General features: G+C 38.5%; 2 protein-coding genes across 2 annotated transcripts in view; both read left to right on the top strand.

The window, feature by feature from the left end:
* SLC44A1 (solute carrier family 44 member 1) overlaps nucleotides 1-286 on the top strand; it is a 71,205-nt gene extending 70,919 nt beyond the window's left edge. Inside the window, exon 16 of the mRNA XM_041401132.1 lies at nucleotides 1-286. This exon is cut by the window's left edge and continues 6,379 nt beyond it. The gene's annotated coding sequence lies outside the window, so the exon portion shown is untranslated.
* A 34,431-nt stretch (nucleotides 287-34,717) lies between these two features.
* SLC27A6 (solute carrier family 27 member 6) lies at nucleotides 34,718-71,614 on the top strand. Its single transcript, XM_041401128.1, has 10 exons — nucleotides 34,718-35,707; nucleotides 43,523-43,729; nucleotides 45,833-45,991; nucleotides 47,014-47,138; nucleotides 57,325-57,519; nucleotides 63,496-63,586; nucleotides 65,415-65,613; nucleotides 66,195-66,292; nucleotides 68,330-68,460; nucleotides 70,528-71,614. The coding sequence occupies exons 1-10, from the start codon at nucleotides 35,194-35,196 to the stop codon at nucleotides 70,702-70,704; spliced, it is 1,896 nt and encodes a 631-aa protein (XP_041257062.1). The 5' UTR covers nucleotides 34,718-35,193; the 3' UTR covers nucleotides 70,705-71,614.
* The last annotated feature ends 475 nt before the right edge of the window (nucleotides 71,615-72,089 follow it).

Genomic DNA, 72,089 nt, shown 5'->3' with positions numbered 1-72,089 from the left:
TTCATCTGGAAAACGAATTTTTCATCCTCCTTTACTCATACTTCTAACAGGGCAATCAAACCCCTGGACTGGCTTAGTGATTTACATTGAATCAAGATCAACTAACAAGTGCTCCTTTTTCCAGTAGAATGCCACCTCCTTTGAGAATGGGAAAAGTAAATGTGACACTGTTCATTGTTGTCTTGAGAACTTAAAACTATTTTATACTGCAAGCTGTGAATGCAGGAAGAGAAAAGAAATTAACAGTGCTGATCTAATCTTAGATTTTCTGTGTAAACTGACATTGTGCCAGGATACCGATGCAAAACTGTATTTTAGTCTAAGAAATGTATAGATTTTTTAATGTATCAAAATAAAGTTTTCCTTTTAAGTAAGAAAGAAATTTCTGTATCTTCCATTTGGTGTGTGTAAGCCGTGCTCTTACTCGATACAAGACAATCTCATCTTCCTGAGAAGCAAGTAAAATTTTTGGTGAAGTTTTACTTTGTTCTGTGCCTGCTCTTTAGTTGAGTAGCTGCAGTAACACTGGACATCCTGTGCTGGTGACAAGAAAAGCATTCTGATGGTAATGTTTTCTGAGATGAGCATGTTAATGGCGTTTGGTAGAAGAAAGGCAGGTTATTTTTTGCCATCTTTCTTCTTACTGGTCCTCTCCCATCTTCTCATCTTCTCTCCAGAGTCTTGGGAACTGCCCTTTTAGGCTAATGGTTACACCCATAACCACATTCCTCAACCTCTCTGATAGGCTACAGGGTGTGCTGAAGGTCAGGCACATACAGAAGCAGTTGGAAAGTTCTCCACTGTGAAAGGGGAGGTTGTGGTCACACATGCAGAAGAGTCCTTGCTCATACCCAGGAAGCAGGACTCTCAGGGCTCATAAGGCTATCTGGAGCATACTGGTTCATAAGATGCTTTGCCTTACCAGGACAGCTGTGGGGCAATGAACAGCAGGGAGGCATGAAGGAGATCTTGCTATGTGTTTTGAGCCATACAAGCTGCATATCCCAGCACAGCACCTCTTGTGGCACCATTACCTTGTTCTTCAAGGATCTGTACATACTCCCCACTCTGTACACACTCTGTACAGCTGTTCCAACAGCTTGGATGTCTAAAGATGGATGGTGAGTAGGTGCAATAACAGAGGCACATACAGTCACAAAGATTTCTTCCCCTCTTCTCTCTGTCCCATAGTGCAGCATATTTCTGCTTCTTGCTGACTTTTTTTTTTTTTACACTAATACACTAATGCACTAGTAAGCCAAGCTGAACCATGTCTTCTGCTTCTGTTGTTCTTTACTGCAAACCACTTCAGCACTGTATTTGCCTGAGATGGTTTACTTTCTCTGGAAACTGCTGCTGCTTTTGAAACAGAGACTGATGCTGTTGTGGCTAATCAGTCATCATCATCAGTCCATCAGGAGGAAAAGGACCAGACAACCCATCAGGCAGGACCTCTGCACACAGGCAGGGTCCATGCTGTGGACCCAGACTGTTCTGCTGCATGTCAGTGTTCTGCAGTTCCACTGAAGGTATGTGCCCTTGGCTCAGAGTGTCTATTTCATGGTTTATTAACAGTGAAGCTGCATGGCTAGATAGGTTTAGTTGTACGGAGCAAAAGAGGCTCCAGAGATATCCTTCATCAGTAGAGGTGTTAGGGGCAGGAGGCATGAAACATAGAGGTTGTATAAACTCTGTTTCCACTGTAGTTTTCCTGCGTCAAAGCTGCAGAACAGGAGCTCCTTAGCTTTATTTACCCTCTCTAGCAGTGAGGGACTGAAGCACTGTCTGCAGAGATCAATGTTCTGAGACAAGAGTTTCATGACTTCCAGGGAAAAAAAAAACAAAAACAAGCACCTAAAGGGGGGTTCCAGAAGGCTAGTGAGAGAAGCATATGCAGGGAGAACAGAATGGGACAAGGGACTTGGAAGGAACATTTCAGGTTACTGTGGTGGATTGTGGAAGAAAACCCTGCTCCCCTGCTGGAGACAGAGGACTGGAGCTGCAGAAGCAGGATTTTTCCTTCAACCACACAGCAGTTCACACTGGCAAGACATTCTTCATGTGGTGGGCATGTATCTCTGACCACTTACCCTTGAGACTCAGCCCCTGGCATTGGCAATTCCAGAACAGCACAGCAGATGCCTTCTCAGATCCCCACTCCCTGAAAAGCCCTGCTGTCCCACCGGAGATTAAGGACTAGTCTCCTTGCTAGCAACACAGCACATGTCCTTGGCTGCTGAAGGAGCTCCCCTGCTGTGTGTAGAGGATGGGACCCTCTGTATGCACCATGTAGTATGCAGCAAATGGGCTCTTTCTCCAAGCCAGGGAGCTCAGATCCTGTGCTGCTGGAGTCTGGCATGGCTCCTTCTCTCCACTGTGGGCCACTGACCCAGTTTTAGTCATTGGTATTTAGATGTTTAATGAAGATTAGCTAGTGCTCAGGTAGCTATTATTTAGAATTTGTAATTACTATTAAATTATGAATGTGGGAAATGGATGGAGCTTGCACTCCCACACACAGAAAACCTAAAAAGACTGCTTTTCTTACAGCTACTGCCATCATCTTCATCTAGTGCTTATTCTTGTTTACCTTAAATACACTAAAAATAAAGTGAAATAAAATCCAGTACCAGAGCAGATTTTCTGAGACCGTTACCCAGAGCATCAAAGCTCCAAATAAAGCCTATGACAGAAGCTATGGAATTGCTGTATCTCACTACCTCAGCTGCCAGTAATGAAGTGGGGGACCAATGGGTGAGCAGGTATTTTACACTGCAGTCCCCTGAAGAAGAAATTACAGACCTGAACCCCATGCCCTAGGAAAAAAAAAAAGTCTGCCACAGTCCGAGAAATAGTGATGTCTCGTGTTTTAATGTCTCCTGTTTTGCTTTTCTGATAGCTATTACTTGTATTCTCGTTTTAAATATTAAGTCCTGAATACATACCTTGGACAAAAAATATTTGCTAGGCATTAGCAATGCCGGATGGGGCACGTTGGTCTGGCCACTTCTCCTGACTGCAGGAGCTTCCATATCCCCCCATCTTTGCTTCCAGGTAGGAGAGGTTTGGCTCAAAGATTTGGACACCTGCCTGGGGCCAACACACTGCTTATCCACCAAAGACCTCCTCTGTCACCTGAGACTTCTCACTTTCTGTCTCTGTACCTCCCTTTCCTCAAAGATGGGGATGCAATGGCCGAGTACATTAAAGATCAGTCAGTACTCAGATATTGCAGTAGGATAAATGAATGAAATAGGGGCAGGTAAGGCTGTGTATGAAACTGGGATCTAAAAATGCCTCTGCAGCTGCAAGAGGCAATGAATTGAGTGGAATTTGCATCCTATGCAAGAGAAATTATACAGACATGAGCACCTCAGACTCATTGTTCTTCTGATAGTTAAAATATCTGAAAACTTAATCCTCCACTAGAAAATCCCCTCCAGTTATTTAGAGGGTCTTGGTACTTCACTGTGCCTGCTTTTTGCCAGAAGAAAAATCCATTTGTTGGAAGGTGTTCTGGGTGTCTTTCAAATCTCTTAAAATTGCTCTGCCCCTAGGAACAACAACAAACCTCACTTTAGTGCCTAATGTTGAGCATTGCTGAATGAAGTAAAGGGATTTCAAAGCACGAGTTTTCTGCCTGTTCTGAAAGGTTGGGTAAGAGATCTGCAGAGGAGTTCTTCCTTCTTATGGGCACAGAAGCCCTACTGCCTCTAGGCAAGGAGCATCACGGCTTGCTTGCTTTTGAAAACTGTGGTGTCGTATCTGTGCCTTATGGGACAACACAAGGACAAGAAAACCTCAGGATGGTCTGTATTTCATTGCAGCAGGAGACCAGCCTGCCAGAAGGGCATGTGAGGTTCATGCTGTTTATGACGAAGATGAAGCTTGACAGCTTTATAAAAATGTAATTTGCTCCCCAAAAAAGCCAGCATAAGCACTTGCAGGTCTGAATTTCCCAGAAGATGAACAGCTTGAAAAGCTATTAAGCTTCTTAAAGAAATAATAAGAAATCAAAGCTTGAATGAAGAGTGTAGGAGAACTATACACAAGCCTGAATTTCTGTTCACTTCATTGTGTTCATGGGCCAAGGCCCCCCACATTTCCATAATCACCAACTGAACTTACTTTAAGAATAGCACATAACAAGGCAAGTAAAAAGCACACATTAAGGTTTTGAGCCATGGGGAAAACAAACTCTTGTTTGAAATAAGCTAAACATTTGAATATGTGGCCACAAGCTGGGGTTGGGCTCCAGAAGGGCTGCAACCATGACACAGTGAAGGAAGTGGGAGGAAGAAGGGAATGATGATTCACCAAGCCAGAGGCATGATATCAATTGGGGTAAGTCCCAGCAATGTCAAAACCTTGCTTGTTGTCCAGGTTGCTGTGGAGCAGCCTTATATTTGCACCTTTTAGCTCTATCCACCCCCACTCTGGCACTGCAGATGTTTTCCAGCTAACATTTCTGGAGGGATCAGGCTAGAAAAGCAGTAAGTAGGGAAAAGGCAATGGAAAAAGCTAATATGGAAGGGGCAATCAATAATAAATGAGATTCCAGAACTAAAGAGACCCTTCTCAGAAGTGGGCTGCTGGAAAGCTCAGAGGGGATCCAAGAGCATTATCTGTGCCATGCTTACTGGAGGGAGGGCAATGGAGTGTTTCTTTGCAGGGTATTTGTTCTTGCCTTTACCAATTACTACTGCTGTAATGAACTGCTACTGCTAATGAAATTTTAAAAATTTCATTAAATTAATGAAATTAAATTAATGAAATTAAAAAAAAAAAGAAAACAAACAAAAAAAACCCTCAAAAAACCCCAACCAACCAAAAAAACAAACAAACAAACAAACAAAACCCAAAAAAAACAACACCCCAACAAATAAAGTTGCTTTGGCTAGAATTAAGACATTACATGGAAGTGTTTTGAAAAGTCATATGAAGAAAAATGAACCCTTGCCATCTGAGCATCATTGGATTTGCAGCAGAAGAAGCTTTTGGAGAGACCATGCCTTGAGTGTCTTACTTTTTTGCAAGGGGGAAAAACTGTCCTTGCTGCCTGTTCTGGTATTAAAAATGTTAAGAAGGTCTAGTAAGAAATGATGCAGTGCTGCAGGCCAGGACACAGAACATCTTGGTGTGATAATAGTAACACATCAGGCATAGGGTACTGAGTATGTTACATATGTCTGGATATACCTATGATGTGCTTGTGCAGGCGAAAGCTATTAAAAATTATTAGCACTTCACATTTAAGTAGTCTATTCTTTGGAAAAGAAAGAGCAGCTGCTTCTGAGTCAAAGGGTTATTTATTTTTTTTTTTGTATCACAAAATCTAGACAAATACAAAATCTTTGTTTTCACTCTTCCAGATGAATCCTGCCAACTCGTTCAGCCTAAGGGCACAGCTCAGTACAAGGCATAGGCAGTATTAGAAGCCTAAACAGCAATAGCTTCATCTGCTATTCTGTTCCTTCCTTTGCAGTCACAATAATGAAATCCGGGGGGAATTAAACGTATCCTGGCTGCAGAGCCCATCAGCCAACCATTGTAATGTGGTTGTGAAATACAGAGCCACAGACTAGCAGCATAATTAGCTAATAAGATCAGTGCTCCATCATAACTCCATTTTAAACAGGCTGCTGATAGAGTAATTTTGACACCAAAATAGCATCACAGGAAATGCATATTCACTGGAACTCATTGCGCCTTTTATTAAGCAACAGCACAACACTACAAAGAAGCCAGATTTTCACTGGAGGCTGTCAGCAGGAGCAATTTCTCTGCTCAGACCCATGCTGATGAGAAAATTTTCCATGTCCCCTTTCCCCACGCAGAGCCAGAAGGGCATGGTTACATATGCCAGCTGTGAAGGTTGTAGGCTGCTCACAGCTTCCCTCATAGACCTCAGCCGGAAGAAAGACCATGGCTGTTCAGCAGCACACTGGCTCTGCCATATCCTTCATATATAACTCAACTCAGCTCAGTGTGTGTGTGCCATATTTATTCCTGTGGGACACTGGGCCTGTTCTTACCCCTGTGCATGAAGATCAGGAGACCAAATGCTAGACTGAGTGAGCTCCTAGAAAATGAAGGTAGCTTGGGCTGCTGGATCTCACCAGCAGCTCAGAGCTCATCAGGGAATGTAATTTAATGCCCTTTAATGCCCTGACAATGTACAACTGCTTCCCACAGCATGCAAGGATGCACAGCACACTCTGGGTTTGGAAGCTTCCCAGCAATGGTGTTCTCTCTCATGGTCCCAACTGGAGACTGAGTGCAGCTCTCTGAAAGGAAAAGGCAGCATTTTTTCTCCTCTAGTTTTTCTTGTAAGAACAAACTGCTCTCTTTTCTAGCTAGTCTAGGTTTTTATCAAACCAACAAAGGGCAGTTCATCTCCTTAGAGCCCACAACACGAATCTTTCACCACAAAAATAATCCCAGTGCAATGAAGTCTCCAGTCTTCAAAGGCACCTCTTGGGTCAGCTCCAGCTCTGGAAAGCCTTGTTCTGAGATGAGATGTGGTGCTGCAGCTTCGTGATGTGGTTTCCAGTGACCCTTCCTGAGATCTGCTCTCTTAGTGCCCCCTCTGCCTTCTGAGCCTGTCCTGAGGGTGGGCTCACGATGAGCCAGCATTGCCCCGAGCTTTGCCAGCCTCCTGCCTTAAAGGACTATTGCCAGCTTGATGAACTTCTGACCGATGTCAACCATTTGTGCCCCTCCTCCCTCCTCTTCCAAGGCAGGGCTGACTTGTGTCAGCATTTGTCCCCGCCACCGCCCATGGTGCACACACCTCGCGTGTTTTCTGTACTGGACGCGCCAGCCTATGAGTGCTGCCAGAAGCATGAACAGATGAGAAGCTCACCCCCTGACTGGCCCAGCCCAGAGTCAGGAGATGGTGCACAAAGCACTGGCATTGACAGTAGCTGACCTCCCCTGGCTCTTGTCCTTGCCTTCTCCTGCTGGCTTATCAGACTGAAACACAAGGTAATGCACCAGAGGTTATTGCTCTCCAGGAGGTAGCAGAAAATAGGTGTTTGGGGCAAAGGCGATCTGCTGCCTCTGAGTTTCAGTTACAGTTAAGTGTAGGAAAGGATTAGAACACCATTTCATGTTCCCCAAGTTCTTGTGCTTAAGGAGAGTTATGGCTCACCAAGTCCAAAAAGTGCTGTGGGTGGGTTTTTTGTTTTGTTTTTGTTTGTTTGTTTGTTTTCCTGCTGTGAATCTTCCTTTTGCTGTGCAGCCAGAATTCACTTCAAGATCTGAGAAGTTAAAGGGTCAGATCTTCATCCCTCACTGCTCCCTAAAATGGTCACACAAATATATGCAACAATGCATTCACAGAAGTGCAGAAACGTGGCTTTCAACCCTCTTTTTTTCCTTGAGGATTACATCCCTGAACCACCTTTTTTGCCTCAATTCAATCACTACAGTCCTATTTTTCTATTGTTTGAAAAGACAGCTGATCTTCATGCCACACAAACAACTCACGCTGTGCTTCTGCTGTCCACATGTTCAGCCACTTCCCTTCTACTTGTTTACCTTAAACTCCTTCTCTTCACTCCCCCAAACATTGCCCAGCTGTGCCTCCATTCAGTTCTCTGCTGTTCTCTGTGATTTTCCAAAACCATGCCCTTGCCCCCAGCCTTGAGTTCCATCCAAAATCTACACCTCTTGCCTCCATGATACTTCTCTCTTCTTCCAGCGCTCTCGGAATGTGAAGTGTCCCACAGTCAGGGTTGTGCTCTGACTCTTGCTTCTGCCATCTGGGACAAAGTTACTCATCTTTCCCTCTCTCTCGCTCTCTGGGGGTTTTTTTCAAGCTAGATATCAAGTTTGAGTGTCTCACAGTTTAAACATCCTCAAGGACAGAAAATAGAAGCTGTGTGCATTCTGCAGCTCTGGCTTGCCCCAGTAACTTCAGTGAAGGTAGGCAAATGGACAACAGCTTCCAGTCTTTGTCCTGCCTTTTACAGGATCAATCAATGGCCCTGTAGTTCTGCTGCTGTTTTAAACTATGATCCCCTTGCTTTGTCCCTGATGCCAGCAACAAGATATGTTGCTACCTGCTCGCATGTGCACCCTACAGTTCCTCTGTCTGTGTAGATGGAGTGCTTGGTAAGCCAGGGGTTTGACTCCAATATAAAATGTTATGGTGGAATTTCAACTGCGCTTGGCTCTGCCCCTCCCCATCCCCCCTNNNCCCCCCCACTTATTTGCACTACAAGCAGAGTGGAAAGTAGATATGCATAATCAAGTATTTTTGACCATGTCACCCTAAAATGAGTCGAACAGGGACCCAAAGAACTTATGCATGGTGTGTTTTAGTTGATTCTTCAAGAAGCATTTAAATGGAATTGCTAGTTGCAGGGTCCCTCACTGGCATAAGCAACAAATCCATAAATGCAATCTGTCTACATTGCACTCAGAATACGTAGAGAGATTCATGTCTAAAAACCTAAAGCTTTTCTTTAGAATGTGTTTTGTCTTGGGTCCACTTATAACTGAAACACTGTGATTTATTTGACATTCTTACTTTGAGAAGACATAAGGAGTTAGGCACTCCACACTGACTCCAGTAACACAGGGAGACTGACATTGGTTTCTGCAGGATTTCACTGCACTGTTCAAGTGAAAATCAAGAGCGCCCTCAAGTGCCTAGTGCTTTCAGTACATGACATTTTCAAATTAAAATTTCCTTCAATTAGTGACATTAGCAGAGCATAGTGCCACATGTTGTTACCCGCTTGTCCTCCAAGAGGCAGGTTGGCACACCCCCACGACCCTGGGCACACAGACCAACCTATGTGCAGGCTCTTCTAATGGCAGGTGTGCCCCTGCAGCCATCTCATGTTGTCCTCTTCTGCATGGACCCTCAGCATCCCCAGATGGGTGAGGGCTGTGGAGCTCAGGGCCAGAGAGGGACACTGAGGGACACTGGGGCATGGTGGGGACAGGAAGTGCAGCAATGAGTGCTCCTGGTGCACAGGTCTGGGGTATTTGTGGGGATATGGCAGAAGCCCTGAGACAATGCAGGTCACAGCAAAACCAGCAAAAATGCAAATTTGCCACCTCCATCACTCTGCCTTCTCTCTGCTCTTTGAACCTTTCACAAAGTACTTCAAATGTCCCCAACGACTTCAGTAAAACTCTACTTGCCTGAGCAAACCTGCAACTCCTTCAAAAGAAGACATACCCACAGGAGGGTTCAGTAAAAAATGCTATTAATTATAAATGCTTGTCAGTGATCAGAAAGCCACCCATTTGACCAGCTGGCCAGAAAATGGCAGGACTTTCAAGCCAGGCATGTTGAATTCACAGTAGCTGTAGTCACCTGTTCCTGTGAAGGAAGGTGTACACACTACACAAATGCTTTCTTGAGCACTATGACAGTCTGATTTGCATGGTAGATCTCTGGCAACACTTACACCTTCTAGAGGAGCACACTGTGAAGCTTCTTCTCTGATCAGAGTGGCCACCATGGCTATGGGAAGTCTCCAGCTAGGTGTAGCATGGTTCATTCTCCCCCAGAAAGCAGACAAATGCCATGGAGAAGTGAATCAGGAATGGCTGTATCTTCTTTCTTAAGATATGCTGATGGTGTTCCACTGTCGTTGCAACTGGCTGTCCTAGGGAGGAGAGTGCAGGGCTGTCACCAACTTCTCAGGTTTTCATACCACCCACATCTCCCAAAAGGAGAGGCAGGATTGCTGTTGAAAGGAATAAGATGAATGTGTCTTTACAAACAGACTGTGTGAATCTACTTGTAGACAGGGCCAGGGACTTTTAGATAAGGAAGTAATGGGAGAAACTATCAGTTTCAGAAAATTGACTAATTGACATGCATTGCTGCTCAGCCAATGTCATGCTAAATTCCTGAACTGAGAGAAGAAGAGGATTTAATAGAATATGAATATCATTTAATGTACAAGAAGGGGTTGCATATTAAGGGAGACATACAGTAGGCAAATCTGGAAGTGTGTACCTTGCATGTATCTCAGCCAATGGGAAAAGGAAGAGGGTGATGCAGCCAGGAAATTAGGAAAAAAAGGAGGCTGCAGCCTCCAACAATTTGAGAGACCCCATGGAGAAATGCCCCGTGGCCTCTCCCTTTGTTCGTTAATAAAGTTACAGGACTCCTCTGTTTCCTTTCAGGACATAAGCCGCTGGTGACGTGAATTTTTCTGTACACTGTCCCTGCCACAGCCCCCAGCTACTGCTGTGCCCAGGCAAGAGTCTCTGCATGCATGAGTGTCCTGCTCTGCCAAGTTTTCAGATGCCAGCATCCCTGTTCACTGTTAACTAGAAGGTAAAACGGCAGGTCATGGACTATGTTTGGCGCTACAGAAATCCTTTTAGGCACTGATCACAGGCAGGTAACTCACTGCCCTCCCCAACACCGGCAGACTGAGGAAGACACAGTGCCATCAGCTGGGCATTTGCAGCCACCTGCCCAGAGTCTGGGACACTTCCCTGCCAAAAGGCAGGGGTTTCATAAAACCAGGCCTTTTGGTGACTATGAGCTTTTTTGTGTGTGCAGTGTGCTATGGGGACAAAATATTTTGCTTGCGATTTGATTTGGGAACCTTTTTTAATGAAAAAGGAGGCACAGGCAGCAAGCTGGATGAATACTCCTTAAGCTTTAATAGCTGGGGGACTGCAATTGACTGTACAGCCCAGCAAAGTGCATACAGCCCTGGAATCCTCATTAATTATGCTCCTTCTCTTCCACATTGTAACTGGTCTTTCCACTGGAGTATGCCAGCGCATCTCTCCCTGGAGGTGAGAACTCATATTTCCTGCTCCCCACTTAACTCCTGCCTCTGACTGCCCACTAAAAAAATACAGGCAGCAGCAGAGCCTTTTCACAGGTGTGTTTGCTTTTATGCCATGTGAAAAACCTCCGCTTTTCTGCTCTTTTTCTTGCTGCTGCCTCTCAGTTTATCTCCTCACTCTGCCTGTCTTCTTTCTGCTCCTGGCTGGCTGCAGGGCTTCTCAAAATCTGGTTTTAAAATATGAAGTGACTTTTGGACTGTGTGGCCCTGGGCCAAGCTTTCATAGGCAGTGGCTGAGAAAATTCACTGCTTTTTGACATGGTCAAAGGTTATTCCAGTAGACATTTCGGCATGAAAAGAGCAACTTCAGAAAATGACAAAACTATGTGGTTTGAAGAACTCGGCCTTCATCTTCATAGGGGGATGACTCCTGAGCAATATAGGGTTTTTTCCACGTAACAGATCTTCTATTTCTTTCCAGTAGCTCTCATGAACTCCCTTGACTCTGTTTTATTTGAGTAGTGTATAGGGGTTTATCCTACCTGTATCGATATATCCTGGGCACTGGAGAATTCCCTCTGTCAGAGATTGGGAAGAAGCAGGAGTTGCATAGGTGAGGCAGAGAATTAAATTCACAGTAGTTGAGTGAAATTAAAGGACAAATTCTAATCAGCTGGGTCCTTCTGAAATTTACCCAGCAGAAACAGTATCAGGGGAACAAAATTCACAGCAGGGCAGTGTCCCAGAGATGGCACAAGCATGGTGGTGCATTTTAATACCAGCACCCTGCTCAAAACTGCTGTGACACCATAGAGCTGCACTCCAGCCAGTGGCTGTTCTGTGGCTGTGTTTGTGTCTGTGTCAAACGCCATCATTATGAAATTACAGTTTCCTTTCAAGACTGCAGTGTTGGTGGGGTTTTTTTGGTTTTTTTTTTTTTTTGTTTGTTTTTGTTTTTGTTTTTGTTTTTTTAAGTTTTCCTTTTTAGAACTTGGATTAGTGAACTCTGTGATTAAGCAAAGTAAACACGTATACACAATACTTAGAGACAGAATGCCTGGGGTTGGAAAGGACCTCAAAGAACCCACGGCAGGACAGCCGAGCCTCACATGACTGCGGCTGTTGCGATCCCACGTGGCACTCCGGGTGTGGGCACAGGCTCCCCGCGGCGGGACACCCCGAACTCGAACCAGCGGCCCAAGAGCAGCCGCCCGCCCGCCCGCGCTCCGGCTGCCGGCTCCGACTGCGCGTTCCCAGCGGGCATCCCGGGCGGGGGACGGCTTGTGCCTGCATCCCCGCGCCGCTCCGGGGGGAGCGCGGAGCTGCCCTCTGCCGCAGAACGTGGAATGTATCAAGACTGCCTTAAGTCAGAATGTGCTTTGGTGTAAGACCTTTGTATACTTTCAAGACTAATCAGCAAGGAAGGAGACCTAATCAGTGGAACTGGAAGCGACTAGCATCGCCTGGTTCAGGACATCCGGGAACTGAACATGACGAGATTTGAGGATGCAGGAAATCGGGATTGTTGATGTATGTCTGTTGTATACATTGATAACTTGGCAAAACGCTCAAGGTCTATGTGTCCTATAGCTTAACTATGTGCATTATAATACTTAAAATCACGCGTTTTTCTAGAGCAAAAAAAAAACCACGGACCAGCTGAGGACTCTCCTCTTGGGCATGCGTAGAAGTTATCTGGGCTATATAGCGTATGGAAATTTACGAGCTAATCGTGACAGCGTGGCTGTGCTTGGCAAGTCACTGACTCCGAGCTAGTGCGTGTAAAAAATGTAGGGGAAGGTCCGACAGGGCGCGCTCCATCTCTGGAATACCAGCAGGCTTGCGCAGCTCTGAAATAAACAACCAATACCTCTTTTGAGTGTATAATTACTGGCTTGTGGAGGGGAGTCCGGTTTTGTGAAGATCGCTCTCACGGCTGAGGAATGAGAAGGGGAGGTGCATCCTCAGATTTTAGGAACAAGCATAGGAAAAACCACAAACCTTTCCATCCGCTCCAGGATTGTTGTGTTTCTCCAGCTTGCTATGAAAAGCACGGTTATTGAAAGCTGCTGGCATTTACTTTTTTTCCTGTTAAAATGGCAGGAAGCTAGGGATATGTATTCATAAGAAGTGGCTTGTTTTGCTTCCGCTCTGAGTAGGTGACTCTGTTAAACTGTGACCTTGTGAATTTTGGCTGCCATCCTGCCTGTCCCACTCACACTTCCCTCCAGCACAGCTCTCACCTAAGAAGGATGTTTTTTTCAAAGGCTCGATTCAGATTGGTGGATTCCACTCTCTTGCAACCATGACTTAAACCAGGAACTTATCAATGCCAGCCACAAGGTTAGTCTGGTTCTTGGCTTTATAGGCAAATTATGGAAAACCCACCCACAGGGGACAAGTGGTGAGAGCACAACCCATGTTAGATGTCCTAAACAGTGATGGGACAACCCATCCTACACAGATATGGATCCTGGGATTCCCAGGGTAATGCAAAGGTTGTCATTAACCACCTAGTTGATCAAGGGAAGCCAGTTGATGTAATCTTTTTGAATTTCTGTAAAGCTTTGGATACTGTCTCTCAGGACCCTTCTGGAGAAAATGTCCAGCCCACACATCATGTGGTGGGTGAGCAGCTGGCACATGTTTCAGGCACAAAGGGCTACAGTGAATGGGGTGGCATCAGACTGATGTGACCTGTCACTAGTGGGGTTCCACTGGGCTCCATCCTTAGCCCTGTGCTCTTCAACATCGTCATTAGTGATATGAACATTTGAGGACATTAAATTTGTTAATGTCCTCATCTGAACATTAAATTTGTTAATGATACTAAAATGGAAGGAGCCATTGACTCCCTGGAAGGCAGAGAGGTCCTGCAGGGAGACCTTGACAAATCAGAGGTCTGGGCAATCCCCACCTGTGTGAAGTTTAACAAGGAAAAGTGCTGGATTTTTCTCCTGGGATGGGGCAACCCTGGGTGTGTTTATAGAGTGGGAAATCAGCTGCTGGAGAGCAGTGCCATGGAAAGGGAACAGGCAGTCCTTGTCAAAGGCAAGTTGAATATGAGTGAGCAGTGCCCTGGCAGCCAGGAGGGCCAACTCTGTCCTGGTGTTCATCAGACACAGCATGGGCAGCCAGGCAAAGGAGGGGATTGTCCCACTCTGCTCTGGACTGGGGCAGCCTCACCTTGAGCACTGGGGACAGTTTCAGGTGCCACAATATAAAAAAGATATAAAGCTGTTGAAGAGTCTCCAAAGGAGACATATGAAGATGAAGGGTCTAGAGGGGAATCCCTTCCAGAGCAGCGAGGTTACTTGCTTATATCAGCCAAGAGAAGAGAACACAGCAGAATGCAACTTCCTCATGAGGAGGAGCAGGCTGATCTCTTCTCTGTGATGACCAGTGGGAATGGACCAAGGGAATGTCCTGAAATTGTGTTAGGGGAGGTTTAGGTTGCATACCAGGAAAAGGTTCCCTCCCACAGACGGTGGCTGGGCGCTGGAACAGGCTCCCCAGGGAAATGGTCACAGCACCAGCCTGACAGAACTCAGGAAGCATTTGGACAGTGCTCTCAGGTACATGGTGTGATTCTTGGGCTGTATTGTGCAGGGCCAGGAGCTGGACTCGATCATTGTGGTCCCCTTCCAACTCAGGATACCCTAGGATTCTTTTAGAACTTTAAGAGTCATAAATGTCTCTTATATCTAATCTAACCTTGTCTTCTGTCAGTGTGAAGTCATTCCCTATGTTCTGTCCCTACATGCCCATGTAAAAATTTTCTCTCCACCTTTCTTGTAGATACCCTTTAGGTACTGGAAAGCTCCTCTAAGCTCTCCCTGGAGCCTTCTCTTCTCTTCTCTTCTCTTCTCTTCTCTTCTCTTCTCTTCTCTTCTCTTCTCTTCTCTTCTCTTCTCTTCTCTTGTGAAGATCCTCAGTTCTCTCATTCTTCACAGGAAAGCTATTTCATCCCTCTCTCCAGTTTTGTGGCACTCCTCTGGACTTGTTGTGGAAGAAGTCTGTGTCAATGAGTGTGATACTTACTGCTGGCACTGGGTTTGTGGGGTTTTTGTTCATATGATGGAAAGGTACCTGTTAACTGCAGAAATAGCCTGGTTAGCCAGTGTGGCTGAGGATGGATGGATTCAGACCCCTGGTTCTCTGAGAGGTCAATTGAGAGACCAGGGATCACTTCTCTACCCATATGGTAGAGAAGAATTTTGACTTTAGGTGGGAAAGAAATTTTCAAAACTAGAAATGTGTCTCATTCAAAGTAGTTACAAAACATCTTCAGAGGTGATGTACTTGGCAGTGGAGGATATCTGTGACAAGACTATTCACTGCCTTTAAAAATATCTGAACAAGCCTATTTCCTTCTAAAGATCCAAGGGCAGCACATGCTCTAAGAGTTGATGGCATCACAGCTTTATTTCTCACTTGTAATTACTTGTTTCCCAGCAGTCCAGTGGCATCTCTCCTGAGCAGTGCAGCTGGCCAGACATCCCTCCTAATGGAGTAATATAACAAAAGCCTCAGTCAGGATATAACTGTGTATTTTGGAGACAGAGCAGAGCATGGTATCAATCAACAGCTCTGCATGTTCAATTAAAGCAAAAGATAACTCAAAGACTTCTGTGTGTTAAGTGTTTTTAATGGATGTATATAAATATGTGCATACTTTTTTCATACAAAAGGATTCACCAGGATTTGTTCCTTTTAAAATTTTTTTATTTTTGGTTTTAGAGTTTTACATCTGACTTCCCATTGCATTGTGTAGGCAAGTAAGACAGGCAGGGAAGGCACAAGGACTGTAGCTGTTGCAGTGGATCTGTAAGTGTAGATTCTGGTTAACATAAAATCTGGTCCTGCAGCCTCATATGTTTTTTTCTTAGCATTAGCCTAGGTTGTGGTCATGATACTAAACCTTTCTTTTGGGAGTACCTTGTCCAACTCACTTTTGGACTGAAATCTGAATCTCTTAAAAACAACAAAAAAATCTGAATCTCTTCAAAACAAAAACAACAATTAAAAAAAAAAAAAACAAACCAAAAAAAAAAAAAAAAAAAAAAACAAAAAAAAAAAAAAAAAAAAAAAAAAAAAAAACACAAAAAACCCCCCAAAAATCACAACATTTAAAAAAATTCAATCCTGTGTTAAGAGTAAAATGACATGTCATCTTATGACTGGCTCAGTGCAAACACCATCCACTGCTCACATAATAAAGAATTACATAAATAAATGTAGTTTATATTTATATATAAATACATATAGTAGATAAAGTGTGTAAGCAGACATAGCAATCAACGTTAATGCTTGCAATAAAAACACGAGAAACATACTTATTTATATGCACACAATAGAGCTGTACAACTCACAAGAAGCTGAATCTATAAACTCCCTGTCATCTGTCCTGCATACCCTGCCAGGGAAGGACAAGGCTAAACCTGGAAAAAGCAGGGACCAATTAAAACAAATAAAAATAACCGCCCACCTACCAAGGGACTGCAATCCCTACACAAAACACAGGATTGTTGAGCTCTACAATGCCTGTCTTTTCCCGTGCCCGACCTGGACAGACCCCAGTGCCGGGCGCTGGGGCCGGCCGTCCCCGCCCGCCTGAGGCTGGCCGTGGGCAGGGCTGCCCTCTGCCGATTCCCAGCAGGATATCCAGGCTGCAGGGCTGTGCGGGGCTGCCAGACAGGGATGCCTACATCAGAGCGCGGCCCGCACAGCCCTCGCTCCTCGGGAGAGCTGACAAGCATCAGCCGGCTCCATCACCGGGGGCACAGCGCCCCAGGCTCCCTAAAATAGTGCTCGAGGAAGCGGTGACCGACCGTGCTGACTGTCCCACCCCCGCGCCCCGGTAGCACCCACCACCCTTAGCATAGAAATCCTTTAAAGACACACAAGTTGTGCCCACACTTGTTTGTCCAGACCGCAGGGCTGTTTTCTCCCCCTTCCCCTGGCTAATTCCAGCTGCTTTCAGTAAAAAATCCCTCATACATCTCCAAGCAAAAGCAATCACATAGTTTTAAGAGTAATGGTGGAAGAAGGTAGCTCTTCCTCACAGGAGGACAAGTGGGGACTTCAGGGCAGCCTTTGTTGGCTCTTCAGACTTGCTTAATTCATATTCACACTGCTTTGCTTCATTTAAACGGAGCCCGTTGTGATTTATTTCTAACATATTTTCAGAAATGTAGCCCTGGCCTGCCAACACGGACAGGAATTACATAGACTGTGGTTCCAAGTCTTTGTTTACTATTGTTGTAGTAAACAGCTGGTTACATTGTGATGCTTAACAAGTCCCCTTTTTGCTCTGTGTGTGTTGGTATGAAAGTAGAGCCTCCCCGCTGGGGGTTTCGACAAACACCCTCGGTGCAGGCAGCTCGGTGTGCAAGGTGTAGTCGCAGGCTGTGCCCTGGATAGCAGGAAGCCAGCCGGGAATGGGGAATGACTCTACCTCTGACGAAGGGCACGGCCCTGCGGGGTGGGTCATGAGGGGGAAATCATCCCGGGACTTCACAGGAGCCAGTGGACACAAAGAGGCCCCAGACTAAACACCAGCATTGGAATGTGCGCAACAGCTCGAGCCGTCCTCCTGTCGCTGCAGCACGATTGAAAACGCTCCAAAAGACGAGAGGTCTGGGAATCTGCTGTGGAAAACCTGCGGCCAAGCCGGTGAGAGCAACTGGTCTGAGCCGGGGGGGGGGAGTGTGAGGTGTGCAGGGAGCCAAGCGGGACATCCTTCGGGAACTGCCCGCTACGAAGCGGCTGCGGTCCGAGCTGCGGTTCCACCTGGGATCTTCGAAGAAGGGAGGAGCCAAAACGTGCCTGTTGAAATTTCCTGCGTAGATCCAGAACCAGGCCTGAGGGTGTGTAATATGTGATTTAGGTAATTCGTGTTTATATAGAATATGATAAGAATATATAGTGTTCGAAAGAAATATTTCAAAAGCATTTTTCAAATCCACGTGCGGGAGCCGAGGGGTTGCCGCATACCAGAAGACTGCCGCATGCCATTGCGAAACTGCGGAGGCAGCGAGGAGAGGTCTAATTTGCAACCGAAAGAGCCTGGCTCGGGAGGAGATGGGTCATTACTCAAAGGCCACCTGGACGATGAACGCTCATCAAGCACTGAGATCAAGAAAGCAGAAGCTGTCGGAGAACTTGCATCCGAATTCCCGTAAACCTACCATCAGCATTCATCACTTGCCGGGAACCACGTTGTCCAGCGCAACACGGAGAAAGGAGACGACATGAATATGTTTAGCTATGGAAAGAACAAGAGGGACTCTGCCTCAGGCAACAAAAAGAGTATAAAAACGGACTCTACCAGGCTTCCTTTGTGAACAGAGGGGGATCCGATGCGATAGAGATCGGACCAGTGTTCACCCCGCTCAAAACCCAGGGTCGACACTGTCCCTTTGATTGTGACTGTCGAGACTGTATATCGGTCGCGCAATAAATTACATTTTTTTGATTGTTAAATTGGCTTGATCAATTTTTACCTATTACAGGTGGATCCAATCCCCTCGTTGGGGTAGCATTTGTTCAGATTTGGTGGCATTCCTGCGGGGCAGAGTGGCGGGGGGGGGGGGGGGGGGGTTGAAGCCCCTCGGAAGGCGCCGGTGGAAAGCGGGAAGTGTTTTCTGTCCGGTGCCTCAGCGTTGTGCAGCAGGAGCCGCAGTCCCGTGGTGCCGGAGGATCGGCTGCTCTCACCTGGGGCTTGGCGGAGCGATGCCATCGCGGGAACCGCCGATCACACCGACTCCCTTTCCTGCGGCAATGAGTGCCGGGCGATTCCCGTCTCCCAAGGTTTATCTGTGCGTCCTGAAGACAGCGCGGGGGCGTAACTGAAGAGAGCTTACTACCATACATTCTGTTAGTACTAATCAATGAATATCTGCACAGGTGTAAATTCCTTTTAAAGGAGGTAAAATAAATTTTAAAAAACCAAAATAAGACTTGAAAAAAAAAACAAAAAACAAAAAACAAAAAACAAAAAACAAACCAACCCCCCCTCCCCCACCAAACCACCAAAACTTAAAAAAAAAAAAAAGTTCCTTTTTTTGGGGGGGGGGGGGCTGGTGGAAAGATGTCTTGAGAAAAAAAGTCACCCTAATCAAAAGAGACAAACAAGAATAAGAAATTCCCATGCAAAATTGGATATAAGATAAAATCGGTCTTGAAGGTTTCCAGCAGACTACATGTAAGCTCTTTCTGATATGATTTCCAGCCGTGGTTAATTGGGTTTGTGAAAAACAGACACACTGAAAGTCATTCTTCTTAACCTTTGACTGGACTCTAGAAGAAATGCAGAGGCCCAGCCACAGTGACACAAAGAAGTGGCATTCCCTGTGGCTCCAAGACAGACAGCATTTTTCTCTTGATTTGCCTGACTTTATTTCTTGTTTGTAGAAAGACATTAGGAAGAGGTTTCTAAGAGTATGCAGGAAGTTATTTAATTTTTGCACTACTTGCTCTCTGTTGTGTTGAGTTCTTCTATTTGTTTTGGGTATTTTTGTTTGTTTTGTTTTGGTTTTTTCCCCCAAATTTGTATTTCTGCATAGAAAAGCCTGACTTTATTAAAGTACTATCAAGGAATCATTTAAATGGAAAATCTCAGGAACCTGTATTCCTAATACATTTAAAATAACTAATAGCTTTTTACTAAACTTTTAATATTATTGCAAATTTTTAGGTAGCTACCAAGAAAAACACGTGCTAGCCGTTCAGTTTGAAACAGCCTTACTTGGTAATGGTGGAACGCTATTGCCACCTGGCAGCTACTCAGTGTCTGTGTGAAATGACTGGGTCATCCAAATGGGCTTTCTATCACAAGTGTTGCCAAATGAGAGAATGAACTGACAAACTCAACAGCAGACTGACTGAGCTCAGAAGCCGAAACCTAAATGATTTGGGAATTGGGGAAGTGGGAGTAGCAGTGTGAAGAGGAAGCTCAAGAGAGAAAACAGCTAAACCATGGCTGGTGTCATTTTGAGAATAAAATACAGTGTTTGCTACGTTGAAAACATTGTAAAAGTGGTAACAATGTCTGAGAACATTCTGTTTTGATTTTTTTCCCTTAAGGTGAGCCACATTTTAAATGAGATTATTTTGTATCCACTTCTGCTCCCACTGACTATTGTGTGCAGACCAACTTGCTCATGAGCTGGCACTTGAAAAGCTGCTGTGCAGCAATTGCTTGCACAGCATTATTTTACATCTGCCACTGATATGAATTATTTTTGTCTAGGCCACCAGTATCTTAAGTTAGTTGAATATTTTACTCTTTTAGCTCATAATACTAATTCTGCTTTTAAAGTGCATAAATTGTTAGATTAATAATGTCCTAGGCATTAATAAAATACAAAACATGCAGCTGGAAACATAACCAAAATACTGCACAAGCACTGCATATAGACTACAGTTCAATGTTTGTTAAGTATATGATGTAATATTTAATTAAAATATTTTATGTAATGCTCAGTAACAGATTTTTTTTTTTTTTTTTTTTTTTTGGTGGAAAATAAACATTCAATGCCAAAATACAGTTGAAGCATTTAGTGGTCATTCTTCTTCACAACTTACACCAGAATTAACGCAGATAAACTGTTTGCAAAAACTCATCAATTCTGGCACAAAATTTCCATTACTTATCAGTTGCTATATTGCTGAAATAGAGTTTTCATGAAAATTAGCCTGAAATGACTGTAAGTTCTAGCTTTTTCTGGAAATGGACACCTACACCCTGTTAAAAGGTGCTATGAAGTGTTGCAGGAAGAAGATGACCAGAGAATATAACATTAGCACACCTGCTGGATGTACTTTCTTTCACTGCACCTATCTGATTGCATTTAAAAATTAAACAACTCCACACTTACAGGAGGGAAAATGGGTCTGCTGTATATTCTACTGTGTTGTTTCCCTGAATTTGCATGATCTTTTGTCCAGATGGATAAAATAGGTATTGAATTAACCTAGTTCTTTTCCCATTTGGAGTCCATTTTGCAGAGGTGTTTGGTTAGCTATTTCCCAAGGATGACACTTACTTGGTTTTCAGTCTGTGCTGTCACTACTAGTGCTAATACTGCCACTACTGTCATAATGCATTGAAACACCATTAATAACAACAACCACCACCACCTAATTACTAATAATTACTAATATGAATATAATTACTAATTTCTAATAATTACTAATTATAATTACTAATAATTACTAATACTACCTTCATCTAGGGTACATTGACATCTCCCATGGGATAAAAGGTTTCTGAATTTGGAGTGGGGTTATAAAAGAGCAAAACTTGTTACATAATCCTTTTAAATTTACTAATCTCCAGAATCATTGAGTCCAACTTCCTGTTCCTTGCAAGCCTATCTAAACCATATGAATAAGAGGATAATGTTAAACTAAAACAACTCAATCTACTGAAGGAAATTACTTCGATAGTACAGAGGAACAACAAAAGCACTTTGAAATCTCGTTCAGAAGGTGTGTGGACACTACACTTAGCATGCAGGTAAGGAGATGAGTTTCAGAGCGCTGTCAGTATGTTCAGTCATTCCAGACACCACAAGGTGATAGTATTTCTGAACATTACCCATTCTGGCTCTTCTCTAGTACTTCCATGCACAGATTTCTATAAAACAGCAGTAGCCTGATTTTTAATCACAGAATGGTTGAGTTTGGAAGGCTCTGCATGTCTTCTGGTCCAATCTCTCAAGTCCAGCAGAAACACCTAGAGCCAGTTACCCAGATGGGTTTTGAGTCTCCTCTCCAAAGAGGAAGACTCAACACCAGTCTGAGCAGCCTGCACAAGTGTTTGGTCACCCTCTGATAAAAAAAAACCCAAACATTTTCCTGATGTTGTTATTGTTCATATTAACAATTATAGTGTTCAGAGGAACCTCCTGTGTTTCAGTATACGCCCATTGTCTCTTGTTCTGTCACTGGGCACTGCTGATAATATACACAGCTCTACGTTCTGTACACACTGCAGTCAGGTATTTGTATACACTGAGGTGATTCCCCTTGAGCTTTTTCTTCTCCAGACTAAACAGCTCCAGCTTGTTCAGCTTTTCCTCATAGGAAATAAAGATCCATAAAGATCTTCATGCTGGCCTGAACTGTCCCCAGTACCCAAAATACTCCCCATGTGCTCACAACTGTGTGGCATTAACAATGCTGAGGAAAGAGGAAGGAGAGGCCTCTCTTGGCCTGCTGGCAAGACTTCCCCTAATGCAGCCCAGGACACAATTATTTTCTAATAATCAAGATAATATTAGAGAGCTTTTCTCTGGAAGCACAGAGAAAAGTCTGGTCACTGATCTGGCTTTTTTGTCACTATGAAGATGTATTACAGTACACTGTCTGCCCATTACTACCACCATACTTCCTCACCCTTTTCCTCCACATTCAATTCTTTATCAACATTTAGTCTTCAGAAAAAGTTAAAGAAGAGCACAAGACAACAATTCTTCTCCTGGCTTCACAATTAGAATACACTAGAATAGTGTAGGGCAGAGAGAGGAATTCAGCTATGTTTGCATCCCTCCATGAAGGTACAACCAAAAACCCTGACAGGTAATTTTAATTACCTCTAGCAGCAACAGTGCATACCACCCACATAATTAAGCATGGCAGCTGGCTCTGGAAGTGCCAGTCTCTTCCTACTAATGATAAAGTTTTCAAACCTGAATGCTTTGAGTTGCACCTTTATCAGATGTACAGACAACACTGAAGTAAAAGTCCCCCAAAAGGACTTCATTTGCACATGAGTCTCCCTTCTCTGTTCCCTGGGCCTACAAAGGCAGACAATGAACACACACTTTTGTGAGCAGCAGAGCCTGCTTCAGCATACAGATGTATCTCTGGGTGAAGAGCTCTCAATGCCCAAACAGTGAAACAAACTATACTTTCAAGGTCAGGAGAGCTGGGCATTGTGAAACACTTTCATACACCAATAGGAATTCTTGGACTGCTGAGGAGGCTGTGAAATAAATGTTGTTTAAAGTTGTTTCAAAAAAATTTATCTCAGATGTGGCCTAAGCTTCTAGCCACTCTATTGCTTGTTATGGAGTAACTTGAGAACATTTTACTGTACTTCAAAGAAAGCAGTCATCCAGCCATGGACAGCATTCACAGGAAACCACATTTCACATGGCGGAGGGATTGGTTGCCTATGTTGCTCTCACAAGCTGTATGTGTTGGTGAAATAAATATCAGGTATATAATTTATTTACTGTTGAATTTCTTTTAAAGTGAAGACATACCACATGACTTCTTTTGGCCTCTCCCCACCCTATGCTTTGTATTTTTGTTCAAAAACAGGAGGAATTTTATCTCAGGACTAAAAGTAGTCTCCTCTGTATGCATCAATAAGGTTTAGGTAACCTGCCAAAACTCAAGATGTGTAAGGTTATTGTGGTAAGAATATAAACAGATTGCAGAGTTGGGCATTTTCCCCTACACTTTCATTTGCTTCACAGTTCAAAGCCTCCAGTCACCTCCCAGTGTTGATCTTTCTTTCATGCTTTTTCTTTCTCCTTCAGTACTTTCAGTAATGGTATCTGACTTCGGCATCTTGTCTAGTTTTTTTTGCATTGTTTCTTTCCTGTATCAGCAAATATCCAGCTCAAAACAGTATCAGTAACATCTCTTCATTTGTTATTTCAAATTTGATCACTTTGCTTTTGTTTTGGAACAAGACATGCATTCAATTTTGAAAATGCTATTACCAAAACTTATTTTCATAAAGGAATTCTGTCATGGGTTGTACAAAAGCCTAAAACAAATTACAATAGTTGAAACTTAGTGTTTAAACTGGAGTGAAATCACCATTACAGAAATTAGTGCCAGATATTATAATAAGAATTTTTAGCACTGAAGTACTGAAAAGCTTTTAAATATATAATTTAGTACCCCTTGTCACAGATGGGTGTGAAACAACAGTAACCAATCAAGCAAGAAGACTCTTAAAGGAATTGAGGGACTGAATATTTCATATGCAGACCACAATATTTCTAGAAATAGGAAAAACAATCCTACAAGAGGCAAAAAAATCCTTCGCACATTATCAATTTCAGCAATGAATAGGGAGGACACTAATTTCTCTATTCAAAGCCTGGACACCTTTTAGGTGCAAGGACTTTAATCTGCTAATAATGCTGAGTCTTTTTTTGAGATCTGAAGAAGGAGGGTTATACTTACATGCTTTCATCACGCCAAGAGCATAAAAAAACCCACCTCTGGAAAGAAGTTCAGAAGTAATTTTGTTAATATCTGAATATATGAACTACAGGCAGTATTTACATAAATGTCTATACATACCAAAAGTGATTCAGTGTATCAGCTTAATATAGCCTTGTGTTTGGCTTATGCACCAGAAGGACAGAAAGAGATAGCCACAATCTGAATGCAAGGAAACTATTTGGCAAATACACGCTTTGCCATTTTTTCTCAAGAAACTTCTGAAATTTATACTTCTAAGATTTAGAGCTTGTTCTTGCCACTTTTACCTACCTCTATGACACCTCAGTGCTGGTCAGGTTCTGTGGTCCATCCTGCTCAGCAGTTTAATATATTTCCTACCTTCAGTCTTTCTGCCCAAGCTGGTGTCATGCACAGAACAGTCCTGCAGCCTCCAGAGAATCGTCTGGAGTATTTGGGCTGATGTGCAGCACCACAAATTAATTATTCTACTTTTCCCTGTACATGATTTAACTTGCACATGAACCATCACTGCCTATGAATAAACCTGTTCTTTTTTGAGTTGAAAAGCAAGTTAAATATTCAAAATGTTCTCTGGGCGATAGAAACTCAAAGAGAGAATATTATATAAGGGAGGGAAGGCGTTAAAAGGAAAACCAGCCCTCCCACGTATTCCTCTAGAAAATACTGAAGAAGTTTCTTAATATCCTGCCACAAATATCTGGAGTATTGACAGCTAAGCAGCACAGGCACCTGAAAACCTTGCATATCCAGAAACCTGAGGTGTTTTTAACCTATGGAGATATTAGGCAGTGCAGAAGCTCCAAGCCTCAAGCAGGTAAACAAACTGCCAAAAAACTGGCTAATGTTAAAAAAGCCTGTTTCAGGCTGTTTTTGTTCAGGGACAACTGGAGGGTTGCATGACATTCTAATCCCCATTCTATCTGCTGCTTTCAAAACATTCTAATGGTTTTATGTGCCACTGCTAATTTCATCTGGCATTGCCATTGTTCCCTCAGGCCTAAAAACAATTGTTATTCTGTTTTCTTTGCTTGAACTAGATTAGCTATAAAATTTTCATGCATGTCAAAAAAGTTTGACTTCTTCCAAAGCTTTCTACAAGTAGGGTTTTAATTAAAAGAACAGTTACAGAAATCAAATGAGAATTCTATTACTCTTGGCATATTTTACAGAATGTGCTATTTTAAGTCAAAAGAAACACAAATACAGGTGGTTTTAAAAGCTGTAAAGCAAAATTGTATCTTAGAAGTAGCAAAATATATTTATATTGAGAAGAAAAAACCTTTCTTTCCTTTGCATCTCATTTTAAAAAAATTATATGCTGTTTTGAAGAGTACCAATAAGGCACATTTTACCATGTGTTTCGTGATGATTAAACTTTGACAGTCAAAGGAAGCTGCTGGGAGAATATTCATGTCCTTCACATGGCAGAGAGGAATAGGGGTGAGCAAATTCCAGTCCAAGTATTCTGACCTGTTGGTACTTAAATATACTGACATTGTACAGATTTAAGAGTTTTAAGATGAGGGATGTTCCCTTAATTGCAGATGGGCCAATCCCAAACAGACATAAAGAAACAATTTTCAAAGTAAAGTGTTTGATATTTCTTTGCTTTACTAAAGCCTCTATTCATATTTATACTATCCTTACACGTCCTACAGATACATAAAAATTTTGAAACTCCTTAAAGAGAAAGGTTAATGTGAGTTTTAAACTGATCCATGTTTCTTAACAGAAAGACTTAACACTTCAAGGATTAAAAAAATGGAGATATTTTAAATACTGAAATGTGTTTAATGCTGCTTAATGCTTGCTTTAGTATTTGTTTTAACAACTGTTTTGCTGTTTTTCCTTGAGTTTCATTTTTGCTTGGAGTATTTACTTGAATTTTATCAAATTCAATGTAATTCACCAAAGAATTCTTTCAAAAGCCTTAAAAGAATATATTTAAATTAAACCATGTTGGCATTCGATATTGTAAATAACTACATTTACAGTTGTTTTTAAACTAGATCACCCTAGAATGTGGAGTAATGAGTAAAGAAAAGTATTTATAAAGTCATTCATAGCCTTCTAAATACCAGAAATCTGATAGCAACATGGCTCCTATTACTTTTTTACTACACAGGTATATTGTCAGATTCATTTATCCTCCATGTAGGAATTAAAAAATTTCCACAAAACACTTTCTGAAAGCAATATTGTCATCAAGTTTAAAAAGTCTTCCAAAATAACTTTTTTTTTTTTCTTGAGCATTATAAAAATAACAACTGCCATATGATGTTTTGGGCCCATTTCATAACAGAGACTGATTTTGTCTTCAATATTGTCTGCATCTTGGAGCTCACACATTTCTGTATGTGGTGACAGTTGTAGCTCTTGAAATAAAAGTGCTGAAGAAATGTAGATTATGTTCTAAAACAATCTCCAGTATAGGCTGCTTCTTTCTTTAAGGCACATAGTTTCCTACAGTCCTGACTTTAAATTATAAACAGAATTGCAAGGGCTAGCAGTACAAAGCTTCCCACACTGACAAAAACTGCTATTATTTACTTATACAAAACAGATTATATAAAACTCTTGCTCTGTGTAGAAGCTTATTTTATATATAATTTTTACTTCCTTTTAGTGGGACAGCTGCATTGCCACATAGATATGAACAATACATATGCATTTTATTCAGATTACAGTAAAGGGAATCCTGCTCAAAAAACTTCAGTGCTTGTACCTCTGGACATAAAGAAAAAGAATGCCAAAACTGTAGCATGGATCTACTTAACTGAATAAGACAATCAGGAGAACAAGGAAATAATAATGAGAAAACCACCAATATCAATACCTATAAGACCAAGAGTCTCACCACATTGAGCCAAAAATTTTAAATATACAGTATTGACAAGAACACAATAAAAATTAACAGAGTTAGATAATCTTAACATAAGTACCACTTCCGTTACAAAACCCCCTAATTTTTTTATAGTTTGACTTGAAGCCTGAAATATTTTTCAGAAAGAAGAACAGTGGTATGGCAAAGATGTTAAGGGCTTTCAGAGACAGAAATACTTACACAGCCTTTCAGTGGGGTTCATGAGAAACATGGTAGGGATGATGATAAGTGCCTTATTCTGCTTCTGAGTTTTAGAGACAGTAAATTAACATTTGGAGTCTGCCTGTTGGGAGGAGGAAAGGAAAATAATTTTATTTAGCAATAAGTCTGTATTATCTTCTGCCAGACCTGTCAAATGGCTCTTCTACACCCTCAGCAGTATTTAGCAATTTCAACTGACAATACCTTAAAAATATTCTCAGTGTAGAAAAACTGTTTAAAAATAACTGAACTGTTCATTGTGGAACCCTTAAAAGAGAAGCATATTGAATGGCTCGTCCTTTAGACATACCTCACACATAATTTTTCTGGTTTTGAAACCTCAAGGAGATGATTCTGGATTATTTACTAAAAATTACCTTGGAAATCTTCAAAATACTTCACCAACCACTAGTTTATGAATATGGTATTTGCAAAGCACATAAATGAAATAATTTTGTTATTAAATAAACACAAACAAAGATGGAGTAAAAAAATTGTGAGTACACTCAAAACTCCTTTAGAAAAGGATTTTTAGCAACTTCCAGACACAATCTTTTTCACATTGCAAGGCAAGAGCCCGAAATTAATAATAAGGCACTAAAACCCTTCAGAAAAACTGATGCAAAGAAATACTTTATTCTTGAATTATATAGGCATAGTAAAGACTTCTGAAATTTAATTTCAGGCAAAAAAATTATCAGTATGAAAGTTGGAATAACTGTCAGGCCCTATGGTGTAACTACAGCGTGTTGCTGCTTTCCTTACTGCCACTGCCCTTCCTTGAGTTCTCACAATGCAACGAGCCTATACCCAACTCTTAGAAAGCAATGTAATGCTGAGGGACAGGGCACAGGAAAGGGAACAGGACGTGCAGAACATTGCTGGCCTCTCTGGCCTTCCTACTGTGCCTTTCCACTTGTTCAATCTGTGTTGGAAGATGTCTGAAAAAGAAAAAAAAAGGAAAAAAGAAAAAAGAAAAAAGGAAGAGAAAACAGAAAAAAGAAAAAAGAAAAAAAGAAAAATGAAAAAAGAAAAAAGAAAAAAGAAAAAAAGAAAAAAGAAAAAGGTTAACACCCTCCCTCCAGCTCTTGCTGTTTTATCATGTGAGAAGTCTTCACTGAGCTACTTACAGAAAAGAACGCATGACAGAAGAGACAGACTTATTGCCACACTGAGCCTGTGCTGTCTAGGCAGAATGCTGTAGTCACTGCCATCACAAAAGTGAAACCCTTCTGCAGTTTGTGTTTTTTCTTGCTCCAGCTAGGCAATTGTCTGCTTTGATTATTACACAAGCTAGTCAGGCAAAAACTTTCCTGCCTTGGCATAATGTTGCAATTGCAAAAGCAACTTGTAAGGTGATTTCCCCGACCTGTTAGTTTTCAGTTATCATGGTTTGCAGACAGATGGAAATGTAGGAAAACATATCAACAACAAATTATTCCAGTGAGACCATTTTGGCTGGTCATTTTTGTACATCGTTACACAATCAGCTGACCTTGAGAAATCTTGCAGAATTTGTTTTGCTTTCAGTGGAAAGTAGAGCTCACTACCTTTGTTAACACAGTGGTACCTGAGCAAAAAGTATTCTAGAGGAGAGAAGACAAAATGGGATTATCTTGACATTTCCTGATATCTCACTGACCACTAACAGTCATGGAGCAAGTGGTCTGTCAACACAATTGAGACAAGACTACAAGGGTGCAAAAGGCCAACAGGCCAATTGTTATTATGTGGTTAAGGGACCGGTGTAGAACACAGGCTACTAACATAGATTTCAGCAAGTCATTTATAAAAAATGGCCCCTGCACACAGACATATCCTTAAAAATTTCTTTTTCAACATGATTTCTTTTTCTTGGCATGAAATCATTTTGCAACAAGATCATTCATATAGATGTAAGAAGTTATTCAACTCCATCCAGATGAAGTTTTTGGCAAGAAAGTCCCTTCCAGAAATAAAAGCATAGCTATTTACTCATTTAATGCTGACTTTAAAAGTGCCTATACTTGCCTTGTGGTTACCGTGTTCTTTTTTCTTTTATTACCAGACTAGTATTTGAAGATACCTACATACTTACCTCCTCATTTTTAAGATAACCACTTAATAACACAGACACACCCCAGGCAGTTAGAAACTAAGAAAATGGCCAATTTGTCTGAAATATTCATGGCTTAAATCTTACAAACAGCATAAAATGACACATACAAAAGATATTTTCTTTGCCCGTAGTAGAGACTGTATCACATAAATAAAAAGTAAATTGAATGATAGTAAAGTATGTGATTGAGTCACCTTATTTGTTCCTCATTAGCTTTCTTCCTACGTTTGTTCCCCATTAGCCTCATGAGGTTTATCAGTCAAGGTGATTGAATATGACAGATTCCATCTGCAGTTCATATGACAAATTACCTGAATGAACATAAAAGGGTTTTTTTTCAGAAACACTTCTCAGAAAACTGCTGAAGATATGAGGCTCCACTAGCTTCTTAGAACCTGCAAGAATCAAGTAACAAGCAGTGATATAAATTTGCCCTAATGGCCGTGAGCAGCAATCACTTGGGGTCTTCTCCCCTCCACCGAAATGCTCCAAAGGGTCCAAGTTCAGGGCTGGCAGCCACACCTGCCTGAACTGAGCTTTCCTGCCCTGTGGATGGACATTGTCATATTCTTGTCTCTAGTGCTACCTCTGGCCTCATCCCCTACCCTGGCCCTGATCCATTACCATGTCTGGGACTGCTGGCAGCTCCTGTATTGAAGTACCCCAGACCCCGGTGTGTTCAGGTGCAGCCAGACTGCCCCCTGGTCAGGGAGGATGCTTTCTGTGTTAGGGATATCCTCAGCACCTGTTTTGCTCCTCAGGCTGTTGAGTAGCTCTGCTGTTGCTGCTTGGTGACTCTGACTATGTATAATGGAGCCACAGGAATAGGAAAAGAGGGTTGTCTCTCCATCATCTCTCAAAGTAATCTGCCTCGTGAAGGGGGAAAGGGGAATACCAGGAAAAAAAGGGAAGCATAAAAGCATGTCAAACATTGCTTCCAGCAAGCAAAATTCATATGTGCCAGAAAGAGTTATTAGCTGTGTTATTAGCACAACAGTGCACCAACTCAATCCAGCAAACTTAATACAAGATCACTTTGGTTTAAAATATCATTGAACAGCATCTACGTGGAAGATGCTTGAGGAATGAGTCTCTTGCACCACAAAATGACTGTGGTTTCAGCATTCAGTTATGCTGAAACACGTGCAGAGAAGTACAAGTACCTGTAACTCTTAAGTGCTTTAAATTCTTTTCTCCCTCTTCTGTTGTAAGCTGCTCCTTGGGCTTTCAAGAGAGTAGTTTTCCCTCTGCATTTCCACACCACAGAAAAGGAACATGTGAGAAGAAAGCTAAGAAAATGAGTGGAAGTTTTTGCTACTGAATTTAAAGAAGTCAGTATTTTAGCATATAGCCCAGTTATACCAGATGGCAAAGTATTTCTGAAAATGTTGTTCCATATAGAAGACCTAAGTTCTTAAAGCACAGAGACAGTATCAGAAATGGTAGTACAAGTACAGGGAAGTGCTTCTCGCAAGAAGAGGTCACAGGAATGATCTATTATACCAGCTAACATTGATAATATTATGGTCACGGTCATCAGATAAAATTTCAAATGCAATCAAAGCCCAAAACAATGAAAGCACAAATAGGGGGCAGATGTTCTCTGGCATACTGTTTAACTGTGTTGCAAACAGAAGACAGAGGCAAGTTGAAAACTATCTTATGTGCGCCTGAAGGCACAGAAAGCAGACACCCTGTTCTAATCCTTTGAAAGATGAGTACAGCAGCCCTTTCACCTAGAAATTCAGCATGATAATGAAAACACTGAATACTTCCAACTGGTACTTACTGAAAACACCCTGATCTGAAAGGTGCTTATTTAAAAAAAAATATTTTAAATTAAAATTTGTCTCCCTAGCACATACCTACAAAGCAGAAGCAAACAATGGATATGGTAGGCATCTAGCTCATATGCGATTTCTTAGAGACAGTTGCATATTTTGAAATTTTGCTTATGATTTGCATGCCTCATCTGCTCCATGCTGTTTTGACACAGGCCAACATGCCAGAAAATTTCCCTGACAATCACTGGAAGATTTCTTCTAGACTGTTATGCCATCCTATTCCATGACAGCTAAGATTGTATAAAAGAATGCTTTTGTCATTTGACATACAAGAAAAAGGAATTGGGATACTATGCTCTGCAGTGGTAGTCTAGAAAAAATTTTAAGAATAATAAAAAAAATTAAGGTGCAGAACTTTCAAAAAAATGTTCAAATCACCCATAAGATGAGTCAAATTAAACTAGTGGTCAACAAAGTATCTATTTAAAGAATGTGCAAATGATAGCACTTCCTACTGAGGAGAAGTCTGTTTCCTTCTCTATTTCATTTCATGTCCTGTCTGGAGTTTCCCCATGTTTTCAAATCTTGTTTACCTTACACCTGAGACAACACCAGAATATCCTTTATAAAGGATTTATACTCAGATTCTACTTTTCATCTGGCTCTTATTTAATCTTTCTGTATGAACGGTGACCTGTTCTTTAGAGCCATGTAAAGTATGCATCCCTTTGAGACAGTGCTGTGTTTTATACCCGATGGGAAGGAGCTGTGGAATGAGTAAAATCAAAACCACTGGTTTGAGACTATCAGACCACAATGTGAAATCCTTCTGTATAATTATTTTGTATCAAGTGTATAGGCTCGTAGCTCGCTCAATTCACATCACTTCTGGATGACAGTGGGGCTGAACCACAACTCTATCTTTTCAGGACCAAAAGACTCACTATTGTGAATTGTGAACTCATTCCATCAGCAGTCCATGAGGTTGTCCTAGGAGCGAGAAAATTTGAATATTTTGGTATGCTTCTTTGGAAGCTTGTGGCTAAATTTTGCTGGGGTGCTAGTGTGTATGGCTCCTAGTAAAAACACATTTTCATGAATTCAGGCAAAACTACAAATTTACTTGTAGAACCTATTAAAAGCTAAATAAAATTAAAAATAAAATATGGGTGGTTTAAAATTATCTATTAATTTAGTAGTAAAGCTTTCTGTTAATAAAATTTCATCTACCAGAGGTGATATTTCTCTACATCTTTGAATGGTACAGAAGCATTTCTGTAATCTGTATTTTCTTGTAATATTAAGATTTTGGTACAGGGAAATGTTTTATCTAACCATATTAAAAAATACTTCCACATATGAATTCCACCAGTAGAAAATTAAACTCCTTTCTATTTCACTATTGGGTCATAACATACTTTCAGGCATCAAAATATTTCCTGTTGAAGCAAATTTGAGCAGAATAATTACAGCATGCTAAATAATTCAAGGCTCAGTGGTTTGTCTCTGGTACGAGTTTATGCATCCTACATAATGTCAAAAGTAAATTAGATTCCAGCTCATGACATTTAACAAGAACCTGATAAACAGATAATTTCTCATTATATTTTTGCGGTTTTATTTATTTTAAAACAAATATCACTACACTTAAAATATGAGAACTTTCTAGGGGTTTTTTTGAATTAACCTTTGGAATAGTTTTAATTAATGTTTCTTCACAATGTGGATGTACCACTTGCAAGTACGTGCTATGTTAGTAATTTTATTCTCATAATAAGATACATTTTTTCCCAGACAACTATTTTTTCCAATAACTTATTCAATGCATGTGGCAACTCATGTTCATATGTTACATTCAACAACCCATGCATGCAGATAATTGCATCTTCAGTGCTGATATGAAGTAGTTATCAAGAAAAAAAAAAACTCAGTCATTAAAATTCTATGCTGTTTACTTAAAAACAAAACAAAACAAATGTGCATATATTTCCATTGGATTAAGAATCAAAACTATTGCAGGTGAATTTAACTAATTCCTAACCCACCTGGTGCTGCACCAGCTACCATTTCACTTAGCATAGAATAGAAACTGCAGATCCTCGTGTCTTAATCTATAGTTGAGGGTCTTAAGGTGTATGGTTAAGCATGTGTCTTGACTAAATAACATGGTTTGGGGACATTGTAAGAAATTAATCCAATATCCCAAAGGAATTCTGGCACAGACAGGTTTTGAATCCAATTCCAGCATGGCTTCACCTGAGTTATGTGACCCTTCCATTGTCTATTGATACTTCTGGCATGTCTTACTCATTTTTATAGCACACCAGAAAATTACTGGAAAATAACATGTGTTAGAGAATTTTCCTGTTTCCCTTCAGGAGGACATAAGAAGTTAGTTATTGCTCATGTTTGTAAGAAACTTGGATACTGAGTAAAGAGGATCAATATAATTTCTATGTAGAATTAACAGGAAAAGGGACAATTCAGAGACCACAAACCTACAATTTGGCTTTGAAACTGCATATTTCAGAATACCAGTCTTTATGTTAAGATCTTGCTCATCATTTCAGTTCTTGGGGATTAGCAGCACTGATAACATCTAAGATACAAAATTCTTCCTCTCTGTTCACGTGACATGTGGCGACATACTAATCATTAGTCACTTTAGTAAATACAATGTTGCCTGGCTGATTTTTAGCTCACAGCACAGTATATTTAAAACACGTCTCTCGTATCTTATCATACAGCCCATTCTGTATTTTACTTTTGTGCTCTGTCAATTACCTATTGCTTTTCCTCTCACTCTCATCTGTACGCCAAGAGCTTTTCATGGACCTGAACTGCCGTGCCTCCTGCTTTCTTTCTGCCTTCTTCAAAGCAATCTTTGCAAACAAGAGTATCTGTCAACCTCTATCTGCCTTCAAATCAACACATAAGTATGCACCTTCCTTATGAGTCAAAGACTTTCCCTTTATTCATTATTTATGCACGTTTCTGTAGCAGTTAACAACAGCCAAACTCCAGTCAGTCAAATAACTACTGTGAGTTTTTGTACGTCAAGCACAGGTTAATGCAGCATTTAATCTGCCGATTAGTTGCTTTGAAGAAATTTAAAATACTGGCCTTTTAAGTTATCTCCACCTAAGAAAAGTAAACTAGAACTCTGTATTCTCACAGAATGTCTTTCTGGAAGAAGTGATTCTAAAATCAGCTGAAAACCTAAGTATTTATTTCTTCCTGTAAATTTACACCTAGCCAGGACAGAACATACACATCCACTGCACTTTCCAAGTAAGGAACACTATATTATCGATAAAAACCTGTCAGCCTACTGACAGTATCGCCTTTAAAGAGGCATGAAATCTACTCATAACCTAGTTTTGCACTATTTAATGTGCTTGAATTTGTTTTCAATGCGTGTCCAGTCGGCGTTCGTACAACAGACCTGTGTCTGTACATTCTTAATCTAATCAGACCTCGATCTTAGTGGTAAAACAGAAAAAAACAGAGAGAGATGGGAATACAACTCAAGTCTTCAGGTGCCGTTTCTCCTCCGCTCCTTGGGAGCCGAGCCTGAGGGCGGGTCCCGGCTCCGCGGGGCGGGGCGGGAGCGGCTGCGGGAGCCACCTGCCCCCAGCGCCTCCCTCCGCCCTCGCCGGGGCCGCGCCCGGAGCTCGCTCAGCCGCCGCCTCGGCCCGGGGCGAGGCTTCCTGCGCTCGCCGCCGCCTTCCCCGGGAGCCAACCCCGGGCTGCGGCCGCCCGGCGGGGCTGAGCGGGAGATCGCTCCTTATGCAACCGGCTCAGGGAGCGGCCGCCGCCGCCTCGCCGACAGCAGCAGCAGCAGCCGCAGCAGCCGCAGCCGCAGCCCGGTGCTGTGCGTGAGTCCCGGGGCCGAGGGGGAAGAAGGTGTCCGAGCTCAGCCGTGCGCGGGCAGCGCAGGCACTCCCGCCCCGCTCCCGCCGGGCCGTCCCGCAGATGCGGCGAGGCTGAGGCGGGCGGGGGCCGCGGCCGTGCCGTGCCGTGCCGTGCCGTGCCGTGCCGTGCCGTGCCGTGCCGTGCCGTGCCGTCGGAGCTCCCTGTCTCCCTCGCTCCTGAGCGGTGTTAGCCCGGGCGTCCCGCTGTGGAGGAGGTGAGGGCGGGAAGAGCCTCAGCCCGTGCTGGCGTTCGCCTCAGCGCGCTGCCCGGCCGTGTGCCCGGCGGCCCGGCTGCGGGGAGATGCGTGGCTGGGACGACCTTTACCCGCTCCCAGTGCCGCCCTCCTGGGTACCGGGGGCTGCTGTCGGGATTCTTTCCTTGCACTTCATCCAGAAACTCCTCTTTCCCTACTTCTGGGCCGACTTGAGATACCTGCTCAAAGTGTTGACCTATGGGCTGAGAATGGAGATGTACCGGCTGCAAGGGAGGGTTGTCACCGTCCTGGACAAGTTTGTGAAGCTGGCGGAGAAGCAGCCCCACAAACCGTTCCTCATCTACGAAGGGACCGTTCACACCTACAGAGATGTGGACCGCAGGAGTAACAGGATAGCACAGGTGTTCCTGCAGCACGAGGCTCTGAAGAAGGGAGACACGGTGGCCTTGCTGATGGGGAACGAGCCAGACTTCATCCACGTGTGGTTTGGACTGGCCAAGCTGGGCTGTGTGCTGGCGTTCCTCAACTTCAATGTCCGCTTCAGATCTCTCCTGCACTGTGTCAGTAGCTGTGAACCCAAGATACTGGTTGTGGGAGCAGGTAGGGTATACTCCTCATTCCTACATCCAAAGCTTATAATGTCACATCTCCCACATACCTGGCCCTCCCGATCGTTTGTTGGAAACCTGATTTAGAGATGTTCACAGAATGAAAGAAACACAGAGCTGGAACGGGCCTCAAGATGTTATTCAGCCTCTCAGGCAGAATCAGTTATATCCCTGCTTTGTAAACATCCATTTAACCTTTTCTTGAAAAATGTGTATTGCAGGAGAGTTTTCAGGATCTAGGTACAGCCTGTTCCAAGTGTTTAATTGTGTCAGTAAAAGTGTCTCTGAAAGCATTAAAATTACCTGTTAAGAATAATTTTCCTTTACTTCTCAAGTAGTCAGATTTAATCTTACTTAAGTCACATACTGTATTCTTTTGTACTACCTGCCCATCCTTCTACTGATCAAGCACACTGCAAAACTGGAAGGTCTAAACTTGGACTGTACAGCCTCTGCTGTTCAACTGTTTGCAGAGGTATGACAGTTTTCCAAGAATAGAGTTTCAGGTGTAGAGTACGTAGGAGATTGATTCATAATAGCAAACTTGGTGTTGGACTGTAGGAGAAACTGCTGGGTCTGAATAGGTATGGTAGTGTGTGTGTTGCAACTTTATGGAGTATTACATTTTTATTAAGTGCTTCAAAAGAATTTAAAATCTTGTTGCAGGCATCCTGGGCATTGTATGTTCAAATTGAGTTTAATTAGATAGATATGTAAACTGAAGACAGATCCAAAACATTAACTTGCCAAAACTCATTTATGATGAAGTGAAAGTGAACCTGCAAGGCTCAAAGACTGCACACAAGCTTGACATTTGATTGGAAGAAAATATTTCTAAATAGTGCATATTAATGTTGCCCCATCTCTTTAAAAGTATTGTTTCAAGTTTCCTTTGCCTCTTTTCTGTTGCACATCTTGTTTTACTGCTGTTACGCAAGTTGTGGGGTTTTACACTTATTACACCTAAATGATAGAATTTTCTTCCATCTGTTCTCTGCTGCTATGAAGTTGTGTTTTCAAAAATGCATTTAAGATTTTTCCCTTATACATTTTTAAATTATAAATCTTCTCATTCTGATTCTATATGGTTTCCTAGTTTAAGATGTTTGGTAATGAAAACAAGCCAATGAAACAACAGCCAATTTAAATATAATCCAAATACATGATAACAAGGCTTCTGAACTGGCAGCTTTTCATTTTGCGTTCTTTCTTAATTTTAAAAAAATCTTGTTTAGCTCCTTCTTATCAATATGTACTTTTGAGTGTACGGATTGAGGAAGGGGATTAATGTTCAGGAACGTTCTGCTCATTGACTGTGGAAAGGGAGAAAGTTTGGATCAAAGCTTGTATCTGAGAGAAGTTTTTATTTAAGTTAGAGGTAACTAATGGTTGAAAAAAGCATTTGCAGAGCAGCGCTAGGAACTGTGTTTCTCTGCTCTCAATTTGCTACCAGCAGCTGATAATGAGAGCAACTATGTTGAACTAGGTTCTTCTGGGAGCCTGCCTCTACTCACAAGGGAAGAGCTGTGTGCAGACAGCTGATACAGCAGAAATACCAACAAATTAGTCTCTCAGCTGGTATTTTATATTTTGGACATCTTACTTTATTAATGGCTTTTAGTCTCTGCTCTGAGTCTGCCAGTCCCATGAGTCTTCTCAGTATTTTTCATCAGGACTTAGAGGCTCTTTTTTATTTTCACCTGTGAAAGAAGTTAAAGTTGCTGGGTTGTCAGCTATTGACCACATCACACACGAGCCTCTCCAGAGGAGTCCAGATTTGGCAACTGAAAGTTTACACACAGACCAGTGACTGTGAGGCCTAACTCATACCACTCCTGAAAGAAACATACTGAACCTAATTATTATAGTTTATTATATTATATTATAATTATATTATAATTTTCCCCTAATGTTTATAAAAATTGTAGAGCAATGTTTAACACTGGGGTTACGCAGTCAGTCACATGATTCTTAGAGGTCTATTATCATTTCATTTCCAGTGTTATTGTGAGTATCAAGGGATTCTTCCTCATCAATAGACATGAGTTGTTAATTTTCCTCTTGTGGCACCATTTTCACAGAACTGTGGATAGTTTGAACATGGTATATTTTTTTTCAAAGTATTTACACTAAAATTAATCCACTTGTGGTCTAATATTTGTCATTGCCATAGACAGGCATTGTGTCTGGCAATTAAGACTGTTTTTCCAAAACCAGACAATAGTATGTAAATAGCAGTATTTCTGGATAGAGAAATTCTTTAAAAAGTATGTAGGTTTTTCACCCTCCACCTCCTCCTTCTCTTCTATTCTATTTCTTGCAGTAGTTACAAACTATATCTTCAGTGTTTTGGATGACCTTGGGTCTTAGTCATAGATTGCAACATGGGAGAAATTATCCCCTTAACAATTTGACTGCCTGTGTTCAGCAGGACCAAATTTGCTCTTGAAATTCTTGTCTGTAATAGCACATTACAACAGGAACCTGTGTGCAGGTTCTACTGTTATATTTCACTGTATATCTAGTTAATATTAAGATTTCATTTATGCTGAAGGGAACCTTCATCTGCTGCCTGAAACAATTCTCACCAAGGATTGTTTATGGCAAAATCTTCCCTGCTCAGAATGCTGATGTAGCGTCCTTTTGTGTGAGATGATTGCATCTTGAAGCTTTTCTGTACCTCATTTTCAAAAACACTTTTATTTTTTACAACTGTGATACCTCCATACAATTAGGCTTGATATTATTTATGGTTGCATTGTCTTCCATACCTTGTTCCGTTTTTCATGGAAAACGCCTGTTGTAAGATCATTCTCATATGCCTTTTTTTACTCCTGACTTTTGTTGTGTGCCTGTGTATTGGCAGGCATTGTGGTTTGGTAAGCCCATCCAATTAGTATTATCTTGTCTTTGCTTCAGCACTTGGAATCAGACTTTCTCCTGATCTGACAATTCTCTCATACTTGGATTGTTTTTTCTAACTTTACTTTGGAGTGTTTCAGTAGTATTTAAGTTTTGTGAGTTTGATATTGTTTTAATGTATTCTATGAACTCAGCAACTGAATGTTTTATTCTTAAGCCCCAGATATGTTACAAAAACTTCAAGGTTTCTTCCTCTTGTTGATTTCTTATATAAAATGGCTATCTCTAAAAGTGTGGGTTTTTTTTCTATGACACCGATGTTCTTTTAATTAATTCAGTGTAATCAAGTAAGTTTTTTTGTCTTCTTATCTAGGCTCTGGCTAAAAGGCAATTATAGATTCTATTATTTGCCAATATTTAGTCTTTCTGTTCCTTTCCAGTAATTCCATTTGCCTTTGTGTCAGAGAGAGCTTTTTTTACTTTAACTACTCTCATTTGTCTGATGTGTTCCCAGAGTATTTAGCTCTTGCTTTAATTTGTTGCTTAACCTTTTCACAGTTCCATTCCCAGAAGCATTTTCTCCCACCACTCCCATTTTAGGGAATGTTTCTTGAAAGAGGTTCAAAAGCTAGAGTTTCAAACTGCATTTTTAATAAAACAGTTGTTAACTAACTTTTAAGTCAATGAGGAACTTGTAAAAGAGAAAGAAAGAAACTGCATACTCTTCTCTTTCAAAAGCTCATTCTTACTACGTTACCAGACTATGCCACCATTAGTTGTTTAAAAGCTGCTGGTTAAACAGAGGAGGTAAGGCACTGCTTAAAATGAAGACACCTTTTAAGGCACTATGTCCTTTTTGGTGAATGTTTCTATTTGAAGACTTGCTTGAAGAAGGGATTACATTGAATCTGTTCTATCCTTGTATCTATAGCAGCATCTATATCAGCAATACTACTAAACAACACATACAGTTTAGTGACCCACCAGAAATGCACAAATTGAATTTATTTGCCAGGGCATCTCTAGTCTGCTCCTGTTGGGAACATCTCACCCCAGAGTAGGACATCCCAGACTGCCGTCATGACTTCCGATGCAAGGATTCAGCTGTTAAGGGATTGCTTTCTAAACTCCATGAGATTGATTTACATCAGTCCTGATAACAAAGGCTCTTAAGGGAGTCTACATGCTGCATGGACACGTGTGGGCAGCCTGCTCTATGTGGCTGTGCTTGAGGAGGGAAATCGGACCTAGGTGACCTCCAGAGGCCCCTTCTGTTCACAGCCATCTTGTGATTTTGCACTTCTGTTACAGAGGTATGTCTCCCAGCTGTATTGCATTTTTCTGGCAGAAGTTTTTACTCTTGAGGCACTAACAGTGCTTTTTGCTGCTGCTGAGTGTATTCTGAGCTAGACAGAAGCATGTCTATGTCCTGGAGAAAGAGAGTAAGCAAAGTAATTTTTGTATTTGTAAATTAAAGTCATTTGATGTTACATATAAGCAGAAGTCTCATCTGTCATGTTAGTCACGGAATGAAAAAAAAGAATGGATTCTATTGAAACAATCTTTTCTTATCCTTTTGGAATAAAAAGCTATCTAGACCTAAACATTTAGTGCAAGAAGACCGTAAAAAACCTGTGGAAGACACCTGCTCTGTTAGACACCATATCTCTGGTTATTTGCTCTTACTCTAGCCTGTGTTTTGTCCCAGGTGGTCTTTGAGGGGAAAAAAGAGCTGACTGTGATTTGCAAGGTGGTTTATATTTTGTTACCTTTACTGCCTTCAGTGGCACTTCAAGATACCAGCACTGATGCTGAGCCTCAGTTGACTTTTCTGCTGTTACCGCTTTGTGAGAAGCCATGCTGAGTCACTTGGGGGATCTAGTACAAGTAACAATTAGTTTCTGAGGCCAGACAGTGTGGGGAAGAGTCCGGACTTGATATAACTTCCTGAGCATATCAGCCAGGGTACACATCAAAGTTATGTAAGGACCATTTAATGGAGTTTTCTTTCTGAGTAACTTTCTGTTCAGTACAAGCTGATCTCATAATCTAATGTATTCCTTTCATCAGCGTGGGACTGTGTCCTTGCCAACAGCCTGCATGATCTCTCTGCTAGAAAATAACATAAAAACCTTTGTGCAACTAGAAGCCTGGGACAGCAGTTCAGAACATATTTTCCTTGCTTTCTCAAAATATGTAACTGAGTTACGTATTCATGTGAATATAAAGTAACAGTTTCACAAACTTTTACTGAATAATGCTTTTAAAGTAAGAGGAGGAAAAAAGCAAACAAAAGCAGAAAAACTGTATCCATCCTGATCAATTCCAGATATTTTTTCCTGGTCGGAGCCAAATAATTAGCAAATGGCAAACATTTGTATACCAGCAATGTAAACAGATGGAGCTTGCTAAATTTTGTGCAAGGAGACATTTCTTCCAAAACAAGTAACCCAAAATCTAAATATACTTCCATAGTGTAAAGAGTAAATAAGTATTATTTGAGTAAAACTCCAAGTTAAAATAGCAGAATTGCTTTACTGTAATTGCTTTTGTATATGAAGTGCAAATACAAGGTACCTCTAGAAATATACAAATTATAGCTCTTCCTATTATTTGGAAATATGTTAGTACAACTGAGAGTCATCTCCAAACACCCCATGTGTGTTCCAGAAGTAACTTTCAGTTTCTGGCACTTTGAATACAGCTGTTTTAACTTACCTTTTTTTTATTCAGGAAATAATTTATTGTTTCTGCTGCTCTATGCTATCTACTGAGAAGCTTCTTTCACTATAACTTTTAATTACAAGCTGTTCATGTATTGTTTCAAGTACTAGATTCCTGAGCACAGAAGAAAAATTATGCTGTGTAATAATTTAGTTGTTCAATAGTAGTAAAAAGCTCTGAGCCATTGGAGTATGTTAAGAGTGAGTGTTTGGAGAAAAAATTAAGAGTGTATATGTTTAATATGATGATTTATCTTAATTATTTTGGGTAGATGTGTTTCAGTCTACTGAAAGGGAACTGTGTCCTCATGTCATTCTCGAATCTTAAATTCGAGAATGTGTCTGCAGGGTTGAAATTAATAGTTCCCATCTTTCTTCCTTTGATGCACAAAAAGGGGAAAAAATAAAAAGAAGAGGCAAATCCTCTTCTTTTGACAGACTTGCATTGTAGATGAAGCCAGTGCATTAATAAAGAACGATAGAGAACGCTATCTTCTCTTACTTTTGAAAACAGAAATAAAACTCCATCTACTTGCAACACCTCTGTTTCTTTTACTAGGTTCTCAGTCTAACTTGCACCTACACAAGCTATCTTTAGTATATTCGAGAGACATATATGCGTAAAAGGAAGAAAAAAATCAGTGTAAGAAGGTAATATGTACATAGTTATTCCATCACACTTGGTTTATTAATACGTGTTAGAAATAGTACAGTTGTATTTTTCTATTCATTGCTTCAAAAAATTCCATAATTCCGTAGTACCACAGATAGAATTAATATGCCAATGAACCTTGGCATTCGTGGTATAAGGTTTCCTGCAGTTCTACTACTGTTCCTGACATTATTGTTTGTTCAGATTTTTTCACTCTGATGCTGTCTATAGTGGGACTGTACTCCAGTGATTCAAACAGGATGCTATGCATCTTTCAGATTTTTAAAATTATTTGGGTGATTTCTTCCTGAAATCATTCTGCAGTACTAGGAAGTTAAAAACCAAAAATTTTAATGTTACACTACATCAGATCTATTTGCTAAATATACATAAAATATATAAAACTTGTACTCTGTAGGCTTTAGGTTTGTAAAACATGTTTAGTTGATGATAGTAGGCTGTATATCTGTAATAGCAACTGTATGTTATTGATTAAAATAACTACATCAGTCTGTCATTATTAAAGCAGCTTTCTAAAAGATTAAAAATCTTCAGTTGTTTTGGCATAAAATTTGTGCATATGGTATCCATATTTAATATTTGTGAAGTGAGTTTGGAGTTGATGTCAGGGTTTCAAATGCTGGCTCTGGCAATGCCTCGTTGTGAGGTTCTGGGTGAGTCATTGTCAACTTTGTGTATTCAAGTTTATTCAACTTTGTTTATTCAAAGTTTATTCAACTTTATTTATTACAAGAATTGAGATAATAAAATAAATTTATACCCACAGGTATATTTGTAAGATTAATTACTTAGACTGAGATGTATCAAAGCCCTAAGGTGTAAATGAGTTCTATTGGAAACAGTATTGTTCCTGTTCTTGGTATGTTTCCTGAATTCGTACTTTAATGACTGTGAGTCTTCTGAGAAAGTGACATTGTAAAAATGCTTCAAAATATAAATGCCAAATAGATTATTTAAGGATTGGCTTCTCTACATATTTTCTTTTTTATTTACTGTGGGAATTTCTCTCATAGTTTCTTTCCTGATAAGCCAACAGACTAAAACTTTGTTAAACTGCTGTTTATTTTTAAATTAGTCACTTCTGTGCTTTTGAAAAAAAAATAACTCTCAATAGGAGACTGCTGTTGAGGGTGTCCAAGGAAACCTGTACTGTAATTATCAGTTATGTATATATCTGCCTCCATGGATTTCTCTAAGATTTATTTGAGGTCGAAACTTAACCACATTTCATTATGGTCTTAACAATGACTAAGGGTTACCTAAAATCATGTGGACAACAGGAGCTAGTAATCAAGGCTCACAAGTTTGCTTTGAGAGCTAGTTGACCATTCGACTATGGGATGGGATCAGGGTATTTTTAGCACATTATATCTTGTTTTCAGTGGATTTTCTTTCTAGTTCATCATTATTTTATTGACTCTGTATCCATGGAGGTGACTTGCATTTCTCTTTCTACTATAAAACGTAAAAGTTTAAGGGAAAAAATACTTTATTTTCTAGTTTTGTGAAGGCATAATGGAATTAACATTATTTCATGTTAATTTTTAAGATTTGCTTGGGACATTGGAAGAAATTCTTCCTAAACTTCAAAAAGATGTTAGTGTTTGGATAATGGCCAAGGACTCCACGCTTCCAAATGTGCATACCCTTTTAGACAAAATAGAAGCTGCATCTGAAGACCCTGTTCCAGTTAATCGATGCTCTGCCAACAACCTCAAGTCAGCTGTTTTATATATATTTACTTCGGGAACAACAGGTACAGATCTTTTAAAGAGTCCATGTTTTCCTTCAGCTTTCATCTAGAAACTTGAGTTTCTGAAACTGTAGTATCCCAATAGCAAAATGTCATGGTTCTCATCTAGCAGCATTACAATAGAAAACCGCCCATATTTCTTGTGTTTCTACTTGGTAGTTTATGGGTTTCCCTTTATTTTTTCCCACCACATTGTACAAATACTATGAGAGGCTTTACCTCTTATTACTTCACATCTAAGGTGTTTATAAAATATTGCTTTTTTGGTGGGCTTACAATCATAATAGATAGTATTTTTGTGACCATGTAACACTGCCTAGCTAAAGTTATTAAGATTTTTACCTAGAACTTTAAAAAAGAATCTTGAAAGACACAAATAGACATTTGTTTTTCTTTCATTAAGTCATGTTTTATGCAGGTCACTGTAGAGACAGAAAATAGGATTAAGTTACTAGCCTTTTCGTTTAGAAACAGATGTCTGAATTGTGCTCCAGCAGCTAAGAAGCTAAGACTTAAAAAAACGTGATCACCGACGTGAAAGGCAGCATTGTTTTTAAGCTGAGTGGATTGGCATTCTCATTCAATTGAACACAACATTTTTAGCCACTTAAGATTGAAAATGCATATGTGGTTTGAGGCTTTGTTCCTTCATACAAATAATAATTTATTTGCTTCAGGTTCTCAGGAAAAATTAGGAAATAAGAATATCAGTATCCAATAAAAAAGTTAGGAAGTTATAAATATTGTCAAGAGATGAGGTTTTATGTGTAATACTACTAATAGAAATATGCTTAAGCTTGCTTGTTAAGAGTTGGGAGTTAAATTAGCTAAAAAAAAAAATACAGAATTATCCAGGTGGGATGATTTTGTTCTTACAATTAGAGTATCTGTGTGAAGCGTCAAGTTTCAGTTATGTGGAATTTCAAGTCTTTTTGAAACTTTGTATGAAATACATGAAGTTTCTGTATGAAGTTTCTGAAGTTTTTGTATTAAATACATTGAGTTTCTGTTATGTACTATGTAACTAAAATCATAATGTTTGTTTAGTCTGAAGAGTATGGAATAACTAATTTTGAGTTACTGAACATTTTCACATTCTTTGACTGATAATCTTAGTTAAAAGAAATGAGTATTTTGCACAGTCTGTAGTAATCTCTCTGTAAAGGCAGAAGTAAAAACTCAAGAAAACTTCTTACTATAAACAATTTATGGCAACCTAGGCATATTCCCTTTTCACTTAAGTGTAGAAAAGTGGAATAGCCTGGAGGGTAGCTCGACTCTGCACAGATTATACTTCCAGCTCTAGCTAAGTCTTAAAATGAACAATAGCATTGCAAAAATAGGTGAGAAAACTTTATGAATCGTTACATTTTTTGAAATATTGAACTATTCATCATCAGCCTGACTCAGACTGAAATTTGTGTGTGTTTGAGAACACATATATTATGCAAGATCATATCCCCTACTCAGGTTAATAGGTACCAGAGTAGTAGCACAAGAAGCTCTTGCCTGTGAGTCTGCATGTTGCTGAAGAGAAATGCTGTGCTGAACTTGAAGAAACTCATCCAGATGAACCTAACTGATGTGGTCTTCTCACAGATTTTTTCTTTTTTGTTAATTTGTCATAGACTTCATAGAGTTCTAAAACAAATAGAAGGATGTATGATTCTTAGATAAGCACCTGCTGTGTGACCTACTCTGTGTAGATCCCATACCTTTCTTGTTTACCTTGACCTTGAGCAAGACCTGGTGTGATGCCTCTTTATATTAAAAGAAGTCCATATCTACAGTAAATTTTTTGTTCCTTCTTGCTTTATATAATTTGCTAGCAGCAAACCAATGAGTTTCTTCAGGTTTACACTTATTTGAATGGATGTGACATCAAACTAAAGAGCAAAGAGATGAGGTTACAAACTGGCTAATCTTTATCTGTACAGAAACATGCAATATTGTATTAAATAGCCAATTGTCTATTTATGGCCATCTAAAAAGATGGTTGACAATTTGGTTACAGAAGTAAGAATTGACTCTTTTATGATTTTAGAGACTTCATACACAGATTCCCTTTAAGAAATGCTTTAATGCATTATTTTTATTTTATTACAGGTCTTCCAAAGGCAGCAGTCATTAGTCATTTACAGATTCTTAAAGGAGCTGCTGGACTGTGGGCTTTTGGTGCCACGTCAGAAGACATCATTTATATTACTTTGCCTCTTTATCACAGTGCAGCTTCTCTTCTTGGCATTGGTGGATGCATTCAGCTGGGTAAGGCTTGTTTGCTTTTGTTATTAATAGAGAATTAATTATTATAAAAATGTCTAAAACACACTTAGGTTCACTGCCCCTAGGGAAGCTAATGCTTTGCTCAAACTCACTGCATAGTCTTTTTTGGAATAGCTATGTATTTTGGGCAGAGGGGATGCTTTGTACTAACAGGGGATCTCTACAAGCTCTTTTTGTGGAGAAGAATTAGTTATCATAATTTGCATCACAAATGTTTTGACTTCTTTATATTTAGGTCAAAATACATATGTAGTATTTTGGGTGTGTATGGTGCATTAGTGCATGTACCACTAAGCAATGTACAGTAGAATGGAATTAAAATGTATTTGGTGAACTTAAAATATTGGCAAATACATTGACTACTACAGACTGTACAAGCTTTTTAATGTATTTAAAATCCCATATAACTTTTTATCCATTTGATTTGTGTACTGTTTTGACACTGGCAATAAATCAGATGTATTACTGAGACAATGTAAGTGTCCTCAATGACCCTTTTGTAAAAGATTTATTTGGAACTCCATGGCAAATACTTTGTTTCCTTATGCGTCAAGTTCAAGTCAGAGCAAGGGAAAGATCATTGTGTTATGGGTTAATTCTGTCTGAATCTGCATTAACGAATACTTTCTTGAGAAATAAGGCTTCAGTGATACCCACATGATTTACTAATCAGCCTGAATCTTCTGGGTATTTTCAGTTAAACGCTTGAACACAAGAGTTCAGGTTAAACTCTTAAAATATGTTACCAACAAACAGTGTTGTAAGAAGAGAAGCTGACTTCTTGTTTTTAAGCTCTGATCTATTGCATTGCTCTCAGCCAGGAGGCTGATTTCCTCTGCCTTCTTTGTCTACCGGATTTGAAAACATGTCTTCAAATAAAACAGCTTAAATACCTCATAGCTCTCGGAGTGAGGCTGTTTTAGTTGCTCACATGATCTGTTTTATAGCTAAGCTGCCACACAGAGCAATTGCCTAATTTAATTTTCCCTACTGTTTCCATAAAGGTGCAACCTGTGTGTTAAAAAAGAAGTTCTCAGCTAGTCAGTTTTGGAATGACTGCAGAAGGTACAATGTGACTGTCATCCAGTACATTGGAGAACTTTGCCGTTACCTTTGCAATCAGCCAGTGGTAAGTGGAATCAAAGTGGTGCCTATTTGTCTGTCAGTACATTTATTTTTCTTCACTTGGGTATGCTAAAAGGGAAATTAAACTGTATTGGGAATGTCCTTCTGCCCTTCCTCTTATGTGAGGTTTTGCAAATATTTAGTGATATGTAGATGCTTAATAAAATTAACAGCTTGAATCATGAAGATGTACTAAAAGTATTATAAAGAATGATTTTGAGACTAAAAACTGATTCAGTATCATTTGGTGAAAGAGTACTATTTCACAGAATTTTGCAAGGTAAGTTCAGAAAACTAGGAGTACTTTCCAATGCCTTTTCTGAATTTTCAGAACTTTTTTCTTGGCATCTGTGTGTATCAGAGGTCTCGTGTTTTGTATACTGTGTTTTAGTACTGTTTTGTTTTGTGAAATGTGCATATTCTGAGACCATCTAATTAATATTTTTAACTTGGAAGGGGCTTGGTCTAGGTTAGCAGCTTTTTGTTCAAAGTGAAACCTTTGCTTTTTTTTCTGATGATAGAACTATTCTAGACAGCAAATATTTAGGAGAACAGAAAGAATTTTGTGAAAATATACAGAAGTTGGATGCAGTGCAACTGTTATCTCTTTGAAAGTCTCCCTTTGCCACTATCATAATTTCATTTTGTTATTTAAAAAAAAATAATCAATGGTTTATTTCCTTTTCAGTGAATTTTATTGAAATGACTCATCTTTTAGGAAAAGGTACCAGTAACTCAAAGTATTTAATTTGAAAATTATTAACATCATGCTTAAGCAGTATTCTAAAATAAGAGAATGCAAATCAGTCTTGTTTTCCAACAGAATAATAATTTGCATTAATATCGGAGTTGCTGACCAAAGAATGGAAAAGGTCATTGGATTGCTTTTCCCTGAGGAAAATTTTCAAAAGTATGGTTAAGCAATGTAGTTGTGGGTCATGGATCCAACTGCTCTATCCATGTGTGCCCCAGTAAAGTAGAAGTTCTTGAATTAAAGGGAGCATGCATGATGGCTTGGTGAAGACCACTGGTGCTGATGAGAAACCAGAACAGTGATACTTTGATTGTTTTTTTTTGGTCTTTTTTGAGGGGGAGTAATGTTTTGGAATTTGGTTTGGTTTTAATTTTTATTTGTTTGGGGGATTTTAACTTTCTAGTAAAATAAAAAATAGTTGATAACAAAAAAATCAAGCTATAAATCATAAGATAAGTCAAGACATGGAGGAGGCATACTTTTTATAAATTGTGATTTTTTTATTCTTCATTGTAGGGTAACTTGATTTCCACAAAGTCATTCCCTTCTCTCCAAAACTTCATAACTTCTGCTGTGTTTGCAGTCTGAGATATTAATTAATAACTTTTTCTATTCTCCTACTGTACAGGGAGAGCATGGCTTCTTTTCCTACTCCCTTTTTATCTTAAAGCACAAATTATAGATTAATGTACCTAATTTCTGAAACAAACTAATTTATTTTTAAATCTTTACTAAGCCACCAGGAAGTAAAAGCAATTTCAAATTGTGCAAATAAAGTAATTTATACCATCCTTAACTATTTATATGCTACATACAGTGGTTATACAGTCATTAACTATTCATTAACTGTATAACTATTCTATTTGTTAATTTATGTGCATACTTTCTAGGAGCTGGCATATCTAAACTCTTTCTTCTGTGAGGCTACAGATGTTTGTTTTGTTTTGTTTTTGCCTGCTTGCTAAGCCTCAAGAAAAATTCAAATTATAAAACAAATCAGTTTGACAGCTAGGTACTTGAAGAAAAATATTAAGTATTTGTCATGTTAAAACTGGAAGAGAAACATGTTCATACAAAAATAAGTGGAAGGTTTTAAAATACCTTATGCAATTTACTCTTAGTTTTCAAGTAAGTAAAATAATTACCTGGGTTGGATTCCCTATTTAAGTTTCATTAATGTAGAAGTACTATGTATGCTAGCAGCATGAGAAAGATATGGTGCATTTTAAAGTTCTGTCAGGATATTATGTGGCCACTGTTCATGAGATTAGAGTGCTACAAAGCCCTCCTAATCAACCCAGATTAATCCATAGCAATTACCTTATTTTCTTAATTTGTTTCTTCAACACTAAACTTCAGATAAATGGTATATTGTTTGCAGTTGGAGTCCATGCTGTGGCCTCGTATTTCATAAATTCCGATTTGAACTTTGGGCAAGTCTCTGTGGTAGCATATAGGCTCTTGGCTGAGCTTTCCCTACTGGTTTTGTCTTGTTTGATCATTCTGCCTCCCACTCACATCTGCAAAAGCTCTTGAAGGCTCTTGCAGCAAATTTTTCTGAGGTTATTCTGTATCCAGTTTGGTTTAGTAATCTGTTGTCTGGAAAGAACATTTGTTAGGAAAGGAAGTTGTCTTTCTTCCTTAGGTACAAGTACAAAAAGATCCGGTTTTATGTGACATTCATAGATTTTGCTGGGTTTCCATGTGAGTAATCCTCATGCCTGCCCTCTTCCAAACACTTCTGCAGCATTTTGATTGTAGTGAAAATACAATGACCTGCATTGATGACTAATAGCCATCAGTAGCAACGAAATGGATCTGTCTGTAAGATACTAGCATGACTAGTCCAGTGAAGAAGAATATTCAGAAAATTGATAAATTGCTCTTGATGGCTGACATTGCTCAAAGTCTCTATTAACAATGATCTGAAAAACTACAAGAGTATGGCATAGCAGAGCTCCCTGTATTGCCTCTTAGCAAAAGCCTCGGAAATACTTCTCTACTAATCTGTGGGAATATTTTCCTTAGACACTTGCAATTAATTTAAATTTTAACATCTGAACTGTAAACGAAACCTTCCAAAGGCAGTTGCAGATTTATTTCAAATTTGATGTAATCATCTACTTAATAATGCATTGCATCCTAAAGCTTTTGGAAAGATGGGAATGGTAATGCGTCTTCTCTTTCCTGCTTTTCTGTAAAGAAGACCTGCATCCTGAAAAGTGTTACAAACAGAGGGTAGGAATCAGTGTCCTTAACCATTATGTCATGTTCTCTACTTTTGTAAGCTGTGATGCAGTATGACAGTTTTTGTATGATTTATGATACCTTGCATGAAATAGGTAAGCTCGCTATTAAAACCAGTGTTCACTTCTGCTTCTATTCAAAGTCTGTGTCACAAATAATTGTATCATTGCTTACAATTTCCCATTTAATATGTGTCCTGTTTTATGTCCACTTGGTATTGAGACCATGTTACCCTCTGGCACAAGTAATATTTCTTATTTCCTTGGAGTTACCTAAGTGTATAAGACCATGCTTATCAGCTTTGAGACTTTGTTTTGTTAAGCTGAGGCAAAACAGTCTCTCTACTAGATACTGTTTGGCCAAGGGTTCTTTGGATGGGATTAAGCTCTCTGAAATTACTTCAGAGAATATGCTTAGGGATTTATTGTGTTAAAACTCCTCTCGGTTAGAACAATAGTAGTTTAGAAGGTGAAAACAAAGAATTCAGTGGTACTGGGATAAGGCAACAGAATGAATATTTATTTTCCTGCTGTCGACTAAAGTGTTGTGGGAGGTGATGTAAGGATGGGGTTTATGTAGTTGGATAGCACTGTCTCTCACCGAGAAGCAGTTTTCCTTGAAGGAAGGGAATTTAATGGTCACATAGCAAGGAGAAATTAGTCACTAGGCACTTTTCTACAATGCAGGTTTTGCTTGTAATCACCTTTTATTTCCCATTAAAGTTTAGCTCAATTTATGCTCGGTACTGGAAATTGTTCTTTCTGATATCCTTAAAATGTGGAGTGGAAATCTGTTAAGCCCCTTGCAGGCTTTTGGCATAAATAATTTATTGAATACCCTAAACCAGTAATGTGACACAGTTACAAACAACCACATCTGTACTTTCCATGGGAAGGCTTCTAAGAATCTCTACATGTCATTAAAATTTAATTTACAGAGGTGAAGTTTGCAATTTGTATATTCTTGTAGTGATCTATCCTTTTAAAAAATCTGAAATCATTTTTGCGTGTCATAAGACATTATTCTTAATCCAAATACTGCTTACTGCAGTATCAGCAGTTGCTAAAATAAAATTGAGCATTGCTTTTACATACTGTTAGAGAAAATATAACTTTTAGGCTAAGAACGTGTCCAGCACGTCTTAAATTAAAGCTTAGAATAGGTCATGAGATTTGGAAGCTTGTATTTTTTTCTCTCTAGACTGTATCATTTGACCTTATAAAGAACAGACTGTATGTCACAACAAACATTTTGTTTTTAACTGCCATAACTACAACAATAGTATTATTTTTGAAAAGTGGCTTTAAAACACATTATAAACCCACCTATATTTCTTACTGCCTTCTGATACTTACAGATACTGGCATACCTCTCTTGGTACCAACAGATGATCCTGTGGCTGTCTTCTCATTCTCCTCACTAGTAATGGTAAAAGGTTTTCAGATGTTCTTTGTGGAAAATGTCTTCTGTGATGTCCTAGGAAGCATTAGTTTTTCATATACAAACAGCATGGAAGGCTAGTTACAGCATCAACTACTGATTCTAGCATGGTGGATCATTACCTAAGAGGTCATACAACTTGGCCAATTTCTCTCCTTCCAGCTCTCAGTTTTTCCTAGACTTGTCTCTTGGGTTGAACAAGTGGAGTCATGCAGAAAATGTGCTTTTATTAAAGCCTGGAAATCACAGTCATGCTTTCACAAAGGGAAGCTTCACATTGCTCACAGAATACTGTATGTAATGTGCACCACAAGAAATATCTGCATGTGCTTTAATTCTCTGAACTGACCTTTGAAAAGTTTTGTGTGATTTATTTTGACTAGTGCACTCCTGGGACAATCACCAAAAATACAATTACCTCTTTCATATTACTGGGTTGAACACAGACAAAAGTGGGGTTTTTTTTGTTGGTAGATATTTTCTGAGGTGATGTGAGTACAACTAAACAAATTTCCTATTTGAAGAGCTAATTGAAGAAAGCTTCTTTTAGAATATAATTTTAATAGATTATCAGGAAATTGATTATTAAATATGGGGTGAGAATGAGCTATATTAAATAGCAAGCAACCAGTTTCTGTACTAGAAAGATGTGTCCTTATCCTACTTTTCCTGTCCTTTCTTATGGTGCATCTCTTCACACTCTTCCTGTTCTCTTTTATTTGTATTTTTAAATTTGGGTATGTGTTTTGCTAAAAAAATCTAGTTGCAGTTTATAATTAGGCATTACTAAAAAATGAACATGGATGTGCATCTTGAAAAATATATCTGTTATGGTAGGGTATCTCCCATCTTACAGTCTAATAAACTACCTGATGCCCCTTTTTCAGGGCTAATGTATCAATACAGGAACGAGTGAATGTGTTGTTACATACACACCTTGTAAATACTTGAATGCAAATCCTGTGTCATCTCTCTTATAATATTTTATATTTAACAGATGTTTGCATTCTCAGGCCCTGAGATTGCTTTCAGTTTAATCAAGGCCATGATACAGAGCAAAATTCATGCCTCCTTTCCTTGCATTATCTTTGCTTCTCTCCATTTGGATATTCCTTATGCAGAAATAATTAAAAATAATAAAAGCAGGGCAATGAACAATGAACAATTTCTGTGTTTGTTTAAAGCGGCTGCTTTAAATGCAGCACATTTTTATGTAGCTGCAATCATTAATCCTTCCTGCACCAGTTAGTACACTGCTGATAGCACTCTAAGAGGCATTTAATCATGTAGATGTTTGTTGAGAGCACTTAAGGAGAAAAGACTGCTGGATGAAAAATCCCAGGTATGTGGTGTTTAATACAGTGAGGCAGATCTTGACTTGTCAGTTACTTAATATACGTAAGAAACAAGCACGCGAGATGGATATATATTGTGTCAAACTGATTTATGATGTGTGCAGATGTTTGGTACACAGTTCAAAGATCTTGGCAGAATGAATGGAAAAAAAAATTCCAGGTGTATGGTAAGAACTGTTCTTGCTTATTAATGCATTGATGTCAATGAAAAAGTTGTAAAAGTGCTTCATCTTCACTGTTAGAAATAAGTGGATGAACACTGAACCCCCATTTTATTTAAGAATCACTCTGAATTAAGAAAATAAAATCAAAGTGTAGGAAAATAAACAGACATTTTTGGAAGCTTTGGAAAGATGTTACTACCTTCTGTTGGTCTAAAATCTCTTATCCTCACTATCTGTGGAGAGCTATTAGTAAATTCAGAAACACAAATCATAATTGAATTGTCAGAGGACATGCAATTTGAACTTATTTGTGGTAGGTGACCAGGGTAAGGCACTGAGTCCTTTGTAAATGAGATTTTGTGAGGAAATACAGCTTTTAGCGTAGGAGGTGTTAATTTGGTACAGTGCTTTTGCAGTGGGCTGAGAATACGCATGCACACAATTGCTGCATGCCAACTGTTGCAGGGCAGCTGGCTGACATGCCGCTGCTTGATCAGGTGTCAAGAACAGGGATAACAGAGCTTTTCTGCTGGAAGAGAGATGTATTAGGTGGCTCCTTGGAATTCCTTCTACTCATTTAACTTTTCTTATTGTACCAAAGGTAAGGTAGTTAATGAAATTCCATCTGAAAATGGCAGAAGTTCAAAACCTATTTGGTCTAGTCAGTTTAAAGCATGAATTTCGGCATACTTATTTTATTTCTTTTTTCATTACGACACCCTTCAGTGTTCATCACTCAACTGTGTTTTTGTAATTTGGCTGAATTATCATCTCTTTTCCTTCCCTTCTCTTACTTACAGCATACGATTTACTCCATAACTATTGAGCCACTGTGCCCATGGATACCAACATTCCTGTCCTAAGAGTTGGGCTTCGGCAGTTATCTGTACAATAACATATGTTATTTGGTGTTTGATGTTAAAAACAGATGACAGATGTTAGAATGGCTAACTCTGTTTTCTTTACTGTGTGTCACTTTACATTGAAAGTTAGTTGCATATAAAGCTAACATGAACTAATGTCATATGTTAGTTATAAAACAGATAAAAATAGAGAAGATATTTCTGTATTACTTTACTCATATGTAAAACTAATGTAAGTAAAACTCACTGCTTGAAGTTGCCCTAATTTTAGTAATTTTCTTCATAGTTATTAAACCTGCTGGGAGATGAAATTACATATAATTTTCATTATTACAGTTGAAAGACTGCTAAATTGATGACAATTTAAATGTCTTCAACAGAAAACCGTGCAGTACTCCTCAGGGATCTTGTATTGACAGACAGGTACAACTGTGGTGGGGCTGACTAAATCACAAACACGGCAGCTGCAGGAATGCAATCTAACAGTGGATCTACCTTAGTTGTGAAGAAGTGAATTACTCCTCTACCTTTTAGAAATCTGCTTTCTGTGGTCAGTTCTTGGTAACATCGTACACCTTCTTTGTATTTTTGCAAAAAGGCTGAGTGCTGTGACAGCATCCCTTCCTAAAGTGAAATTGTTTTACATTGTATTGTTGATGTTGATGATAGGTGTTAACATTGCAAGAAAAGTGGGATGATGTAATCCTCTCAGGACTACTCTGCATCTTTTTCACTAAAGAAACAACTTTGTGTTGTATTAATATAAACCAGCCAAAGTATTGTGAGGAACTGAAATTACTGCACTTTTAAATGATACGGTATTTATTCTTTTGGGAAGAACCCCCAAACACTATAATCCGTGTGTAAGTCATTGTCTTCTAGTTCATCCTGGAAGATGAACTAGACTAGGCAAAAAAACCTATCTTTTCAGCAAACAGCTATCAATGCTTTTATTTTTCTTAAAGTAAAAATAGTAGAAGCAAAGTCTTTTTATTAGCTTGGTCTCTAGAGGTTTTGAATGTTCCTAGCCTGATGAAAGATTCAATTACTGTGTGTATATATATATATATGCATATGTTTGTCTTTTCTGCTCATGGTGGAACAAAGAATTTCCTTGAAAGTATCTCCTGAGCTATTTTTTGTATCTCAGCAGAGGCAGTAGATTTGAATAATTCAGTGGCATCAGCAAGAGATAACTGCAGTTTCTGCAGTGTCCATGGCTATGGACACATTTCAGTTTCACATTTCATTTCAGTTTGGCATTGAAATTGCAAGGCAAATAACTCACTTTGAATTTTATAAAATGTGTACCATTTTGTGGAAGAAGAAAAAAAACATTAAAAGGTTTCCCGATTAAGTTCAAAGTAACACAGAAACATTTTTGCGTAAAAAAAAAAAGAAAAGAGAATGTTATTGTTGTTCATTGACAATATATATATGTAGTGAATTTTAATTTATAATATAACAGATGTTATTATTTCAAGTATGTAAAAACCTACACTGTTGCATTGTGATATTGTGTCTGAAGTTGAAAAAACAAACCACTGTAAAAATTACATCTGTGGGCAATTTTTAGATACTTTGTTCCAGGCTATGTCCATGTCATATTTGTAGTGTTGTGTAATACAACACTTGTTAATGATTTAGCATGAATTCAGTAAAGTATGTGTTTATGTGTTTAGAAATTACTTTCACACCTAAAGATAGAAGGGGAAAAGCAGGAATTGGGTTCTTGTAGAAACAGAGTTGTTAGAGACCAGGGGAGGCTGGTGAGTGATGTAGTTTTAAGGTAGAATAGCAGGATAATGCCTCAGATTGTAACCTGCCGACACCTATCTGCATCTAGTGAAACAGGCACTTTCCTTGCTGAATCATTTCAGCAAGAGAACTTACTTTGCAGAAGGAAGACTCTAAAGATGAATGAATACATTTTTATCTTTCTGTGAGTTACTGGTTTTGAAGAGGGAAGAAAAAAACATAGTGGTCTTTGTGATTTAGAGTTTAAAACTCCATTGTGTTTGCAATTTTTTGTTACAGTAGGAACAATTCACATCCTCATGAAAAGTCTAATTTGTCCAAGACACAAGCCCCAGAGGAGCACTGCTGTCTATGTACTCAGTTGATGCTTTACTGGTTTTGATATTCAAATTGTTCAAAAGATTCCTGTTTCACTCAGCTGACCAGATCTCTTCACAAAAATAATTTGGTGTTCAGATAGATTTTTACTATAAAGCCATAAATAATTCATACTGGTTTGATGGGGGGGGGGGGGGGGGGAGGGGCATAATAGAAAAGTAGAAAATAGGAACTCTTTCTACAGTATATGTGTGTGACTGTATACATATATGAATCTATGAAAAGAATGTGAACACATGCAGATGTGTGCATTTGTATATAGAGAGGTGTTTGCATACGTGTATAGGAGTGTATGTAGATGAAGGCATATAGAGACTGTTGCAGTGGCAGCGTGCTATGCAGTTCTGAAAGTATGTGGTAGCAAACTGTACCTATGTTTATTTTGAGCTCTCACTTCTAGAGCACTCTGTATTGCAACTTGAAATGATTGAAAAGGGAGTCATAGTTTAAACTAGGTGAAATTAAAAGAAAATAAACCCAAACAAATCCAAACAGTACAGATGTTTTGCCTTCTGGTACTTCAGCTTAAATAGAATTGTATTCTAAAGGTGGTCCATGCAATCTCAATGTTTGGGAATGTACAGATAAAATCAGAACCTCTTACTGAATTGGATACATACTACTGTGTTCATTATGGTAAGCATGGGACCTTACAACAGTAAAGACTCAAGATCACTAAGAAATAATGTATTCCAGTAACATTGAATAAAACCTTGCGAGTCTTAATATTGAAAAAAGTACAGAAGATGACTCATATGCAATGTGTGGGAAGGAACATATTTTACAAGTGTGTGAAATCTGATTGTTTCCTCATAATCAGTCTGAAGACAGAAGAAAGTAACTATTCATCTCTTCTGACTTTAATCCCATGACAGAAATAATTCCCATCATTCTCTGTTCTTCCCAATTTTTTAATTCCTCTGGGGAGAAATAGAGTGAGACAAATAAAACTTTTAAAATATGGACCTGTTTATATAAATCATTGTAGCAATTTTTTTCAGGAAATAATTTGTTTGTTCAACGAGATATTAGGTTTTAGATTGCAGCTTACTGCTTTGCAGCTGTCCACCAGCTATGCCAGCTTTCTTTAACTTCTTGAGTGTTATTTTTTCCTTTTTTTTTTTTTTACTGGATGTATTCTGAAGAAGGTACGTTTTTCCTGCAATGTATGCACCAATCAAATGCAGTTTTCAGTATACTATATTTTAATTTTTCCCCCTTTTTTTCACAGAAGGAAGGAGAAAAAAATCACAAAGTCCGACTAGCAGTTGGAAATGGAGTAAGAAATGATGTTTGGAGGGAATTTTTGGACAGATTTGGTGCTGTTAAGATCTGTGAGTTCTATGGTGCTACTGAAGGAAACATTTGTTTCATGAACCACACAGGAAAAATTGGATCTGTTGGGCGCACCAATTTCTTCTATAAGGTGACTATTTATTTACATTCTACTTAGTAGTAGTGCTGAAAAATTGTTTCTTAGTTGTAGCACAGTCGTAAGTCCAAGACAAATTTTCTAACATGGTTATTGCAAGTTAGTTGACCCTCTGTAAAATATTGGCACCCAACCCAGCAGTTCACTCAGCAGGAACACTGAGATTTTTTATAGAGTTCACAAGAATCATAAAGGCTTTGGCTCTCTTGTGAATGTTTTGAGTAGTCTGACAGTTGCCAAGTATAGTTTCAGGTCTCTACTACATTAGATGACATAAGAAAAAGCTGGATTTATTTTAATGCCTAAGAACTCCTTATTGCTGAAATAAGACTAAAAATTTCCTATTCTGATTTATTGCTCTACAAATTATAGTTAGAGATGTGTTTATATAGTATGTTGATATTACATACTGCTATGTAAATATTTGGCATAAATGGGAATTAATAATAATTAATATAGTGTAATAATTACATACAGTAGCATATAAACAGATACAGATTTAATAGATATTCTATACCTAGGTGCAAATAAACATAATTAACTCAAACTACATCTAGCCTGTATCAATATTCAGAAATGTTAAAGATAACATAATACATATATAATCACTGTTGAGGTATTGTAACAGAGAATACTTGGCCAGATTATTAATTTTAAAATGCTATACCCCTTTATCTACAGTCTAGTGTGGGTGTTTGCTGTGTTCTAGGCTACTGAAACTAGGAAAAAACCCTGTTCTGTTATTTCATCAGCTTTGAAAATGGCAGTCATATATTTTGGGGAGGAGGATTACATGTTATTTATATCACACATTATGACTTTCCTTTGTCCTTCTGAGTAAATGAAGAATTTATTTCTGCTTGAAATTCACAGATGTGCTTTTTCTTTTTGATCCTATAAGGACAATCTTTTAACTGATTTGAAAGTCTCAAACAAAGTAACTAACACATGTCCCAAGCTTTCTGGACCAGAAGGGTCCAGAACTGGTGCAAGAAATCGGAGATCTGGAATTTAGGGAGTAGTAGGTGAACCAGGAACCTTACAGCTGATGTTAAATTTTGTTTCAGATTTTTCTAAGCCTGATGCCTTATAATCTTACAAAATTTTTCTAAGCCTGATGCTTTATAATCTTACAAGATTTTGCATGTGTTCCATACTTGAGTAAACTTGTTTTCAGTATTGCGGAACTTTTGATAGATTTTTGTTATAAGTCATTAACCTTTTGGAAATATCTCGTGAAATGTACAGCAGATAAAGGTTAAACTTGAAACTACCTGCACATTTATTTGTCTGTATTTTTAATCAGCTAGTGTGGGGATTTTGCATGCGACACTAAATATATATTTTATTGCCATAGTTAAGTTCATTTTTATTTATTCCAGGCATTTGCTCTGGGGGTTTTTTTAATACATTTTTCAGCTTGCAGGTAACTAAACAATGCCTTCTGAAGTGTGGCTGTTGTTTGTTTCACTTCAGACTAAATGATATCCACTAGACAACTAGTGATATGTAAAGGAGAGCAGCATAATTTCTGATTTGTTGACTTGTGAAAGACCTGAGGCTGGAAAGAAAATCTGTCTCCTGCTGTAAAGCACACAATGGCACAGACACGGCCCAGCCACCCAATCCCTAACATTTCTTGTTTCTTCAAATAAATGCTACAACATCTTTTGGAACATTCTCTTGACACACAGGACTACATGAGATAACCTTTAACATGCTTTCTAGGGATTTCCTGAACACCTATTTCTAGAATAGAAAGAAACAGAACTGAGAACGTGGGAAAAAGAGGTGTGTTCATATATGTGATACACTAAAGGAGAAGGAAGAAACTTGCTCTCTTCCTACAGCATAATTGCACAGCTTGCAACAAAGTAAATGCAGTACAAAGCCCTATAGATACAGATATTAGGAGTATAGAGGGAATAATAGCAGAAAGTTTCAAAGTATAACATTTTTAGTGGGGGAGAGGGTGGGGGAAAGTAAAAAAATAGCAGTGCATGCTGTTTTAGGTAGTGACAATGACACAGTTTGTAAAGGTGAAATATAGATAAAAATTACAGCTTTAAGAGCCAACCTTAACTCTGAGTGAGAAAAGTAACTTTTCTACCAGTGACTGCTAAAGACTGGGGATAAAAGTTTGTGATAAATATTAAGGTTCTACAGAATACATTTATTTTCATAAAAATATTGGAAGACATAAGGTAATAGAAAGAAGCAGATGAATGTTACAGCAGTTGGCAGAAGTTACTGTATTTAACATGTTAACTAAAAGCAGTGCCCTTGTTTGCACTTCTTTCTTTTCACACTGTGTTCTTTATACAAGAGGGATTGGTTCATGTGCTTGAAACCCTCCCTGTAGAATATGAATAAATCTTTCAATAAGGATGTTTACATAGAGTCAATTAACAGAAAAGTAGAAGCCTCTGAATAGCTTTTCAGCTGGTGAAACTTAAAATGTTTCACAAAAAATACAATGTCTTGATTAACACAGTAATATAATAAATTACTGTTCAGTCTTTACATCTGATATACATATGTGTCTAGGTAAAGTTAATAATCAATTACATTATATATTACATACATTATGCATATATTTATATAGATGTGATACGGAAAAAATCTTGAAGACCCTCAATGTCTATCAATATATAAATCTCTTTCTTATGCTGAAATACATTCTGAGTGATGACAGACAACAAGGGAGCTTGGGATTATTGAGATCCAAGGAAGCTTATAAGAAGGGCTAAAAATAACCCAGGGTACATTCACCTGAAAAGCATTATGTAAAAAAAAAAAAAAAAAAAAAAAAATCCAAACTTTATTTGTAAATGTAATTTCCCATTATTTTAAGCAAAGATACTCAAACTATCACAGGAATCCAAATTATGCAAAATATTATAGATAAAAATCAGCTTTGAGCTGAGAAACATTTAGATTTTATAACAAAACTTATAATTTCAACATATAAAATGGCTTTCACACAGCCATTCAGAATTAGTATTATGCACTTCTTCATGCAGTCATAGAACTTGTGGCAGAAGACAAATTATTTTGTTTAAAAATAAACAAAGTTAATTTTAAGCAAATTTTAAAATCCTGAAAAACTGGGATCAAAGGAAGAATACTGATGTGTAAATCCAAGCAGTGGAAGCTCCTAAGTACATTGGCTAATGAAAATTAATGTTGTTTCTTCTCCTTTGACTAATTTTGAGCAAAAATAATCTAAAGTACTACAAGTGTTTTCTAAGGTATTATATTCTTACATGTCATGACTCAGTTAATATCAAACATAGCTTAAAAGATTTGTTTCTTGGTTTTGTTTACTTTGGCTCACAAAGTTGTGTGGAGTACCTATGCAATCTACTTTTTACAATATAAATAAGGCATTTCAAGTATATTTTTTAAACTGTCTCTTAGATATGATGACACTATGCTCCAATTTTTTTTTTCTTACATTTCAGTTTTTATAGATGCTTGAAACTAAATCTAGTATGTGTAGTGCTTTGTTTTCGAAACTGGTATTCTCCAAGAGAATTCAAAAATACTTCACCTCTAAAACCAGTAATAAAAAGTTTGGGATCTCTATTTTCTGTTAAAGGTTCTCTGAGCATTCTCTGCAAGTGGAAATGTTAGGAATGTCAAAACTACTTTCAAAATAATATTTAAATTCACATATTTGCAATCTAAAAATAAAACAGGTGAGGGAAGCTGTTAATAGATAACATCTAGGCAGCATAGTAGTAGACAATGTTGCACATTAACACCCCTTTCAGTTTCAGCTCACTAAATGATGCTTTTTGTTTGCTACACTTATGTTGTGCTTCAGAGAGTAAGATGTAGATTAAAATGATCAATGTTGGATGCAGTACGCTGTGAAAATAATATGGTAATGCTTCAACAGCTCAGGTCCTTGTCCCATTAGAATTTAAATAATGAGGCGAACGAACTGTTAGTCTGTGCACAGACTAAATACTTTGCTGTGGGGCTTTAATTTTCTAGTTTTTAATATGAAAAGCAAGCTGCTTAGAATCACAGAATGATTTAGCTTGGAAAATACTTTTGTGCAGGCACAGCTGTTTGCACAAACTATGCATAGTTTCGTTATGCATATTTAATACAAGATGCAGTTCTTTCTTTTAATTATGTATTTTCATGATTATTATTTCAGAAACCTAACTGGAATACACTTTGTTAGTACTCTGAAGTTGTAGGCAAAAGAAGATGTAAATAACATAGTATAGTTATATATAATAACATATATATATATATAATAAGTTTTTAGATTATCTCAGATACTGAATTACAGTTTCTGAGTGTTTTTAACAACTTAAAATAATTCTTCATTCTTTCAGAGCTTAAAAACTGTATCTTGTCAAAATACTACTCTGCGTGATGCACTATTTTAAGCTACTCTAATCAGACACAAAGCCAGTAACATTTAATTTTATACCATTTCATTCTTATTATTTATATTACTCATTGCATTTTAAACCTATCAAAGTAATAAATATCAATGTAAAAAGAACGAAAGTGAAGAAGAGTAGCATTTAAATGTAGACAGGCAAAAAAAAAAGACCTACTACCACTCTGTTCCTCAAGAATAATCAATTATTTTCTAATTGAGGCAAACTTTCTGGCCCTCAAATTCTTAACTTTGTTAAATGATTTAATCTGAGGTTAGTAAGAATAATTACCCTTGACTTAATTAAAATAGTGTCCCATTCTTGAATCATTACTTTGTTTTGCAGACTATGACCTTTTTCCTTTGATCAACTGTCAGAAATATCTTTTTGTTTCAGACGTAGGGTAGAAGAAAACATAGTGCTGAACATTGAAAGGACTCAATGAACCAGTTTGGTCCACATGAGACTGAAATTGTGGGATTCAAGTTACTCTTTATTCAGATTTCTTTGAGAAAAAAATTATTTCTTTATTTACAACAACATTTCGAATTAGGATAAAGATTAGCAACTCTTTATCCAAGTTAGTGGCAGAAAAGGAAAGAGGTTTATGTTTTAAAATCCTACCCTTTACTTCAGTCACTTCCATATAACCCTCCTTAAGTTATATTGCATTTCTTTATTGTGAAGAGTGCAGGTCTATGTTAATTGTTCCCCTATTGCCAGGAATTCTCAGGAGAAGATAATTAGTTTGGTTTCACTAGTTGTTAAAGATTGCTGATACATTTCCTTTTGGGAAGGCAACACAGAATCCCGAGCGGGAAAAGCTGTCTCTTTAGAATAATAGACAATTTGGACCACTGCAAGCACAGTTGTCCAAATAGTATCAGGAAGTATCTCTTAAAGGTCCAGTTTGGATTCATACCACAGCAGAAAAACAAAGCAAAATAATATTCACATGCTGTATATTCAAGGGTTAAAAAAAAAAAAAAGTGTTGCAGTTGCTAGTTTTGATAGGAGTATCTTGTCCTTCAGTTTGCTTGGAGCCATGGCAGGATGTACTCTTCTGCTGGTGCTCACTTCCCATCACCATACAGGAGCCTGAGAAAGCAAGAGGGAAGAGCTGAGGCTAGTTAAGCAGCAGTAAAGCCCAACAGGAAGCAGGTTTTCCTTTGTGACGTCTTTCACCTGCCAGCTGTTTTCAGTGCCAGAAGATTCCAAGAATATGTCATATCAGCCATCACCATGAAATATCACTTAAATTCTAGAGACAATGGTTCTGTTATGCTGACTCACATTGCTCTTTCACTGATGATGTACAACCCACAACTTACCTATAAGAAAATTAACAAAAGGACAGCTCTGTGTCTTCATTTACAAAACTGTTTTGATGTTGCTTACCTCCAGGAAATGGAATGTATTTACATACAGAGTATTTTCAGTTTTAAATGAAACTGCATTCTCCTTTCAGATGAGTAAGACCAGAGTACAGGTTTCCTTATGTGTATTTGCTGCCACCAGATGTCACTGTGTAGATGAGTAACTGATGACTTCTTCCCTTTTTTAGCTTTTTTTCCCATTTGATTTAATCAAGTATGATTTCCAAAAAGATGAACCAATTAGAAATAAGCATGGTTGGTGTGAAAAAGTTAAGAAAGGTAAGTATGTATTTTAATAGGATATTACAGTGTATTGATTTTAATAAAAATACTTCAGAGAATTGTTTTAAGGAGGCTTGCTATTGTGTTACTGCAGTTTACCAAATTAACTATTACTCTTTGCTCTGAAAAAAAAGCAATATGATTTTTGATCTCAGATAAAACAGCATTAAACATACCAGTGCTGATACCAGAAGCACTCAGGAGATCCTTGGATGTATTCACAAAAGAGTAGTGTTCAAAAGTGATGCTATGGCATTATCTTTGAATTTATACATAGTGGCATCTGTGTTTTTTAAAGGAGGTTAACATAAGGAAATGGTTGCCTAAGAGATCTACAGGAAGGACTGGTGGATTAGACCAAATGCTTTTTGATGAGAGATTAAGTGTTTCCGACTAGGTGATGTGATTTAGCTTAATAATTAAAAAAAAAACAAAAAACAAAAAACAAAACAACCAAAACCCCAAAACAACAAAAAACCAAAACTGCTTTATTATAGCTGTCCTAAAAATATTTACCAAAAATCATGATTACACAATTTTTCAAAGCGTTACCACATACCGGAACATACATGGAACTGTTGGAGGGTAACAACAGCTGAAACTGGAGGAAGAAAAACTCATATTAAAGGTCAGGCAGACAGCTTTAATAGGGAGCTGAAACAGATTTTTCAAAGGAGTTATGAGATTCTCTAACAGTTGGTAATCAAACATGGGCACTTTGAAGATGATATGTCACCAAAAGCTGAAATTTTATAGGCATTTATCTCTATGGATGCCAGACTGACCTGTAGAGGGAACATATACTTTAATTAGACACTTAGTCTAATTTTTTTTCCAACTACACCATTCAATCTAATGAAAAGTATTATCTCTATCTCTGTCCTACCCATGCTTATTTCTTCAGAGCATTATGGCTGCAGTGATAATACCAGTGACCTAAGTACTCCTACTTTAAACACTACCAGTTTATGGGAAAAAAGGCACAGCTTTTATTTTTTAAGGAGGCAGTCTTAAATTAAAAACTATGCCTACTTTTGGAAGCATTTTGATATATTTTCATATTTATAGTTCTTGTCTCTGCTGTAAAGTAATGGAACTCTTAAGCTGTATTGTTCAGAACCTGCTCCCAAAAAGGTTATTTCATATAATCATTCCATACTCTGCAAACTAACACCCTTGTACTCTACAAGCATAAGAGGCTAATCCCTTCCCCTACTCTCCTTACTTTTTTCAGAAAAAAAAAAAAAGATTAAACTTTTGTATTTTACACCAAAAAGTAAACTGATGATTCTATATCACTTTAATGAATATCCTTAAGAAGTCACAGAATCACAGATTATCTGAGTTGGAAGGGACACAAAAGGTTCCAGTCAAACTCTTGTAAGTGAATGGTCCCCACAGGTATTAAACCCACAAGGTCAGTGTTATTGACACCAGGCTCCAACCAACTGAGGTACTTTCAGTGTTCTCAGAACTTCTGAAAAGAGATTAAAGAGGAACATAGTTCCTGGGCTGAGCACCTACTTCTGATTAACACTAGTTTTTCATTAGGAAGCTGATAAAGCTGACACTCATTATGGAAATTCAGTAACATGTGGGGAGTCAATTCAATATTAACTTGAATGGTGCACTTTCAGAGGATTCTAAACTGCTTGTGAGTTTACAAATAGATAGATGACCCTTCTGGGAGAAAACTGGTGAGTCACCAGGAAGAAATACAAGTGACTGTGAATTTGCGTGGACAATATTGTAAGTAATGTTGATGTCAGGTACAGAAAGGTCCAATGATATTTTGGGTTTATATTCTTTCAACGTCTCTGTATAGGTGAGGCTGGTCTTCTGATTTCCAAAGTCAATGCGAAGAACCCCTTCTTTGGTTATGCTGGCAATAAAAGACACACAGAAAAGAAATTACTCTGTGAGGTATTTAAGAAGGGAGATCTTTATTTTAATACTGGAGATCTAATGGTTCAAGACCATGACAATTTTCTGTATTTTTGGGACAGGATTGGAGATACCTTCAGGTACAGTTATTGGGTTTTTTTCCTATTTCTTCATTAAAGAGATATAGAATGGAATAATGTGGTTGGATTTGTTTTCAACTGGAACTGTTAAATTTATTGCTATTGTTATGTAGCTTATCGTGATTCTGAAGTGGATGATGAACACTTAATTTTGTCACAAGTGTTCTCTGAGTAATATTCCTGGAAGTGGATGATTCATTTTCAGAACAATTCATAGGAATTCCGGCTCTTTGATCATGCTTTTCAATAAGCATATAACTAGTGATGGATTTGCTGTGAGCAAGGAAGTCAGACACTGTGGAGAAAAATGTATCAAATAGCACAGATTGGTCACTTTTGATACATTTATGTACATGTAAAAAATTTGAAAACAATTGTATTTATCTTCAGTGGCCCTTACAGTGTTATAACGCCCAGTAAAGGCAATGAGTTGCAACATTGTCTTCTGGTGATCAAATTCTAATATGACAAGTGTGAAAAAATATGAGGTACTGTCAGTCTGAAATGAATGGAGCTTCTACAAAAGATTTTTTAAAAGGACAGATGTCATGGAATTAAATTATTGTTTTCACATATTTTAGATGGAAAGGGGAGAACGTTGCCACTACAGAAGTTTCTGATGTCATTGCAATGTTGGACTTCATACAAGAAGCAAATGTGTATGGTGTATCTGTGCCAGGTAAAAAATTCTCCCAGGTTCATTGAAAACCCTTATAACCCTTTCTATTTCGTGTTTTAAACCTATGAATCATATTTGATTGAGTCATCTCTTTAATATCCAGCTAAAATGTAGATGCATGTAATGAAAATACCACCCGATTGTGAATGAGCCAGTGAATTATGCATTTTTTATCTCTATTCAATGAGGAGTATTTTTGAAAATCTACCATGCATACATTTGTGATAGCTACATAACCTAAATTAGAATATAAAGATTTAGTAAATTCACATCTGCGTAAAATCCAGACACGTGCCAAAATAAAATGTAAACAAGGTAATTCTAAAGTAAGTCTGAAGAAAAATAGATGAAGACATTTTGCTGTCTTATTTCACTTTGCCTCATAAAGTAACTGTAAACAGTTAAATTATAAAACTAAGAAGAAAATGAAAAATAATATAAAAAGAAAAGCAAATGTGTAAGGAAGAACATTTACTAATTTCTTTTAATAGGTTTTTTTTTGTTATTTTTAATGAGATTGGATGGGCTTGCTTGTCATTCATGCTAAATCTTTTTAAAAAATACATATTTGGGCTCACTGGGATAAAAATAAGTTTCTATATAGGAGACTGTTTGGTGCTCTGCTTTGCACCAAACTAAAACAGTGGCTAAAACAGTGTTGCTAACTTAACAGTGCTTGGCAACCACTGACCAGAGCTTGCACAGTACAAGGCTTTCTCTGTGCATGAGAATGCTGGGGACAGCAAGAACTTGGGAGCAGATGTAGATGGTACAGTGGTCTGAAACTGACCAAAGCAATATTCTGTATCATATGATAGCCATGCTTAGTTATTAAAGCTGGAGGAAAAGAAGCGAATGAGAGGTTTGTGGGTGTGGTGCTTGTCTGCCTAAAAAAACCACTGCATGCTCCAAGTGAGGTCCTGCTCTCCAGGAAGTAGCTGGACATCTGTCCGATGATGGGGAGTATCAAATGATGTCCCTGGTTTTGCTTTGCTTGTACATGTATCTTTTTGTTTCCCTATGAAACTGCAATTACCTTAACACTTGAGCCTTGCTTTCCTTCACTTCCCATCCCATGGCAGAAGGGATTGAGCACAACGCTGGCTGGACATTTGGTTGCTGGCAAGGATAAACCCACCACAAAATGATAAAGGAGTTTAAAATGAGAAAAAGTGTCACTTTCTCTCATGTGAAGCATGAACACTCACTTGAACAGTATTTTAAAGCCAGAGAACATGAAACATCATAAAAGACTGTCTGAAAATCAGATGCAAAAGTATGAGAGATGCTAATTTCCTGTACAACACTTACCTGTTTACCTACTCAGTTTATCTGACTGTCTTGATTATTGCACTTAAGGATAAAAAAAATCAAACTCCTTACAGATTTTATAGCATTAGCAAAAAATTAAAACAAACCAAAACAATGATAAGGTTGGCAGAACATCTCTGCTGTTACTACTAGCTTAAAGTGTTTTGTTACCTACTCAGTTGAAGTGTTCAGTTAATTTTGATAGCTGAAGTTCATTGCTTTTACCTTTTGTCTATTTTGTTCCTTACCAAAGACCCACAGTGCTCTCCTTTTCCAGGCTAAACAGTAAGAACTTTTAATTACTCTCTGTTAATTCAGATCCACAGTTTTGAGAAAAGATACTGGCAAGAGAAAGAGACTAAAACAGAAATGGAAGATATAATTGGCTACTCCAGGAAAGATGCTCTTCACTCTTGTTTTCGAGAGAGGAATGTTGTTGATGTTTATCCACATTTATCAATTATATCAAGCACAGGACTCCATTTAGTCTTACCCACCACACTCACTTACAGCATGAGTTGCTTAATTGATCACTTGAGTGATGTCCAAGTACATGTAATACCGCATAAAATATGAATGAGATCTTGCAGCTTTACTGAAACTCAGAATGTGATATATGACTCTAGGTTTGTTAATGCACTATGGTATTTTTTTTTGTATGGTTTATCATTACGATGTCAACTTTATTCATGTTACAAAATTGTCATCTCACTTCCTTTTGTGCAGACCATGAAGGAAAAGCAGGAATGGCTTCTCTTATTTTAAAGCACAATGCATTGTTAGATTTGGAGCAAATGTATAAGCAAGTGGTGACCTATCTACCGAGTTATGCTTGTCCCCTTTTCTTAAGAGTCCAGGTAAGCTGCGTTATTGCACTGTGTATACAAGCATCTACATAATTTAAACTCAGAGATAGCTAAGTGAATAACAGAGTGCTTGTTCATGTATCACTAGCCTAGTTCTAGACCAGGTCCTATTTGATGTCTTTATTAATGGAGTCCTGGAAAGGGGATTACACAAAAAGTCAGTGAATTTGGAGATTATGTTTAAATGAGAGAAACTGTACAAATGAGCAAGGACAGAGATCATACAGAAGGATTTGGGGAGATTAGAAGCATAATCATTGTGAAAGAAAAAGATTCAGATTTAAAAACATGAACAATTGCATCTGGAGAAAAGAATCTAAAATCCATTTTATTCAGTGAAAATGAGAGAGAAATAGAGCTAAAACAGGAGACAGTGGGCTGTGCACAATAAAATTAATGTTACTTTCTGTGTAATAATGACAAATATTAAAGCATTTGAAAATATACTAGGTAAATTGAAAAAGTGAATAAAAAAAATGTATGTTATTGTTGCCATCACAGTAATCATCAAAGTCATTCTTATTTGTGCACTACTTTGCTCCAATAACTGTCCAGTTTGGGGAAACAGCCCCTCCCACAGAGTGTAAAAATTTAACTATAATAGAGTGGACTACATAGAGCTAGGAAAAAATGTGAGAGTATCAAAAGCACACAATAGTGATTACCATGATAAATGAAGTCTGATGAGCACTTTCATTTCTGTAAAGTGTTTTGCAAACATCATGGTAAGACAAACAGAAAAGTGTTTTGGAAGATGTTTGTGAAGAAGTCCCCTACATTCAAGGAACAGATGAAAAAATAGTTCTTGTTTAAAGAGAGAAGTTATGGAAGTCGGTATCTTAGATCACTCAGAGATTGAATGTTGGTTCAGAATAAAGAGGGGAAACAAAAAATCTGTGAAAGACCTCAGAAGTGAAGTATGTTTGTATGTATCTATCTATCTCATAAGTCCAGGAAGATATCTTGCAGCAGCATTCTGATGTGCGTAAACTAAATTAGACTTGAGAATGTTGCAGTAGTCTGTTTATGAATTATGAGAACCTAGTCTAGATTTACTCCTGTACAGTTGTACCAAAAATCTTCACACTAGACAGAAGGAATCTGATTCTTTGGTATTGCACTGATATCAAGTATCTGGAATTTGAATTTATATTAAAATTTAAATGCCTCCATTACAGACACATTGCTGTTGGCACAGCTGTCATTAACCAAGAAAGAAGGTAGAGGGTGGAACTTCAAGGGAAAAAAATTAAAAACATATTAAGCTTGATCTGACATATAATCATACTTTAGAAGATGTCAGAACATTTCCTAGACCAACCAGAGCAGGTAGATAAAATCTGAAGGTTTGCCTGGAGTAGATAAAAGAGCTCTTTGACTTTTTTTTTAACATAATACTTTTTTTTTTTTTTATTCAGAGATTGTTTGCATATATAAAAAAATATAAAGACAGAAGATGATGGAGAGAGGTCAAAAAGTTGGGCTGAGCAGAAGTAGTTAGAATAGAGAAGACAGTCTTATTACAGATGTCTCACACCACTTTTCCAAGGGATACCATAGCACTGGAGCAGTCTGAAAACAAAATGTACGGTCAAGATCCATCTTCCTTTGGACCTAAATATGAGTATGGCTGATTTAGTACATGATTCTTTCAACCCCTTTTGTGAGGTAACAACAGTCATAGTTACAGTAAATCTCCTGAGTTTTATCATTAAGGAATTCTTGGTAATAACAGGTTATACTCTCAGAAGCTTCATGGTGTGTAGTTTCCTTTTATGATGTGCCTAGTGAAGAAGATCGATTGTCTAGGGTACACTGGGGTGACATACACCACATGTGACACTAAAGAGACACTGCACAGGGATGCAGACAGAAAAGGGCTCTAGCTTTTGTCAGCCACATGTCTGGTGAGGGTCTGCAGCAGCACACAAGCTCCAGTTTTTCAGCACAATGAGAATAAACTGACTTACATCAAGTAAGACTTTGAAAAACAAACATGAATGTGAGAAAAAGAAAAGTAGCTTGTTTTTGAATAATGTCTCTCTCTCTCTACTGCAGGAAAAAATGGAAATGACAGGAACATTCAAACAACAAAAATTTCAACTTGTGGATGAAGGTTTTAATCCATCTACAATTACTGATCCCCTTTATTTTTTAGACAATTCTAAGAAAGCATATGTCTTGTTAACCAAAGAATTACATGAGATGATCTTATCTGGGAAAATAAAGCTTTAATTAATTGACCATGTAATAGGCTATTAAGGGGGACAGTCTGTACAAGCTATTGTATGAGAAAACAATGCAATTAATTACCAGTATTTATACACAGTTATCCAGAATAAGATTTTTTATATTTGATATTTTCATTCAGATATGTCTTTACTTACTTGATCATTATTTTTTACTAATCATTTTTTACCTCTTGAGACAATTTCTAAGCAAATAACCTGTAAAACATAACTGAAATCTATTTTATATTAACTTTGGAATATAAATGCTGAATCTGATACTTTTTCTTAGTACTAAATAAACATAAATGATACATGGTATGACACATGGTAGAAAAAGAATCAACACATAAAGATACTGTGCCACATGTTGTGTCTAAAGAGAGAATATATGCCAGTAACATATTTTTTTTTCTGTAGTTTATGTACTTCTGAATATGTATTTTAAGAAGTAAAAGCTTGACACTGGTTGGAGGAAAAAATATTTTCTGCAGAGGACTTTTCTGATGGAATATAAGATAAAAGAAACTGAAGCAGAAGAAAGTCCTCCAAACAAACTCAAATACTAACATCATTGATGATGAATTTTTTCTGTCATAATCTGTGCTCTTTCATTTGTTAAACTGGCTCTTCGGAGTGTCAAATTCTGAAGACAGAGCAAACTTTTGTGAAATGTGTAGTAGCAGATCAACAATACGCAGAGAAAATCTGCAAGCTTAATGGGGAAAATGATTTATATAGCATTAAAAGAATTATTGCAGCACTTTATGTCATGCACATTGAGTACCAAATAGCTTCCACATTCTTAGCAATGACTGCTAGAGATCATTATTTCATTAGTACAGAATATAGCTGAATTTTTAAAACACTAGATTTATATGTTCTAATAATTGCTTTTTCGAAGTTTTAAAATAAAGTGTAAGATTATTTAAACCAAATACCATTCTGTCTCAGTTTAAGTCTGCTTGCACAAAGTCTGTTTTCCAGCCTCTTTTGATACTTTATTTGCACAATGCTTTCTTCTAATGCAGTGTGATGCCCACTTTGATCAGCCAGAAGCAGTATCAGAGAATACTGAAAGGGTGACTCTCTCCAGCACAGGGCATCATAAGTCTCTTTTCCATCCTAACAGTGGTATGAAACTAGGTTCTCATGAAGGAGGAGGATGTAACACACTTTAAAAATAAACTTCTTGTGTCTTTGTACCTTTTTCATCTAATAAGACATTAGAATGTGTCAATTTTTGAACCTTGATTATTACTTTAACTGATTTTCTTTAAAAACCCAATCCAAGGATGCAGTGAAAAATAGATAAGGATCATAACTTACTCATATTTTTGAACACAATATTCCTTAAGGGGCTGCCAGTATAAATAACGAAGTTTACTATTT

The sequence above is a fragment of the Onychostruthus taczanowskii genome, unplaced genomic scaffold, assembly GCF_017590055.1.
Source record: "Onychostruthus taczanowskii isolate IOZ18803 unplaced genomic scaffold, ASM1759005v1 scaffold186, whole genome shotgun sequence".
Taxonomy (NCBI): Eukaryota; Metazoa; Chordata; class Aves; order Passeriformes; family Passeridae; genus Onychostruthus; species Onychostruthus taczanowskii.
This window is presented reverse-complemented; position numbering and strand designations above follow the sequence as displayed.

Excerpts from the sequence above, each read along its gene's own strand:
- SLC27A6 (XM_041401128.1), top strand. The coding sequence starts at position 35,194 with ATGCGTGGCTGGGACGACCTTTACCCGCTCCCAGTGCCGCCCTCCTGG. Across the intron at positions 45,992-47,013 it reads TGGTGGATGCATTCAGCTGG|GTGCAACCTGTGTGTTAAAA; the intron begins GTAAGGCTTGTT and ends GTTTCCATAAAG. Across the intron at positions 47,139-57,324 it reads ACCTTTGCAATCAGCCAGTG|AAGGAAGGAGAAAAAAATCA; the intron begins GTAAGTGGAATC and ends TTTTTTTCACAG.